The sequence below is a fragment of the Gracilinanus agilis genome, chromosome 1, assembly GCF_016433145.1.
Source record: "Gracilinanus agilis isolate LMUSP501 chromosome 1, AgileGrace, whole genome shotgun sequence".
Taxonomy (NCBI): Eukaryota; Metazoa; Chordata; class Mammalia; order Didelphimorphia; family Didelphidae; genus Gracilinanus; species Gracilinanus agilis.
This window is the reverse complement of record NC_058130.1, coordinates 744,190,704-744,257,764: the sequence shown is the minus strand read 5'-3', so window position 1 is coordinate 744,257,764 and position 67,061 is coordinate 744,190,704. Positions and strand designations below refer to the sequence as shown.

General features: G+C 37.8%; 1 protein-coding gene across 2 annotated transcripts; it reads right to left on the bottom strand.

Moving 5' to 3' along the window:
• Positions 1-9,729: 9,729 nt before the first annotated feature.
• STX2 (syntaxin 2) lies at positions 9,730-57,857 on the bottom strand. 2 transcript variants are annotated; one of them, XM_044658727.1, is made up of 11 exons: positions 38,956-38,972; positions 38,835-38,847; positions 37,722-37,796; positions 33,684-33,783; positions 23,354-23,428; positions 22,225-22,298; positions 21,813-21,921; positions 21,470-21,543; positions 21,223-21,360; positions 18,555-18,665; positions 9,730-10,740 (listed from the first exon to the last, which is right to left on the bottom strand). In XM_044658727.1, the coding sequence occupies exons 1-11, from the start codon at positions 38,970-38,972 to the stop codon at positions 10,666-10,668; spliced, it is 861 nt and encodes a 286-aa protein (XP_044514662.1). In that variant the 3' UTR covers positions 9,730-10,665. The 2 variants fall into 2 exon arrangements, with proteins under 2 accessions (XP_044514662.1, XP_044514661.1); XM_044658726.1 differs by lacking the exons at positions 38,835-38,847; positions 38,956-38,972 and adding exons at positions 14,091-14,218; positions 57,754-57,857 and having other exon boundaries at positions 10,654-10,740.
• Positions 57,858-67,061: the final 9,204 nt, after the last annotated feature.

Sequence of the window (67,061 nt, the reverse complement as noted above, 5' to 3'; positions counted from 1 at the left end):
CAAGAAAACTCTTTATTTACATATCCACAGGATATGAAGAGTCAGACATGACTGAACCATAAAACAGCTGAGCAACTATTGAGACAAACTCAATAAGGTTCCCCACGTTTCTCTAGCTCTCTAATTTAATATTAATAAATCCTTATAAATATCATACTTTGGAGGCATTGAATATTAATTTTTAAATCTACAATATGAAAAATGCTTTTTCTCCCTGTCTAGCTTGATATCTTTAAATGAAGCTTTTCTTCAGGCCTTCTCCGTTTTCTACACCTCATTCCCCTTCCAACAGATTCAGTTTAAAATCCCTTAAAAAAGGATTCCCTTTAAACTAGATTCAAGATCCATTACTCCACATCCTGTTACATTTCTCCTCCTGAAATGGTTTTAACTTCTAATTTCAGATCAGTGGGGGTGTCCATCTCATTATTCTTCTCACCCGTCAATGTTCACTGTTTCTTCCTATATATTTCAGCCTCTCTTCCACCAACAAATCCAGGAAGGGCTTCTACATCAACATCTAACCCAAGAAGGCTTCATAAACTAAATCATAGACCTTTTCAGATAAGCGTGTCCCTAGAAAACTAGGATGCCGAGCAGGAATTGGTCAATCAGTAAGCATTTACTAAGGACCTACTGTGGGCCAGTCACTAGACATGGCAAGTACAAAGGATGAACTAAACGCTACTTATAAGGAGGTCTAAGGAGAATGAATGAAGTGAATGAAAGAATGAATGTAAAAGCATTTATTAAGGCTTCTAAACAAAGGAGAAATAACAAAATAGGTGTAATGGGAGAACTGAACTCCTCATTGTTACATATATAATATTTATTTAAAATATATTTAATATTACAGAAATTTATATAATACATAATGTATATTGTTATTTATAATATATAATATTTAGAAGTAAGAATATTTAGAAATAAAATATAAATATAAGTTGTAATTAAATAAATATAAATTAATTAAATTAATTTTAATTTTAATTAAAGAGAGTAATTGGGGAAGGGAGGAAAGCATAGGCAATTGAGGGCTAGGCTAAAGGCTTCATTCTCTTATTTTCTCCTGTATCATGAGTTATATTCCCTGCTTCTCAGACACTCTGCTCTGTAGAACATACGTTTTATATTATATATATATAATCTCTTGTGTGTTTTTATATTCTCTTCCTTCTCCCCCACTCCACAGAAGACCATAAGATCTTTGAGGGCAAGAAATGATTTGGTTTTTATTGTGTATCTTACAGCAGACGTGTCATACACATGGATGGAATGTGGCCCAAAATATTCTCCAGTGTTGCTGAATCAGATTAAAATGTATCTGATTTTAATGCATTGAACATACTAATTTAGGTGGCTCAGTGGCTAGAGAGCCAGGTCTAGAGACAGGAGGTCTGAGGTTCAAATATGGATTCAGAAACTTCCTAGCTATTCAAGTCACTTAACCCCCATAGCCTAGCCCTTACTATTCTTCTGCTAAGATGGAAAGTAAGGGTTTAAATAAAACAACATATATACATACATACATACATACATACATATATATGTCATTCTGTTTCTGTCAGTTTTTGCCTCTCCTCTGTGTATATATGATATGATGTGATATGACATGATATATGATATGATATGATGTGATATGATGTGATATGATATAATGTAAATGCAACATGTGACATAATATGATATAATGTAACACAACATGACATAATATAATGCAACATAATATAGCATAACATAACATATAACATAATATAATATAGTATAACATGAGATATGATATGTAATGTAATGCGAATATAGGATAATGTAATATAATATAATGTAACAAAATATAACATAATACATTATTACAATATAATAATATAATATAGTATAATATGTGATAGAATAGAATAGAAATGTAACATAATATAATATAACATATAACAACACAATATAACATAACAGTATAATATAGTATATATAATATGTGATACAATGTAATATAATAGAATGCAAATGTAATATAATATAATGTAACATAATATAGCATAACAATATATAATACAATATAACATAATATAGTATAATATATATGATATAATGTAAATGTATAACATAATGTGATATAAAATAATGTAATATAACATTAACGTAATATAATGCAACATAATGTAACAAAATATAGCATAACACAATATAATATAACATAACATAATATCACATCACATCATATCATATCATATAAATTTGTATGGATTTTTCTAAGTCAATATGAGGCCTGCAGGGAAGGGCAGTTAGTAACCCCTATTTTAACTTGAGTTTGACCCTCTTGTCCTTCACTACCAAATAATTGTCCAAACGTTTGCTTAGAGTAGACCAAATTTTGCTCTTTCACTCATTCAGGTTTAGAAGTAAGAGCTTGTTGAATAGAGATAATTTCACTGATTGTCTGTATCCTCTGGCACACCTAGTACAGTTCCTGGCCCACAGGATCTGTTTAATAAATGCCTGTTAACATGACATGATTAGCCGACATCATACTACACATTTCATATGTTTAAAGATGTTCGTTGAGTTGAATGAACTTCAATCAATCAATGAGTCACTTAGACAAGTTACTTGCCTAAAGTCAAACAAGTAACAAGTACTGGAATTTGAACCCGGATTTTCAGACTCAAAATCTAGTGCACATCCTTTTCCAAGAACATATCTATACGCATCAGAGAAACCTATGGTAGTGTTTAGACACTTGTTGAAACTGCTTGTTTGTACCAATTTCAGATTATAGACTTGGATTCTAGATTGGGGGGCAGTGCTATGTCACAGAAAAGGCACAGAACCTAGAATCAGGAAAGATCTGAGTTCAAAGCCCTCCAATGACTTTTCAAATCCCATCACTGCCTCAAAATTAAGTTAATAATTGTTATTCCCTTGACAAAAGACTGAGTCACTTTATGAAAGGATCATCATAAGTATTCTTTCAAATGATTTTTCTTGGACAACAACTAATCAAATTAAAACACCACTTTCTCAGAACTGACTCATTCTTATGGAATAGGATACATCTGTACTATGATCAGATTAAATTAGATCAGGTCAGATCTTCAACCAATTTTGCTTTCTTTCAAGGAAAAGACTCATGCAATGAGACTGAGGGGAAGAAGAGGGGAAAGAGAGATTAAAGTATGTTAAGTATTTTTCTTTGGGGTTTTATATATCCTTACTTTCTGACATATTTTAAACTAAATATCAGTTCTAAGGCAAAAGAGAGGTAAGGGCTAGGCAAATGAAATTTAAGTGACTTGCCCAGAATCACAAAGCTAGGAAGTATCTGAAATCATATTTGAACCCAGGATCTCTTAACCTCCAAGTCTGGCTTTCAATCCACTGAACCACCAAACAGCCCCTATGTTGAGCACCATTCTAAATTTCATCTTCCTTTAAGCCAAAGTAACAGAACTCTGGTATGTCACACTAATTAAATTATCTGCCAGTCTTTCTTCCTGACCACTCCAAATATGTCAAATCCATTTCCACAACCCCTCCTAGCAGCCATGGGAGAATTAGTCACCAAATTCAGCTCAGCACCCCACTGCAAATCAACCCTTTGCTGACTGATGAACATGGCCCAAAATATTAAAAAACGAGCATTTAATAAGAAGATAACAGCTCTATCAAGGCCTACTAGTACTCACCATGTCCATTTTTGTCCCTTGTAAAACCTGATCCTCTTCCCCAACAACAAAACTAAGAATCCAAGTAGTAGCACTTGTGCTTCCCAACGCGGTACTTGAGGGCTGCCTTTTGTTTTCAGGAACTGTTATTTTTTTTCCTTAAGTATACTTGGTCTTGGGGAGTCCAGTTTCTTCTTAGTTAAGACTCTTCTGCAGGCTCCGACTTTGCATGCTTTCCTGTGTTCTCTAAAATAGAGCCAGTGACTTCGTAGCAAAGGAACCAATCATCGTACATAGGGAAAGGAGGAAAAAAAAAAAAAAAACCTGAGCTACTTCCCAGGTGCAAGGATTGGCCCACTGACCCAAGTCAGAAGAACCCCCTGCATGTTTATATTTAGCCTGGCACATGAGTCACATAGAAGAATATCAGAGCACATTTAATACCAGCTCATCGCTGCTTCTGAAGCTTTTCCAGAAGTCCAAACATTATTAAATATCCTGTGGCTATTCTTTTTATCACTCACCAGAATGATTTTCTAAAATAAGTCTGCTGAGTATATTTTTGCCCCAACGCCTTACAAAATTCCTCCCCCCCGAAACTCTCACTCCTTCTCCCCACCCCATATCATAAGATTTTTAAGCTTTAAGGAACCTTAAGAGATCAGCTCAGCCAACCCCCTCACTGTCTAGATGAGGAAAGAAAAGGCCCACACTGTGTAGTGTGTAGCCTTTTTAAATCTGCAGTTTTTAAAAATTCTATAAAAGATTTGGGTTTGTAATTAATGAACATGGGTTAGAAAAATAGGGATCTAAGTGATCATGGGCAAGTTGCCTAAATCTCATAGTATTGTAGGCATCTCTCTAAAGAGGTAAGTTGGAGAAGAGTTATTGACCTGGATTGATGGAGGGGGTTTCCGTATGGTGAGTCCCCTAGATGCTGCCAAGGCAACACTACTAAATTAAAATCTAATTGGGAAATATTCAACAAAATGAATAAAAAACAATAAATTATAATGTTAAAATTATATTTTCCAAGTCAATATACAGCCCACACAATTCAGTGCTCCCCCACCATTTTGAGTTTGATGCCACTATCCTAAACCAACAAAATTAAAGAGCTAAACTCTACCTCCCCTCACTCAAAAAAAAATTATATATATATAAATAAAACATAAAAGCCATACATATACATAAACATAAAAACCAAATATATATATATATATGCACATATATATATAACAGACCTATAAACATAAAAGCCAGGACTGGGGATGGGCTCAAAACTAAAATAAGGTAGATACAGATAGATAGATAGATAGATAGATAGATAGATAGATAGATAGATAGATAGATAGATAGATAGATAGATGGATGATAGAAATAAAAGCCAGGACCAGGGATGGGAGATCCTAGCTTCGAAATTAAAATGAGATATAGAAACATTTATATGTCTTATTGTAATTTTTTAAAAACATGCGAACAAGAAACCTGATGATTGGGAAGTCCATATTACATTTCACACTGGAAATATTATTTTTGAGATGTTCAAAATTTTTATCCGTGTAAATCACAGCACTTGGCCCCGAATGGCTTTGCATCAGGATTGTTTTATTTTTCTCTCTCTTTAATATTAGTCTTGACAAAACACTCTCCACATTGCTGGAATTTCAAAAAAAATGCTTAAAAATGATAAGGAAGAAATGTTTGAGATGGATGGGACACTAAAATGACAGTTGGTAACTGAGGATAAACGATATATTTAATTCAATGTTTAATAGCTGAATGGGTGAACTGGAGAGAGGAGAGAGTTGGGAGCTGGCAGACCCACCATCTGGCTATTCATGTAGTTCAGGCAGGAGGCGATGAGGGCCTTCACCACAAGGATGTACTTTCCCTGCTAAGGAGGATGGTCTTTGGAGCGGAAAGGACTAAACAAAAATGGTTAACAGTGGGGGCAGCTAGGTGGTCAATGGATTGAGAGTTAGGTCTAAAGAGGGGAGGTCCTGGGTTCCAATTTGGCCTCAGACACTTCCTAGCTGGGTGACCCTGGGCAAGTCACTCAAACCCCATTGTCTAGCCCTTACTGTGCTTTTCTGCCTTGGAACCAATACACAGTATTGATTCTAAGATAGAAGGTGAGGGTTTTCTTTTTTTAATGGCTAACAGTGGGTAGATATCCAAGCTCTGCCAAGACACAGGAGTTAGTGACCAAAGCATCAAATTGCCCTTGATAAACTGGAGTCACCAGGCTTAGATAAACCACATCTTTGGGTACGATGACCTCCTAGTTGCCAAATCCAATGGCCTTTTCTCCATCCTCCTCCCTCTTGACCTCCCTGTGCCTTTGATGTTGGCAATTACCCCCTCCTCTTGAATATCCCCCCCTCTAAGTTTTTAGGGCACCAGGCTTGCCTGGTCTTCCTCCTAACTATCTAGTTGCTTCCTCCTCTGTCTCCTTTGGTGAATCTCATCCATATCATCCCTATTCTTTTTGGGTGTCCCACAGGGACCATCCCAGCCATCTTCTCTTCTCCCTCTCTTCCATTTCACTTGGTGATCTCATCAGTTCCCAGAGATTCAATGATCATCTTTATTCTATTAATTCTCCAATGCTCTCATCTAGCCCTCAATCCTCTTCTGACCTCAAAGTCTTACATCATCAACTGCCTATTAGACATCTCAAGTTGGATTTGCCATTGACATCTCAAAGTCAACGTGTCAAAAACCAAACTTCTGGATTTCTGTGGAGGGCATCTCCCTCCTCCCAGTCCAAGGCATGATTCTTTAGTCCTCTTTCTCTCTGACCCTCTCCAACTCCACACCCTAACAGAGACCAAGCATATTGATTCCATCTTTCTAACACCACTTGTATAATGCCCCCTTCTGGTGAAGGTCTTCATCGTCTCCTGCCTGAACTACACAGATGGTCAGCCAACTCTGACCCTCTCTTCTCTCCAATTCACCCTCTTAGCTATTAGAGATTGGTGATCTTCCTAAAGTACCTGTCAGCCTCTCTACTCAATAAACTCCAGTGGAACCCTATTACCTCCAGGATCAGATAGAAAGCCCTATATTTAGCTTTTAAAACCCTTCAAAAGTTGGTCTTCTTTTACCTTCCCAGTCTTCTTAAATCTTTCTCCACTTCATTCTATAATTCAATGGCCCTGGCCCCCGGCTGTCCCTCTCACAGGACACTTCATCTCCTAGTTCCAGGCATTTTTTTCTGGCTATCCCCTTTGTCTGGAATGCTCTCCCTCCTCATCTATGGATCCTAGATTCCTTCAGGTCTCAGCTAAAATCCCACCTTCTGTAAAAAGCCTTTCCAAATCCCCCTTACTACAAATGCTTTTTAAGAACAACTTGAATTTATTCCAAAAGTCTCATTTGTACAGATTTGTTTTGTTTTGTTTTTCTGCATGATGTCTTCCACATTAGACTGTGAATTCTTTAAGAGCAAGGACTGTATGCTTGCTTTTCTTTGTAGTCTCAGCACTCAGGACAGTGCCTGGCACATAGAAAGTACTTAATAAATGCTTGTTGAAGGGCTTGGTCTGATTGAAAACTGGCACCTTCAATGGCCAAACCACAGGAACTTTTGAAAGATTATGGAAAATAAAGTTCTTTGATATGAGAAAAAGGCAACTGTTGTCCTGATTTTTCCAAATGGGAAAGAGATCAGGATAGATAAGTGAATCAGTAGAATGAAAGCCAAACCTAGACATGGGAGATCCTGAGTTCAAATCTGGCCTCAGATAGTTCCTATCTGTGTGACCCTGCACAAGTCACTTAGTCCCCATTACCTATCCCTTACCACTCTTTTGCACTGGAACCAATACTCTGTATTGATTCTAAATGGAAGGTGAGGCTTTTTCTTAAAATGGGGAAGAGAATTGAATCTGAAAACTACACAGCAATGATTTTAACTTTAATTCTAGGGAAGATTTTAGAATGGATTGTTAGCAAATACATCGAAAGAGAAGTGATAAATCATAGAAAGCCCCAATGTAAGTTTATCTAGAATAAGTCATAACAAGCCAACTTTCATTTCCCTTCGACAGGATTTTGAATTGGTAAATCAGGAAAATATAGCTATAGCTTACCTAAATTTTAATACAGTAATTGAAAGTAACTTTTATGCTATTTTCTGGAAAAGGTGGGAGGAACTGACCTATATGACTATATGTTATGTTCATTTGGGGGGGGGCACATTTTGGAAAGATGCTGAAAAGTTGAGTACATGCAAAAAGGACAAGGAAGGGCCTCAAGACCATAAAATCATGAGCAGTAATTGGAGGGTGGTCAGCCTAGAGAAGATTTAGGAGGGGATTGCCCTCAAGAATGTAGAGAGATATCATGTGATCTTAAGAAGGATGAGATTTATTCTGCTCCATCCTAGAGAGTGCAAGTAGGAGCAATGGGTAGATTATGCATGATCACTACTTGGATATATGGTCAACAGGAGGCTTTTTCAGGCATGAACTGGGCTAGAGGCTAGAGACTCTAACATGGTGATTCTAGAGCAAAACCAAGAACCACAGAAGTTATTTCAGTGCAATTAAGGTTGATGTGACCAGTGAGATTTCCAAGAAGAACTCAAAGCACAGCTAGAAGGATCCAAAGATGTGCCTGGGTCCAAACACCTCAGTGTACAACTAAGAAAACTGAGGAGGAAGAAGCAATTCGCCCTTGTCAGTACAAGTCATCAGGAACAGAACCTAGATGCAAACCCAGCTCCTGTTTCCAAACCCACAGCTCTGTCTCAAGTGTTATTAACTCCCAGATAGGGAATAATGGCCACAGACAAATGTATTTCTCTTTAACAGAACCATTTATTAATGCAGATGCAATAAAATATTTCTCCCATATATCTTTCCAGAAATAAGAATACAAGCATAAATTTCTTGTGTGGCCCTGTGAATTTTTTTTCGACAGAAACATGCAACATTTAGGGAACAATGAAGACTACAAAAAGTCACAAAGAAATCTACAAATAAATGCTAAAATTCTAATATCAAATAAGTAAAAGTGATTTGTGTACATTAGTGTGCCATCTATGGAATGATTTATATATCTAAAAATAAAACAAGATTATTTCTATCAATTCAAACATACAAACACAAAAAAAAATCCAATACTTCAAATGTGGTCAGAGTTTATATGCCAAAAGAAGAATTATTCTGAATGCAAAGTTCAAATGTGACCAGGCCCAAAGAATCAGGACTCAAAGGCACAGACAGCTGGTTGGTCAATATCACAAAGCTCTAGCATTGTACATAATTCGGACAAAGGAATGTACAAAAGCCCATATAAAACAACTTCACTCACAAGGATTCTGGCTAGAGAACCTTAGTATCAAAATATCTGAAAGGCAAAATATGTGTTAGATTACTAAACATATTCCACTTGATGCATCTGTTTAAAGATACTCATTAATTCCAAAATGTACAATCAAATATAAAAAGCAAACAAAATGCAGTACTCTAGAATAAAGAAGATACATTCGAGTATATATTCAGGGATGTGAATGAAATTCATAATTGTATTAAAGAAAGAAGTCTGTCTTTAGCCATTTAATGGTAACCTATTGTATACCTGTACTTTCATCTTACAGTTTGTATACAAATGCAACTAATGGCATGTACACTGGAGCAAGCACATGGTAAAATACCCTTATCTGCCATCAGACACAAGGTGTACTCACCCATATGCAAGCCGACTCTACTATGGACATGCTTGAAACATTTACTTTGAACAGGAAACTAGTGTAAGATGTATAGTCAGTAGGAACACTTCACCCAGATGAAGTGGGCCCACTTCATGACACACCAGTGGTCCTTCATACTAAGAAATTCAAAAGAAACTAAGTAATAAGACTCTGGGCCTTGAAATCATCATTGAGACATGTAAACTTCAAGAAACTGAAAAGGATAAATGGTCCACAGATCATCAGACACAAGCATCCCCAGAATTAGCATTTTAAAATGAAAATAATCAGGAAAATGATCTCATATGGAAAGCATGACTTAATAAAATGATCATTTCCTAGATTTTCATTTGTTAGGTTGTTCCACTGTACTTCCATTTCAATCTGAGCACTACAAACCAGGGAAACATGTAAATAATGAGCAAAGAAAACAAAACATTATCATTACAGGGTAGTAGTAACTAATTTATTATATTGGGTAACAAAACAGAAGAGAGTTAAATACAAAAATATAGACTTTTCTAGAGGGCACTAAAATCAGCTTTAATTTGTAAATTACTAATAACAAGATTTGCTACTAGTTAATAACAGAAGGCACTTAAATTATTATTTGGATATTTCATGTCATTGTTTTGATGCTGATGGCAACTTTTCTTTATTAACAAATTTAATTAAGGAGACTATACAAAGATAGATTAAAAATTAAATGGAGTTTTCATACAAAGGCAATATTTAACATATAAAAATAGGATAAAGAAAAGTATTAATGTATTAAGTTAATATATTAAAATTGTTGACATTTTACAAAATAGCTGTTTAGATAATTAGAATTATTTTGCCAACAAGAAATAAACATGAATAAACATAGTAGAAAAACTCTTAATGAGCACACACAAGCTGGGGGAAGGGGAAAGGAAGTCACAGAGCTGAAACCCAACTGCTTCAAAACAGCATGGACTCCTAATTAAACTTCATATTAATTTAACACTGCAATGTCAACAATTGAAGTCTTCGATCATTCCTTATTTTAAGGTCACTAAGGCAAGTTTTCCATTGTCAAATTCTTGGTGTCTGTTATTTACAATCAAAGGATATTTGTGATTAACTCACGACATCCCCTCCCGTCTCCTCTGGTCGATTTTGTGCACATCCTTTTCTGGAGTTTTCCCCCTGAAGTCACTAATCATGAATCGGCACCATGAATACCACTCATCTCAACACGTGTGGTTCATTCGTGAAAAGATGGGTTTCACTGCAGATGTGCTCTGAAGCTCCAAAGATAATTAGCTCCTGCGATGCGTGCTATGACAATGTTGTTGCTAGGCTAATTCCAAGGATCACAAGCAAAACAATTACACAAATAATTATGATCATTTTCTGTAAGATAAAAAAAAACCTCGGTTAATTTATCAAATTGTATCAAAAATGTATTGCATCAACAAGAAATAAATTACAAGCGTCATTCCCTCTGATAACATCTGGCTAGAACAGTTTGGAATACAGGCTCAGTACCAAGAGCAACAGAAAAGTAATTAAGTCAAAATAAGAGCAATCTCGAGGAAAGTATATTGAAAGCAGATCTTTAAAATGCTTTACTTCAGGAATGTAAAAAATTGTCAGTCTGAGTACTTTACCTTAGGAGATCTGAATTCATGTATTATAATAAAAAGTAACTATTCATTTTCATACTGTGTGTGGGTATCTGAGAAAAATTTGCCTTTCCCAGGCTTTAATACTTAAAAACTGCCTGGCACTGATTTTGTCCTATTTTGTTTATGATTTCTATTTTATTTGGAGCAACATTCTCTGAAGGTTGGCTTAGTAAATGTTTTCAACTGAGCATGACAAAGGTATCTGGAAAATGCTACCACCTAGATATACGATGTCATTTTTTACTGTTTTCAGTAGGTTTGTATTTAATTTGGCTAAAAAAAAACATTGAATTTGGTGGTAAATGGGCCCGTCTGATCAGGTTTCCAGATTAAAATCTTTTTCCTTTAAGCAAAATGTGTCAAGCATGGCACCATTGATTTCCTTTCTACAGAAACATACAGCTCACAGGATGAGTCCCATCCAGCTCTAAATAAAGGCCTCAGAACTTCCCAAAGTATGGAGTGAAGGGGGATTCGTGGACCAAAACTATGGTATATTGTGGGGTACTTGGCCTTAATCTTTATACCTAGAGATGTACATCTCACTTTGTATCAAGTCTAATTAATTTTGTGGAAAAAAAAATATATTCCCTCTGTTATTCACATACAAATGTGAGAAGGCATGCAGTTGTTTTGCTAAAACTTTTTGCTAAAATTATACCGATTCATCCATGTTTTCTTGCACTGGTGAAACATCTGGTCAGGGCTAAGGGTTTAGTCTGTGAAAACTTTTTAACACAAAATGCTAACCAACTGTGAATTGTTTCATTCAAATGTAGCTCTTGACTGGTTATGAAATGCCATCTTAGTCTTGAAAATATAATACTATTCAAGTAACTATTTTATGGATATAGGCAAGTGCTTATCAACTTTGGGGTGGGGGCTCTTTACACTTTTAGAAATTACCAAGGGCCCCCTCCAAGACCTTTTGTTTATGTGAAGTATACCTATCAATATTTAAAATATCAGAAAGTAAAAATATCTTAGTATTGTTATGAAAATAATTATGGCCTCTTAGACCCACAGTCTGTGACTAGAGACCACACTTTGAGAACTGCTGGTACAGACAACAATATGAGAAACTCTTTTGTGATATCACATTTTTGGAAGACTTCTCAAAAAATAACAGAACATGAATATTCCTTTATTATTTGCCCAGAGTGTTCAAAGATCATAAGGCTCACTAAAGGGACAGAAGATTAGTGGCCATCTAGCTGAACCCACTTTCACTGAATTAAGGAAGCATCTGGGACCCCAAGAGATAAAGGGACACGTCTAAGGTGACACCAGAGGCAGTCAAATGGAAGAGCTGTAATTCAAACACAGACTCTGTGGACTCCATACCTGTGCTTGGTGCCAGGAGGCCTTGAAACTGTACTGCTGAAGTGTTAAGAAATTCTGGATAATAATTGTGCTAAAAGTATCCTTCCAAATTCTACCAAAGCTAGAAATGGGAACTGCTGACAGCATTGCATCAGCCTATTACTAAAACAATGAGGCAGAGAGTTTTGCCACTAGAATATATGACTAAGGGCCCATCTTAAGAAAGGAAAATTACCCATTTCAGAGGCCAACCCTATAAGTAAGAGGATTTATTTTCCCTCTCACAAGAAAGTCCATTCTATGCTCAGGTTAAGCTAGAAATACTGCCCTAAAATGAAAGAATGAGGTAAGATTTTCCTTAGACTCTATCATATTCTTTTTTTTAACTATGATGAAGTTAGCAAAATCTTATTAAAAACTGGTTTAAAATTGTTAAATTTTGACTTCTAAAAAAATTAAAATCGTGAAATAGTACTATTAGAATATCTTAGATATGTTACCTCTATTTGCCCCATTAAACAAAAATTCATACTTACATTTATATTTATATTTGTATTATACATATTATTTATATATTTGTATGTGTATGTATGTATCCCAATTTTGCTTGTAATAATGGCTCTGTTCCCACTAAAATACCCTTCCCAAGCAGGTGCCTTAATAAAATTAGTCCTTTTATGCCAGGTTTTACCTTCCAAAATCTAACACAAGTTCCAGTTCTCAATTTTTTTTAATGTTTTTATCTCAATAATGACTGTATTCAAGATGTGACCCACTGTTTGAGACAGTGAGGATTTGATTTGAAGGGCTAACTTAGGGAGTTAAGAAAGCACGTGTGCATGTCCATGCCCATACTTACAAAGCCAGAATTAAAACATAAATATCATTTTAAGGTGGGAGGGGGGCATTGCAGAAGGGGACATGCAAGCAAGGTGGGCAGATAGTAAAAGAGTGGTTCCGGGGGCTGAGCACACAACAGAAACTCGACAACTGCTTACTGAATATAAAGAAATTAAATTGAATTGACTAGATATAATTTCTCAAAGGTAAATTAATAGGTACAAAAGCTAAATAAAGTACTACAGTTTCTTATGACTAGGTAGATTTTTCCAGACAAACTGCCTAACTGAAATTGATTATAACCTTCTCAAAAGTTTCCTTGTTAATTAGTTTGGAATTGTTAAATTTGGACTAAAAGAGTTCAAATACTGAAATAGCATTATTAGAATATCTTAGATGGATAATCTCCATTTGTCCCCATTACACAAAATTTTACATTTTTTCTAAATATTTTTTAAATAATGATTTTTTTCCAAATAGCAATGAAACATTCAGATGTAAATGAAGGTGTTCTTGATTAAAAAGAACCCAAATATAGTTCTCAACAAAAAATGTCATTATTATCACATTGGACTGGATGACTTGGAAGCAAAACTCCAGGAAAAAAATTAAATTTAAAAGAAATGTTATGTAACAAAGTGACTTTCATTAGCAAATGAATTACTGAAACCCAAATACTGAAACCAAACCAAATACTCTGGGATGGGGCACAGATTGCAGAAAGATAGGCAAAAACTACTACCATCAGGTGGCAGCACTGGCACTGGCTATTAGAAAAAAATAAGCAAGGTAGCAGCCAACAGCCAGGCTTTCATTACTTTTAAAGAGAAACTAAAATTGGATCATCACTGCTGTAGCAAATTACAAAAGGTAAAAAGCAACAAAAAACAAAGTTTGTTGGTAGTTACTTACTGCCACAATGGCAGAGAGGCAAGCAAGCTGCAGTTATCCACACGTCATCATTTGCCAACTGATAAACCAATAATTAGGGCAAGTATGGCAGCCAGCACCAGCAATACAGCAACAATTATCCACTTTTTCTGTCAAAGAAAAGTAAGTTGAATATATTACAATTAATTCCCAGCCTCAGGGTTAAAACCCCTTCTGCATTATAAGAGAATCTGATGACCTAACATAAATCAGTTCAAATTCTAGATAGTGACTCCCTTTTGCCCTGGCTGACCCAGTTCTCAGTTTGGAAAAAAGCTATCATTAATTTGGTACAGTGACACTATCTGGCACAGAAACTATCCTGCAATTATGAATACATTAGTTCCATTATAGTGAGCAAATGTATTAGTTTTATTTTGTTTTACCAGGTCTCTATTGTCCTGAGATTCAGACTACACATCTTATAAATAATGTGAAAGTCCTCTAATACCTCATGGTATTGAGGCTTGATGGTGATCCTAGTTTTCTTAAAAGCTGTATCAGTGAAGTGGAAACCCAGCTGGGTAGGATGGGCCCAAGCAGGAAAGGCATGGAGTCCAGGTCCAGAGCTGGCACGAAATAGGGTAGGCCTGAGGTGGGAAGGCTTTGAGAGCAAGACTGGCCTTGGAAGGGTCCTCTTGCCCCCCAGGCTTAGCGAGGCTAAGTCTGCACAGGTTCCTCACCACATGGGCCTCAGTGATGCATTCTCCAGCCACAGTAATTCTTAGAGACCCTTCTAGTAAGGTAGAGGGCAGCAATTCTTAAAAGGCATGTATGACACAATTGTTGTGGGGTGTGTGCCAACCTTTTTGATGTTCTATTATTGCTGATAAAATGAAAAGTATAAATAATTGATGTGCTGATGACTTAACCTGCATGTGCAGTATGGTAAGTACAGCATCCACAAAATCTACAAAACTTGACTAATACAAAGATTCATTATCCTCAAAACACATCAGTCCTTGGACTTTAAAAGAGTGCATGCCCTTTGATCCAACAATACCACTATTAGGTTTGTATCCCAAAGAGATTTTTTAAAAAATGTAGATGGACATGTTGGTATGAAAATATTTAAAGCTGTACTTATTGTGTAGGCAAAAAACTGGAAAAAGAAGGGGTGTCCCTCAATTGGGGAATGGCTGAACAAATTGTGGTATCTGATGATGATGGAATACTATTGTGCTAAAAGGAATGATGAACTGGAGGATTTCAGAGAGAGCTAGAAGGACCTCCATGAACTGATGCAGAGTGAAATGAGCAGAGCCAGGAGAATGTGATACACAGAGACTGTAACATTGTGGGACAATCAAATGTGATAGACTTGGCTACTAGCAGCAATGCAATGACCCAGGACAGTTCTGAGGGACTTATGAGAAAGAACTGTGGGAACAAAAATGCAGAAAAAAACTTGTGATTTATCACTTGTTTATATGGGTATAGGATTTGGGTTTGGGTTTGAAAAGATGACTCTCTTACAAAAATGAATAATATGGAAATAGGTATCAAGTGATAACACATGTAAAACCCAGTGGAGAGGGGAGGGAGACAACATGAATCATGGAATCATGGGGAAATAAAATTAAAAAAAAAAAAACAACCTTAAATTTGCAAAGAATTCGACTAATAGGAATGCTCTGATTGAAGGGACCCTGCAGCTGCAAACCAGAGCCTCCTACCCCGCCCCCAAACCTCCCCACATCATGGTGAATCTCACGCTCAGGGTGCTGAGAATCCTCACTGGGAGCCAGATCATGAGGGAGTTTCCACCCTAAATCTCGATGGAGCAATTTAGAGCTTGATGAGAATAACAATGTACTTATCCTTTTCATCTCTTTCTAAGCCCTAAGATTACAGATCATCTAGTCACTGTACATGGGCTAAATGCTTCGGCTCTACCTGCCGTGTCACCAGGTTGAGCCAATGGCACCCCTCATGCTTGGGGCATGCCACTCCACATCATTTTAGCAGCAAAGAAAGCAGGACTCCTGGGACAGCGAGGCTAAAGAGCTCATGGGAAAGCTGTCGGTAGGTAGCTCTAAGGCTGAGCTCTTAGGTCTGTCTCTCTCAGCCATCATGGAATCGATGCATCAGAACAGGCATCACCAGCCTGGCCCTTTTTACATCCTAAGTGGTCATGGATTCCAATGAACTTAATGAGGCTCTGTTTACCTAACCAATTAAAAAACTGAAAATGCAGTCTATGTGCTCTTCTTTCTTGTTCTTATTTAGTCTTTTTATTCATGTCTGATTCTTCACGACTCCATCTGGGAGTTTCTCGGCAGATTCACTAGAGTGCTCTGTCATTTCCTTCTCCAAATCATTTCACAGATGAGGAAACTGAGGCAGACAGGATGAAATGACTTCCCCAAGGTCACAAAGCCAGTAAGTATCTGAAGCTGGATTTCATCTCAGGAAGATAAATCTTCCTGACTGCAGGTACAGCACTATGCCACCTAGCCAAACAACTGTGGACTGTTTTTACTATTAATTTGCTCTTCTCCTGTGAAACATCATTTGTTAAAATCCTCAACTCATGCTGAGGGTATACATTAGCAACGAAGCAGTCATACGGAAAAATTCAGATCCCTTCATTACAGAGGCTCGTTGACATTTAGGGAGAGAGAGATACAAAAATAACCTGGGAAAAATTATACTAATATACTTATGCTTAATTAAAGAACCTCTTAGATTCTCCTCCTCCCAACCTAGAGGGAAAAGGGAATATAAACCAGGGTAAAGCTGACAGGTTTGGATTTTATTTTTAAAATAAATGCAAAATTGGGGCAGCTAGGTGGATCAGTGGATAGAAAGTCAGACTTAAGAGATGGGGAGGTCCTAGGTTCAAATCTAGCCTTAGACACTTCCTAGCTGGGTGACCCTGGGCAAGTCACTTCACCCACAGTGCCTAGCCCTTAACACTCTTTTGCCTTGGAATCAATACTTAGTATTGATGGTAAGAGTTTTTTAGGCAAATGGTAAAGAGTTTTTTTTAAAAATCAATACAAAATCAATAATCAATTATGGACGTTTCTTGCTTTCAATCTCTGTTACTATAGACTTCTCTGCCTAAATATCCAGTGACTGTATCATTATTTCTGTGTTTTCACTATGACATTACCTTTGAACTAACAGGAAAGACATTTCATATTTAAAGTTATCTCCCCCACCCCAAGGCACGGTCTAAATGACAGAGAACTGACAATGTCCTGAGATGGTAGTCTGCGAACCAGGCTCCTTAAGTGGTGTCTTGCATTAGTCTAAAAGGTGACGTGGTCTATCTCCAACATCACTTTGGGAGAAGGGAGTTGAACAGAGGAGGACAGAGAATATGAATGGCTTTCCAGGTTCTTCGTCAGTTCTTTACTATTTGGTGCCAATGATTTTTTTAAAGTGTTTTGTTTTCCCAAACATATCTACCTTTATATATGTATATAAACCTGCACTCCACAGCCAAATGCAATTTTTGCATTATCCTAAAATACTTTAGATTATTAGTACTACTGTACTCTTTTGTTACACAAAGTTAATTTCCCATAATGGGTGTCCAATACTTTAGCTAGTGATACATTAGGGGAAGCTAGGTGGCACAGTGGATAAAGCAATGGATCTAGAGTCAGGAAGATTTTTCTGAGTTCAAATCTGGCCTCAGACACTAATTGTGTGACCTTGGGCAAACTCTGTTTGCTTCCATTTCCTCATCTGTAAAATGAACTGGAGAAGGATATGGCAAACCACTCCAGTATCTGACAAGAAAACCCCAAATGAGGTCATGAAGTGAAATGACTGAACCACTGAAATGTCTGAACTACACTAAAAAATGTTATATTTGTCATATTGATCTTTTAAGCAAAGAAATTCTAAAGGGCTCCAAAGCTATTGTTAATGGTAAAATAAGTAGATTTCAAACAATGCAGAAATTTCATAGGTAGAGTCTGTGCTAAATGCTCAAGTTTACTTAAGGCCAAATAATCCAAAAACCAAGGGAACAGCCACCAAGTAAAGTACAAAATATACTATAAAATAGTAAAATTAATAAAAAATTAGTGAGAAAATGTTTTATTCCAATCTGATACTGTATTTTACATCAGTTCTTACAAAGACTGACATAGTAAAAGGAAAAACTTCTTTCTACTTTAAAATAAAATAGCTGCTTCAGTCTATGTGAGAAGGGAAATGTTATTTATGTTTATTTGTAAAGGGTCCATACTTATTTTGGATACAAAAAATTGTGTAGATTCAGCAGAATTTATCCAATAAACTTCTTTACTTCTTAATAAAAATAATAATGTCAATGCACCCAATATTTGCATTATAGTTTAAGCTAGAGAGGAAAAGGCATCCAGCTTCATTTCTTCAATAAACTTTCTAACAACATGGCATTAGTGTGCTGTAAGCACAAACCAATATCCATAATGTATTATTAAATGTTAATTTTTAGCAGCTTACCCTTCTTGCTTTGCTCTGGTATTTAACAGCTTTTTTAGTTTCTTCTTTAGCATGTTCTACATAGTCAGAAGCATTCATTACATTCTTTTCTATGTTGTTAATCATTTCACCCTAAAAATAAAATTTTTAATTTTAGAAGAAATGAACTTCCAGATGTATACCCAAAAGCAGTCACACATAACATCAATAATGATTCTGAGATGAGGATGCATTTTATGGAAGGGAAGCCTGAAGGTTCTCATTCACTTTGGAAGGAAGAAGGCAAAATCAATTCTAATCTTTGCCAAAAAGATGGTTTAAAATCCCATTCCAATTTTTAAAATTAAAGACGAGTTAGATAAGGTTTCAATGTTGATAAATTAAAGACAGATGAGTTTTTCTAAACATGGAAAAAGATAAATTTTTTTAAGGATGAGCATAAAGATGTAAAGGAAGCTAGTCTTGGATTAAATATTTTACTACATGCACAGACATTTTTTAAAAGCATACATTTATATACACATACACAAAGAATGTCATTTTTTAAAATGGGTTGAAAATATTCATTATTTACTCTTTAAAATATAACTATACTAAACATAACTTACACAATGACACTAAATCAGCTGAATTAATGAGAGAACAATTGGTGAAATGTTAGAGGAAAAATGTATTACCTGGTTTCTGTCCATTCATAGACATAATCTGCAGCAGTGAATAGTAAAGTATTGGAGAATAATGCACAAGTAACTCATTCATTCACAGATAAGATTTAAATTTCCCATCACAGTTTGAACTAGATTAGGTCAACACAATACTATCCCCAAATGTGTCCGTGTAGGAAAAATTATTTTAATGATTTCTAAAAGTAACAGACAAAACAAATCACTAAGGTGCTAAGATTTGGAAAGAATTACTTTCTTTCTGCAGGATTCAAATGATCCAAGAATAACTCAACAAATACAAGTACATTCTAATAATTCTCAGTTGTGTTGTGAGGAGGATTACTTAGTTATTATTTAGGAGACTTAGCAGGCAGGGCTTGAGAATTCCAAATGGAATGGAGAAGCAGGAAGTGTGCTCTCTCTCTGAGACGGACTCCATGGAGGTTGGGACAAGTTGTAACTGACCCTGGGAGACCTCAGAGAAAGTGGAGTTTGTACCCTGATTCCCTGGGATCCTGAAGGAAGACTGACATCTACTTGTGGGAGATTTTTGGTAGAGACTATTAATCCCAACCTGAGTTGCAGGTTAACTTGGGCTGGGTTAGCTCCCCTTTGGGATAATTCAGGAATTGGGAGAGGAGTAGTATTTTCTGCAAACCCATCCATTTCCTGTATCATTAATGGCAATAGGCACTGAACAAAACAGGGAGGAGGGAAAGGAAGAAAAATCATCTCTCCCAAAAACAAACACACACACACGGTAGTTGTTAACTTCTTCAGGCAAATATGCTGCTGGCATATGCCAATTTCTCTCAATGAGTTTTATGGTCTGTTATTTAATATAAAGATGTCATATTGAAAAGGTCACTGAAGTGAACACAAAGTGAGCCCTTGTCATGAACTTCCTCCCCCACAACTTTCTATAAACATCAAGGAACCTAAAGGCATTGACTTTGGTAAAATTTGGAGGAGACCCTTCTCCAAACAAGGAGAATTGTTATGAAAGTCTCTTTGCTTACCTATCTTTAATCCTAAAGAACTATTCAGGCAGGAACACAAGAAAGAACAATTTACTCAAATTTTTGCCAAAAGGAAAAGTACAGATTAGAAAGGGGTTGTGGTGAGAATTCATTTATTGGAGAATAGCCTATTGTATTTTTGGAGGAACATCTTGAATGGACCCAATGGATCCACATCACGTTAAATAAAGAATCTCCAATGGTCCTCAAAAATCAAGAAAAGAGTGGGCAGCTGGGTAGCTCAGTGGATTGAGAGTCAGGCCTAGAAACGGGAGGTCCTAGGTTCAAATCCGACCTCAGACACTTTCCAGCTGTGTGACCCTGGGCAAGTCACTTGACCCCCACTGCCCACCCTTACCACTCTTCCACCTAGGAGCCAATACACAGAAGTTAAGGGTTTAAAAAAAATAAAAATAAAAAAATCAAGAACAGAATTTCTTCAGGGCCATACAGTCTGTCGTCTGGGGTCAGAAAAACATCCAGCCTTATATTCTGTATTTTAATAAATCATTTAGAGAACCTGAAATTCTAGTTACAAGATCTCTAAGCTAGAAGAGATCTCAGAAGCTACCTGGTCCAACCCATACCAGAATGACGGGGCCCTCCTCAACATTTCTGGACAAACGGAGATCCAACCTCTCCTTAACCAATAGGGTCAAGTGAAGGGAAGCTTCCTCTTATTCTAAAAGAATAAGAAATACAGACATAAGGGGCAGCTAGATAGCTCTGTGGATTGAGAATCAAGCCTGGAGTCAGGTCAAATCTGGCCTCCAACACTTCCTAGTTGTATGACCCAGAGCAAGTCACTTAACTCCCATTTCCTAGCCCTTATTGCTCTACTGCCTTGGAACCAACACTCTGTATTGATTCTAAGACCAAAGATAGGGGATTTTTAAAAATGCAAATATACCAGAAGCTATTATTCAACCAAACATAAAATCACAAGTATGAAAGATAGATTTCCTTTTAAAGAAATTGAAGAGGCATTCAAATCAGTTTAGTTACCTGAGTCTCAACAAACATAGCCATATCCATAAACATTTCATGCAGCTCTCGTATACTTGACTCCAATTTCATAATATCTTTGTGACGTGACTCAATTTCATTGAGAGCTTGCCTAGTAATTTGAGAATCTGATATAATCTTTGGAATGGAGAAACAAGAAAGAAATGCTAATGAACATATGGTTGGTTTGCAATATTTTTTTAAAAATAAAATGCATATCCAATCCTAGTGGCATTTGTATGCTTACATCTGAAGTGAAAATAGAAGGATTCCCACTTTCCAACATCTCTTCTAGCTCATCATCAGTGGTAGTTTTTCCAGCTAGAAAGAGATTAACATAATTTAAAATACTTCAATTAGGGGGTTGTACTTCATAAGTGACATATTTCTCACCATAACAACAATAATAATGACTCATGTTTGCAAAGTATTTTCTTCCCAATAATCTAGTGAGGTTTGTAGTGTAAATATCATTATTCCCATTTTACAGATAAGCAAACTGAAGCTCAAAGAGGTTAAGGTTAAGGACACATCTTCCTGGTCACATAGCTGATGTGATTTCAAACAAGATTACAATGTTATTTACTCACTTATTTCTAGCTGACGCTGTATCCGTCCTTTGCTTCGTTCCCGAAACAAAGTCTGTGTTTCATTATACTCTGTCATAACTTCCACAAATTTCCGAGATAGTACAGAATGCTATAACAGGGATAAAATTGATCAAAATATTAAATATTTTTCTTTCATTTCCAATAAGAAAATGAACTTCAGCTAGTCAGGCTACTATACTATTCCTTCAAATGGAGAAACTGATATTTTAAATGTATGCTCCAACCCTTAGCAGGCATACTGAACTCTGAATAGAGTGCTAGATACTTAATAAATGGCTAACAATTCTTCTAAGCATATTACAGCCCCTATTTTGAAAGCAGAAATTATGTGACATCAGAGAAGAATGGTCTCTGAGCTTTTATTTCAGTCAAATTCAGTTGATGCTCAAACCTGTGTTTTTCGTATCCGAAGATCCACTGAAGTTCGGTTGGCATTCTCATCTTGATCAAAACTTTGTTCAATAGCTGAGGACAAACAGAATCGCTTTAACTTTTTTTGTTTCAAATGAAGCAATGAATGCTGAACTCAGAGTGCTCTCTTTCTTGAAGGGGATACATTTCTTTCTGCTCTCCTCTCCCAAATAAAACTAAGTTGATAAGTTTCTAGAGAGAGATTTATAAATAATTGGCTAAGAGATTACTCTAGATTAAGGAAAATCTTGGTAAAAAGAGACTTTGATTTTAAAAAGAACTGTATTCTTCCATGATCATAAGAGAAAAAAAATCTCTATTTTAACTCATACACAAAAATCAAACACCTCAAAAACCATTGCTACCAAAGTTAAAAATTTAAGCAATAAACACATCATAAGTCAGATTGTGCTTTAATCATTTTCAAAATGTCCAGTCTAGGTGGGCAGCTAGGTGGCTCAGCAGACTGAGAGTTAGGCCTAGGGACAGGAAGTCTTGGATTCAAATCAGACCCCAGACACTTCCTAGCTGTGTGATCCTGGCAAGTCACTTAACCCCTGTGGCCTACCCCCTGCCACTCTTCTACCTTAGAGCCAATATATGGTATTTATTCTAGAAGGTAAAGTCTTAAAATTTTTTTTAAATAAAATAAAATGCCCATTCTAGGTTTACCTTTTTTTCCACTAATAAAAAGCTCTACTATCACTAATTATAATACATATTTCCACATGTGTGTATATATGTATTTATATGTACATATATACCTAATGATAAGTTATGCTGTGCCTAAAATAACAAATTTAGTGAAAATAGTTTCAAATTTTATTATTTTTTAATTTAGAAAATAAAATATGAGACTGAATGATTAGTACACAGTCAAGTGCTCAAGGTAACTGGAGAGTCATAACTCAGGGACTGATATTTGTGAATAAGAGGTAGAGACTGGCCTAGATGATAAGAATACTAACATTTAGCTCCTCTCCTCCAGTGCTTCACAGCTGGTACCTTAAAATACACAATAGAAAAGGACTGATAACTAAAGCAAAGATTTTCCCAAAAAGTCAACATAAAACATTTAACTAAAAAAGCAGTTAAATGTTCAAGCTTACTCTTTAATTTGGCTCTAATTTTATTAGCAATTTTCTTGATTTCCTTGTTCAGATCTTCTAGATCTTCTTTTGTCCCTTTAAAAAGAAAGTTTCATCAGAGATATAAAAATTAGAGACCAAAAGTGAACATAAAAGAAATACCAACACTCCTACTTATTATTTCATAGGCTACATTTCCAGTACTCTACTGGCATTCACCCACTTAGGATAAGGTCCTAATAATCCAAGTCAGATCTTTCCAAAAACTAAGTAAGAGCACCACACTTTCTTGGAGCTATTCAATTTCTACCAAATTCACCACCCACCACCCACTAAAGACATCACCATACCTTCCTGTCATGCAAAGTTATTCTGTGGGACTGGATTAACCAGTTCATATAAGGACACTTTCCAAATGACAACCATTACTAACATCTGCATAGTGCTAATACATTATGATGTTTACATTTATGTAGGTTTTTATTTACTCATTTAATCTTCATAACACCCCTCTTTGGTAGGTCATGAAAGCACCATTCCTCTTTAAAGATGAGGACAATGAGGGACAAAGAGGTTAACAGACTTGTCCAAAGCCATCCAAGACAGCAGAGTTCTAAAACTCAAGAGCCCAAGACCATAAGAGTCATATTCTTTCCATTACATCAAGCTATGAATCCTTGATGAAAATAAATCCCACTGTTTCTACCCATTCCTACATGTATTCATTCAACAAAAAAACAAAGCACTAGACTAGTAAGGTTGCTTCTGGCCTTTCCCTTCAGCCAACAAATCATTTCATTGGTTTTTGCCTTGCCCTTCCTTCAAACTATTTCCTGGAAGTACTTGATGGCTAACGTGTTAAAATTAGATGACTATTTACTATACAGGTTTCTGTCTTGAATGAATCCTAAGTTAATGAGGATCATATATCCTACCTAATATAGACTCCATTATCAATCATTTGTCGTAGACCCACTAGTGAGGTATATAGTATTCATAAGCCAAGAGAAATAGATAAAAAGAAAGAATATTGGTAATAAGAATATCTAGAAGATGAAAAACTATAAAAATAGAATTTCAAAAGAAAATAGTTCACCTTAGAGAAAAGAGAACAAAAAATTTACATTTTTTATTTTCCCTTTCCAAAATTTGAATTTTTAAAAGAACAAGTAAATAAGGCCATTAGCTACTCTGGGCAAGATTCTGAGAGAGATTATATTGTAGAAAAGAAAAAAATCATCTAAACAATGATATCAGAATTTATTTAAATTTTATATAAATAATGTATTATATTGTAGACTATATATTATATACTAAAACTTAACGATCTCTATATGGAATAGATTCCTCTGCTATTATTTGGTATAAAGGTTTGGAGTTCTTTATTGACAACAGTAGATAATAAAAAGAATGTCTAATATTTATTTTACAAAATAATACTGAACATCTAAAGACTGGCTAAAGAATGGATTAGAGAAGAGCTAAACAAATTGTGGAATATGAATATAATGAAATATTACTGCGTTGTAAAAGATGATAAATATGAATAATTAAGAGGAGCATGGAAAGACTTTTAATTGATGCTGTACAACATAAACAGATCCAGGAAAACAGTAAATATAATGATTACAAGAACATAAAGTATAAAAATGGAAAATAAATAAAACAGAATGCTATATAATGACCAGCTCTGTCCCTGAGAAGAGATAGAAAAAAGCCCTTCTGCTGGAGAGATGAGACAGAACACTGCCAGTATCTCATAATCAGTGTGTTGTTAGTAGTTAGTTTTAGTAAAAATGACTTTATTTTTTGTTTTAAGAGATGACTTGCTGATAAGAGGTGAAGGGAGGTGAAGGTAACATAAAGTCAAAAGGTATCATTAAACTCGGAATTTTTTAAGATAGAATACCTAAGCAGAAGTAAAACATTATCCAACAAAACTATATGCACATTAAAATGTGAAGACTTGTAGAATTCAGAGAAACACTGAAACTCAAAAGAAGTACAAAAGACATGAGACCATAAAGTTCAACCCACATCTGAAGCACAACTGAAAAAATCTCCTTAACATATAAAACAGTGGGCCTCCAGACTTTACTTCTGGTCTTCCTCTGAGGAGGAACTCAATACCTCCCAAGCAGTCTAGTCCACTCTGGGCTAACTTTTTCATTGTTGAATTTTCCCTTAAATCATGCCTAAATTTGCTTCTTTGCAACTTCTACCCCTTGCTCCTAACTTGTCCATACAGGGGCATGCAGTACAAGCCCAATACCTCTACATTAAATTACAAACCTTGGAAATACTTGTAGACACTCATGTGTCCACTCATGATCTTTTCTCTTCCAAGCTAAACACTTTTGACCAATCCTAATATGATGTGATCTCAAAACCCCTTTAGGAAGTCTGTGTGCCACAGATCAAAGCAGGCCATCTTTCATTTTATTTCCTTCATGAGGTTGGTTTTTTTTTTATTGTATGAGTGATTTGTGTCTTCTGTCATGGCATAAGGAATATGAAAATGTGTATTGCATGAAAGCACCGGTATAAAATATATCCAACTATTTATTTACTTCCTTTGGAAGGGGAAAAGGAGAGAGGGAGAGAGACTCTGAATCACAAAATGTCAGAAAACAATTGATAAAAATTGTTTGTGTGTAATTTTTTTAATGTTTAATTTTTTTTAAGCCCACACGCCACCTTCTACAAACTGTCCAGCTCTCCAGCTTACCAATGTTCTTGCTGAAATGTGGAAGCCAGAACTAAGCACAAGACTTCAGATATATTTTGACCAGAGCAGAGCACAGTGAGATGAATAACTCCTATGGTCCTATGCATCTCCAAGCAGAATAAATTCACATGATAGCTTGAGCTTTTTTTGGCTGCTCCACCATAGGGCTAACTCACAATGAGACCACAGTCCACTAACAGGCCCAGATCTTTTTGCACGAACAGATGTCAAGCCTCCTCCATCTTATACTTGTGAAGTTTATTTCTGGCACACCAAACTAAGAATACATTTATCCATATTAAATTTAAATTTCATCATACTCAATTTTCCTCAATGCTTTTTTCAGTTCCTTATGCTATGATCCAAGGTGTTAGCTCTCCTTTCCAGAATTGTGCAGTCCTCAATCTGAGAAGCATACTTCTAAGCCACCATTTAGCTCATTGATAGAAACATGTCAAACAAAGAATCCTGAGATGCTCTTAGTCAGTCGACTGACAAGCATTTGCTAATATCTTACTCTGTACCAGGCAGTGAGCTAGCAGTACAGATACCAAGTAAGGCAAGCGCAGTGTCTGCCCTCTAGGAGCTCACAGGCTAGAGGACAAGAAGTAGCTATGAACAAGATACAGATGAGACAAATTGGAGCTTATCTCAGAGGGAAGGTACTGGAATCTAGAAGGGAAAAAGAAAGGCCTTCCACAGAATGTGAATCTGGCTGCATATGAAAAAAAGGAAGGGAAAGCAGGAGATAGAGGTGAGGAATGTGAATATGATAGGCATAGGCAAGTCAATAAGAAGGTACAGAGCTGATCTGAGGTATCACCTCATACCTAGCAGATTGGTTAAAATGACAGCAGGGGAGAGTAATAAATGTTGGAGGGAATGTGGCGAAATTGGGACATTAATGCATTGCTGGTGGAGTTGTGAATTGATTCAGCCATTCTGGTTGGCAATTTGGAACTATGCCCAAAGAGCTCTAAAAGAATGCCTGCCCTTTGATCCAGTCATATCATTGCTGGGTTTGTACCCCAAAGAGATCATAGATAAAAAGATTTGTACAAAAATATTTATAGCCGTGCTCTTTGTGGTTGCAAGAAATTGGAAAATGAGAGAATGTCCTTCAATTGGGGAATGGCTGAACAAATTGTGGTATCTGTTGGTGATGGAATACTATTGTGCTGAAAGGAATAATGAACTGGAGGAATTCCATGTGAACTGGAAACACCTCCAGGAATTGATACAGAGTGAAAGAAGAACCAGGAGAACATTATACACAGAGATGGATAGTACAATCGAACATAATGGACTTCTCTACTAGCAGCAATGTAAGAATCTAGAGCAAGGCTGAGGGATTTACTTATGAGAAAGAAAACTAGCCACATTCAGAGGAAGAACTGTGGGAGGAAAAAGACAGAGGAAAAACAGCTGCTTGAACACATGGGCTGATGGGGATATTATTGGGGATGAAGACACTAAACAATAACTCTAGTCCAACTATCAATAATATGGAATTAGATCTTAATCAATGATACATGTAAAATCCAGTGGAACTGTGCATCAGCTAAAGGGATTTAGGGGGGGTTGGGGAGAGGGAAAGAACATGAAACATGTAACTACAGGAAAATATTCAAAATAAAATAAAAATATAAAAAAAAGAAGGCACAGAGTTGAGAGAGAGAGAGAGAATGTGTTATGTGATGAAGAGGCAAAAGGGCCAATGTGAATCATAACAGAATTGGCCACGTGGAAAAAGAAGTACAAAAATCCCCTCATGAAAGTAATTTATTAAAAACAGAACTGACCAAATGGAAAAAGAGGCACAAAATCTTACTGAAGAAAATAATTTCATAAAAAGTAGAATTGGGCAAATAGAAACTAATGACTCCATGGGACATTAAGAAATAATAACGCAAAGTAAAAAGAATTTTAAAAATTGAGGAACATATCATTAGAAAAATAACTGACCTAGAAAAGAAATTGAGAAAAAACAATTTAAGAATTATTGGACTAAATGAAAACCATGAACAAAGAAAGAACCTAAACATCCTACCTCAAAACACTGTCAAGGAAAATTGTCCAGACATCCTCAAAATCAAAAAGTAAAAAAGAAATTAAAATAATCCACTGACTGCCACCTGAAAGACATTCCAAAACGAAAACTCCCAGTAAAATTTTAGCTAAATTCCAAAGCTCTCAAGTCAAAGAGAAATTACTTTAAGCAGACAAAAAGAAACCATTCAAATACTACGAAGTCACAGTCAGGATCACCTTAGATTTAGCAGTTATAACATTAAAGGTGTGGAGGCCTTAGAATATTATTTTCTGGGAGGCAAAAGAGCTGTGATTACAACCAAAAATAACTTATCCAGCAAAACTGTGCATAATCTTTCAAAAGGGAAAATAGATTTTTTTGTGGAAGGCAACATATTTTTTTCCTTTATTTTATTCCAGTGTCATATTTACACATATTTTCCAAACTTATATAATTTATATTGTCTCCCTCCCCTATTCTCTCCCCTCTCCTGGAGTTGACAAGCAATTTCGCTGGGTTATACACGTATTATCACTCAAAAACTGTTTCCATATTATTCATTTTTGCAAAAGAGTAATATTATAAGCCCAAAACCTCAAATCCTATACCCAAAAAAACAAGTGATAAATCATATGTTTTCTTCTGCATTTCTACTCCAACAATTATTTCTCTAGACGTGGATAGCATTCCTTTTCATAAGTCCCTCAGAATTGTCCTGGATCATTTTATTGCTGCTGGTAGCAAGGTATATTACATTTGGTCATACCACAATGTTACAGTTATTATGTCTAATGTTCTGCTGGTTCTGCTTATTTCACTCCACATCATTTCATGTAGGTCTTTCCAGTCTTAAAGAAATCAAGCAGTTCATCATTTCTTATAGCACAATAGTATTCCATCACCATTATATACTACAATTTGTTCAGCCATTCCCTAATTGAAGAACATCTTCTCAGTTTCCAATTTTTCACCACCACAAAAAGAGCAGCTATAAATAGTTTTGTACAAACAGGTGCATCCCTTTTTTTTTTTTTTTTATCTCTCCAGGATACAAACCTAGTAAGTGATATTGCTGGATCAAAAGGTATGCATTCTTTTAAAGCCCTCTGGGCATAATTCCAAATTACCTTCCAGAATGTTTGGATCAATTCACAACTCCACCAGCAATGCATTAGTGTCCCAATTTTGCCACATCCCCTCCAACATTTATTATTTTCCTTTACTGTCATATTGGCCAATCTGTTAGGTATAAGGTTATTTGGATTTGGATTTCTCTAATCAGGAGAGATTTAGTATATTTTTTCATAAGATTATTGATAGTTTTGATTTCTTCCTCTGAAAACTGCCTATTCATATCCCTTGCCTGTTTGTCAGCTGGGGAATGACTTAGTTTCTTATAAATTTGACTTAGTTCTTTATATATTTGAGAAATTATACTTTTATCAGAGAAATTGTTATAAATTTTTTCCCCAATTTGTTGCTTCCTTGCTAATCTTGGTTGCATTGGGTTTTTTTGGACAAACATTTTTTAATTTAATATAGTCAAAATTATTCATTTTATATCTTATAATGTTCTCCATCTCTTATTTTGTCTTAAATGCTTCCATCCTCCATAAATCTGACAGGTAAACTATTCTATTTTCACCTAATTTGCTTATAATCTCACTCTTTAAGATATTTAAGTCATATACCCATTTTAAACTTATCTTGGTATGGAGTGTGAGATATTGATCTTAAACCTAATTTTTGCCAAACTCTTTTCCAATTTTCCCAGCAGCTTTTGTCAAATAGTAAGTTCCTATCTCCAAAGCTGGGATCTTTGGGTTTATCAAAAACTAAATTGCTGAGGTCACTTGCCCTTAATCTATTCCATTGATCTCACATTCTATCTATTAGCCAGTACCAGATTGTTTTGATGATCACTGCTTTATAGTACAGTTTAAGCTCTGGTACTGCTAGGCCACCATCCATCACATTTTTCTCATTAGTTCCCTTAATATTCTTGATCTTTTGTTCTTCCAGATGAATTTTGTAATTATTTTTTTCTGGGAAAATGGATACTAAATGAAATAGAGGACTTTCAAGCATTCATTTTTTTTATTATTATTATTTTTGTAATTTGTTTTTTTTTAAACCCTTTTACTTCGGTGTATTGTCTCATAGGTGGAAGATTGGTAAGGGTGGGCAATGGGGGTCAAGTGACTTGCCCAGGGTCACACAGCTGGGAAGTGGCTGAGGCCGGGTTTGAACCTAGGACCTCCTGTCTCTAGGCCTGACTCTCACTCCACTGAGCTACCCAGCTGCCCTCAAGCATTCTTGATAAAAAGATTAAAAATGAATAAAAAAATTGACTCTCCAATATAAGACTCAAGAGAAGCATAAAAAGGTAAATGAAGAGAAATTATAAGGTGCTCAATAAGGTTAAACTGTTTACCTTTCAATATGGGAAAATGATAAATATAATTTCTAATAACTTTGACAATTAGAAAGATTCTACATAAGAAGAAGGTACAAGAAGTTTCTCTGATAAAGGTCTCATTTTTCAAATATATAGAGAACTGAGTCAAATTTATAAGAATTCAAATCATTCCCCAGTTGACAAATGGCCAAAGGATATAAACAGGCAGTTTTCAGATGAAGAATTCAAAGCTATCTATAGTCATATGAAAAAATGTTCTAAATCATTCTTTTTTTTTTATTATATTTTTTTTAAACCCTTGTACTTCGGTGTATTGAACCTAGGACCTCCTGTCTCTAGGCCTGACTCTCACTCCACTGAGCTACCCAGCTGCCCCTAAATCACTCTTAACTAGAAAAATGAAAATTAAAAACTCTGAAGTTCAACTTCAGATTGGCTAATATGACAGTAAAGGGAATTGACAAATGTTGGAGGAAATGTGGCAAAATTGGAACATAAAATACACTGCTGGTAGAATTGTGAAGTGATCTAACCATTCTGAAAGATAGTTTGGAATTATGCTCAAAGGGCTATAAAACTAACTGTACTCTTTGATTCAGTAATACCACTACTAGGTCTGTATCCCAAAGAGAGCCAAAAAAAAAGAGAAAAGGACTTATATGTACATAAATACTTATAGCAGTTTTTTGTGGTGGCAAAAAAAATTGAAACTATGGGGATGTCCACAAAATGACTGAACAAAATGTGGTATATGACTGTGATGGAATACTATTGCACTATAAGAAATGATGACCAGGATGATTTCAGAAAGATCTATACAAAACTGAGCAGAACCAGGGGAATACTGTACACAGTAACAGCAATATTGTGCAATGATTAATGGTGAAAGACTTAGCTGTTCTCAGCAATACAATGATCCAAGATAGTTCTGAAGAATTTGTGACAAAAAATGCTATCCATCTCCAGAGAAAGAACTGAAGGAGTTTGAGTTCAGATCAAAGCATACTATTTTTCACTTTAAAAAAAAAAAAAAAGAGTTGTTTGCATGTTGTCTGCTCCATTAAACTTCGAGTTCCCCTGGGAGCAGAGGCTTTTTTTTGGCCTTTCTTTGTCACACAGCCCGGCATAGTGTAGGCAATAACACTTTGTTTATTTGATTAAAAGATATATTTGGGTAGATTTTTTCCTCATCCCTTGTTAGTTCTATTTACTTCTCAATGTTTCAGGGAATGTGTCTTGTATTTGGCAATATCCACTATATCTACTCTTTCTAATCCACAGTTCATTTAGAGAACAGATCATCAAGAATATTAGAATAAGTTCTAAAGCAAGAAAAAGCTTCTCATGAAGACCTCACACCTCATCTAGGAATAGTGAATATGAGTATAGAGCAAGGATTCTGAAACAGTCATTTGGGCATCTCAGAGTTCATGCTCCCTTATGCATTCATGGCTAAAGAACTGAGGTAATTTCTAGATAAATCAGGTATTGCTTTAATGTTGCATGTTACTCCAGGCCCTAGATTAAATTTTCTCTCCCCGTCACTAGTCTTTTTTTTTTAAAGAGTTTAAGATTTCTCTGCTTAAGGCTTCAAAAGAATTTTAAGAGGTCTTTTTCTATAGAAGGTTATTCTTCCATTTCATATAACATAACACAAACAACATCAGATAAATTCTGACATTTCTGATCCTTAAAGTCACAGAAGAGGCTACTGAAAGAGGGAGAAGTTGACTCAACTTCCTTTCACTGCAATATTTAACAAAACTCTAGGCCAAGAAATCTTCTTTCTACTTAAGTCTATGCTTTAACTTAAGACTTTTTTTTTGTACACATTATGTCTTCACTAGAGCTTTGGGTAGTAAGGCATCACCATCTAGGTAAAAGGCTTTTTACAAAAACTTATTCTCCTAGGCTAAATAGGCCCAGTTCCTAAAGCTTGTTCTAATCTCTCTAATCTCTCGTCTTCTAATTCTTAAAATTATTTTAATTAATTTTTAAACAATTTAAATTTAAATTAAAGTAAGGCCTCATATTTGTGGAGTTACAATCCCAGACCTATCACAGATGCCTGAAACCATAGATATAAGTGAACATCTGCTGGCTTATGTGTTTTCTCTCCATTCGTGCCCTTCAGACAGGCACCCTTGGTTTCCTGTCTCCCTTGCATGCACACACGCGCGCGCACACACACACATGCACGCAAAAACATTTTTAAAAAGTAAAAGTAGAAGAGACCATGCTGGCGATAGGTTGCTATTACAGATAGATTTTGGGTGCTTCAGGTTGACCATAGATAACTAAAACTGTGGAAGGCAAAACTGTAGATAAGGTGCCCCCCTGTACTCTAGTTGGCTATCATTAAGGAATTGCATTTTGTATTTTGTGTTAGTTTTGGATACACTGCTCCACAAAAGGTCTGATCAAAGCTGACTAGAATAGCAAACGACCTCAGAATCCCCAAAATTCTTCAGTCTAATCCAGCACACACAGACTATGGAGTAGGAAAATGATGAACTTGGGAGTCCAAAGACCTGGGTGCCATGTCAGCTCTACCTTTAAGAAACAGGACCAGGCAAGGCTTTCCATTGGCTTTCATCTTAAAGCTCAGCTTTCTCATCTATAAAACCTAAATGTTAAGATTTATAATCTAATCTACCTCAAAGAATGGCAGGGAAAATTAGACTGAATAATGAATATGTTTTATAACTACTAAGTACTATATCAATGAAGTTATTATTGTTATTATTATAATTAGTCCACTAGAGTTGTAGTGAGCCAGCAGAGCAGAGCATCTGGAAAGCCAGCTTCAGTGGCAGGAGCCTGGCTTACCACAAACCAGCTGCATGACTGTCCATGGGCATCCCTTAAGAGTGGTGTCACTAAACTACATGTGAGGATCTCTGTGGACCCACAATGACTTAGAAAACTACCTATCAACATTATCTGGGTTCTATTTTATTTGTTTATTTTGTTAAATATTTCCCAATTGTGTTTTAATCTAGTTCAGCAACTGACACTTCTGTCTTACAGAGTGCAGAACAGATTGCCATCTGCATCAGTAGAGAAAGTTTCCTCACTGGGACTTCCCTAAACCAATGAAATCAGAGGTCTATTCCAAAAAGTCACTAATTTTTTCCCAGAAGATTATCATTTGTAAAATACAGTCACTTACTTGCATCTGGATTTGGTGCTGAGAGGATGATGCTGTGATTTTTCTTTACTTCTTCAACATTTTGTGCTATTTTGGATATATTATTTCTAATCTCTTCCACCTGAAAAAAGAAATGATGTTAAGTTTAAATTTCCTGTGAATTTTTACTTGCAATATTTCAGAAAATAAATTTCAGTAAAGCTAAGAAATATAAGGCTAAATGGGAGCCCCTTTCTCATAATCTTTATTGATATTCTTTTATTTAAAAGGACAAGAAAAATGTCAGCACATTTAAGCTTTTCTCTTCTGACTAAGGCAACATTGGGGACAAACACGAATTATGGCATTTCACAACAGTGAAGGATCAAATAACGATAAAATAATAGGTAAAACTTACATAGCACCTACTATGTGCTAGACATTGTGCTAGGTGCTTTACAGAAAATTATCTCATTTGATCCTCACAACAACTCTGGGAGGGAGGTGCTATTATTATCCCCATTTTACAGATGGAGAAATCAAGGCAAACAGAGGTTAAGTGGCATGTCCAAAGTCACACAGCTATTAAATATCTCAGGCCAAATTAGAACTCCAAGCTCAGTGTTCCACTGTTGTCACCTTGCTGCCTGTGCACAGTAAGACGATAACTACTATCACTGGCCCTCACATTTCAAAGATAATAGCAATCATCTGGACCAAATAAATATTAAGTACTATGCCCAATAGTATTGGGGAATAGATTAAGAGCACATGTTTACTAAGCATTCCCTTAGAGGCCCAAATTATTCTCCATGTCTCCAAATATAATTTATTCATTACCAAATTTGGGCCAAATGTATTGAGTACAATCAATCATTTCTGTATTGCTGACAAAGCACCTTTCAGTTTTCATTGCTTCCCAACATTAGGGTCTTTGCAATGGACAATATTACCCTTTTCATAAGAATCACTTAAGCAAATCCTTCATAGTAATATTCACGTAGCTTGGTTTCTAGTCTGGAACTGTGGCAAAAATCAGCTTGTTTCAGTCAATGCATTTGCTCAGGAGCTTCCTCTATTTAAAGGAAGAATCAGTTTCACTTCCAAAACTCATGGGATAAAGAGTATTCAAATGTGAACTTCCGCTTATATTAGATGACAATAATTTCCTACACTACAGTCCTACTTCAATGCCTTATCTTGATACACTGGGAACCTGGGATCTGGGAAATTATATAGCAGAGAGAAAGCTGAAGCCAGGACCAATAATATGAAATGCTTTGGGTATAAGTCTAATAACAAATGATGGATTTTTTATCTCTAGATTAGTCCAGCTAAATTCAGACAGGCTCATTACCAGAAATCTGGTATCTAACTAGTGAGTACAGGCCATAAGAAGTCAAGATCATTTTTTTTTAACCCTTAACTTCTGTGTATTGGCTCCTTGGTGGAAGAGTGGTAAGGGTGGGCAATGGGGGTCAAGTGACTTGCCCAGGGTCACACAGCTGGGAAGTGTCTGTCAAGATCATTTTCTAAGGTCATAGGATCATATATTTAAAACTGGAAGGGATCCACCACTAGGATCATAAGAAAACTAAAGCCTGGAGAGACAAAGTGAGTTGCCTACAGTCATATTATGGTTTAAGATTCAAGAGTGAGAACTGATGAGGGCCACAAGGGTCATCTCTGTATACCCTGCCAAGTTGGTTTCTAGGCAAGAAACATCCATTCCATCCCAGGCCCTATACTGGAAATCTTTTGAAGTTGTTAGCCTTTCCAACAGCTTATATTCCACTGGGATAATCTCCATGAACCCAAGACTACAAGAAACCAAGAGCTACAAGATCAGCACAAAAGAACTTTGATATCCATTGGTGAAGAAAGCAGCCATATAATGAAATCACAGTTTTTTGGACCTTGAAAATATTTCTACTAGACAACAGTGGATAGAGTGCTAGGCCTAAAATCAAGAAGACCTGAGTTCAAACTTGGCTTTAGACACTTAGTATCTGTCTGCCTCAGTTCCTCATCTGTAAAATGAGCTAGAGAAAGCAATGGCAAGCCACTCCAGTCTCTCTGCCAAGAAAACCTCAAATGGGATCATGAAGAGTTGGAAATGACTGAATAATGACTGAACAACAATATTTCTAATGTTATACATAGTTTGCATCATTTCTATACTCCTTCATTTGCTAATAGTATATAGTATATACTAGTTTTAATAATTCATTTAAAATCAAATACCAAGAAATACCTTTTAAATTTTTGCCATTTTAAAACAAAGTTTTATATATAAAAGTAGTTTTTAGTTATTCTGTACACAAGCAACTATTGATATTGCCATCCTCAACAAGTCATACTCAGCCCAGATTTTAAATGAACCCAATTATCCTACCCTTTCAAAAGGAAATGCAATTGTAGACTCACATCAGGGGAAGCATTAACAACATTTTCTATTACCTCTTTCAGAGTTCTGAAATATCTGTCACCACCTTATGCAGCAATGAGGAGTCTACAGGCCTAAGAAGTCTATATCACCACCCTTAGTGCAACCAGATCCCATTTACTCACAGTCATTATTAATAAGAGACAGAGTCTCTTCCATTCTCATTACAAATTATATTCACTAAAACTGGATTTCCTTCAAATTATAACTTTCTTTTCTGCTGTGTTTGACACTGTTTTTAAAATCTAAATAACAATTTCACAAAATGGACATCTACCATAGAAAATATCTCCTCTACATTAATCTCGGTAACCTCAGATTCTTCCTAGCTGTGTGACCCTGAACAAGGCACTTAACCCCTACTGCCTAGCCCTTCCCACTCTTTTCCCTTGGAACCAATGCTACTTAGTATTGACTCTAAAATGGAAGGTGAGGGTTAAATCAAAACAAAATTTTTTTAAGAGCAATCAATTTAGTTTCCAATCAAATAAGAATAAGAATTCTCCTTATAAAACTAGTTACTGCTAAGCAATTTTATAATGTAGGGGTAAACTGCTCTTATTTTTCTAATCTTCCCACTGACACAGCAAAGATCTATTTTTCAAAAGATTCATTCAATGAATTAATGTATCTTCTCTCTGAAATAAGACAGCAAAGCTTAATGCTATAGGAGGTTCTTCTTTTCAAGAAATATGTCAAAACAAACAAGTGGGGCTGACCATTTAAATATTTACAGATATCAGGAGCATGTGCCCAACATAATAATGACATCTTACAAAGGAGGTACAAGAGGCTTACTATTATATATTACCAATAGGTACAAATAAAATGAAAGAAAGCAATGCATTGTTAATGCTGACTACAAGAGTGAAATCAGGAAATGAAATACTGTCTAGTCCATTTTAATTTCTAATTCATTCATCTTTATTTTGATACCTTTAAATTCTTAATTCCATGTTCTCTTCATTATGCAAAAATAGCAATGAAATGTTTGGAGCTGAAATTGTATTATGAATTTAATATGAAATTATTTAAATTATGTAGTATTATGAATTTAATAAGTAATTTTATTTACCTACATCAGGAAATGTACATATTATGGAAAATCAGTCCCTCTGGAAATAGTTACATTGTTAATAATGTATCAAATGCCTGTATATACAAAAATATAGTAATGGGAGTAACCATAATTCATTGAATTCCAATGTAGTGAGATTCTTTCAAATAAGAAGTTAGATTAGTCTTCATAGATGATAATTAAAACTAGCATTTAAGAGAATAAAATTTTCAGGAAAATGAAAAATCAAGGTGTCATATCTCTCCTTGATATTCAGTGAAGTCAAGTTATTTATTTGCTTAACAGCCTAATTTCAAAAGATGGAAATCATATAATATTTGATCAAATATTACTCAGGTTGAGTGACATAAAAACCATGTGACATAAAATCCTGTTTTCTCCCTATGTTAACTAGCATTCTAACACTACTTCTGATTACAGAAGTTTTTTCTTCAAACAGAAGCTTGCCAAAATACTATATATTCTCTGGTTATTATCATTTTTATCTGAGGACTGTGTACTTAAAAAACATCTATATAAACATGTGCACAAGCTGTCTGTTCCTTTAGCATCTTACTTGGTGGAAGAAATCATCCATGAAATGGTCCTTTTCAACAACAACAGTTGCTTCTCCATCTTCATTACTCTTACACTAAAAGGAAGAAAAAAGTGTTTAAAAGGTCAGGCACATAGTAGGAGATGCATCAGCTCAGGAAACAAAAGCACTGCTCATTTAATTTACTAGAATCCTGAAATGTAACCAACTAGCAACTACTTAGAGAGAAAGCAGTTAAAGTAGATGATAGGACATAGGTCCAGGAGTCAGGAAGTCCTGGGCTGGGATCAAAGCTGGCTGCAAACACTTCTAAGGTGTATAACTTCCAACAAAAATTACCTCTCTAGACTTCAGTTTGCTCATCTGTAACATAAGGGAGTTTGACTCTGAGGCCTCTTAGGTCTTCTCCTTTAGATTCCTAGATTCAGTCTCTCACAATTTAATTCTGTAGCCCTTTCACCTCCACATCACAACTGCCTGGGGCAAGGGCCATGGCTGGGGGCATGGAGGGAGGGAATTCAAGTGAACTCTACAGCTTGAAAGCATTAATTTTTCTATGTAATCCAGTATATGCTCATACTCCTTTTGTTTTCAGGTGTCCAAAAGAAGTAAAATTCTGTTTCCTCTTTTCTCTAGAAATAGCTAGAGATGTCAACAATGATACATAAAATCAGCTAGCTTTTCCATAAGAGATTGATTTTTTTTTAAAAAAAAAAACCACTTTTTCAAACAGCCAATTAAAATTAAGAAATTTTTTCTCCTCACACTAAAAATGTATATCATGCCTTTGGTGATAAACAACAAAACTAAGCTATTAGGAAGCAAACAAGTGAATAATAATGAATTTCTAGATATGACCCAGAAACAGACTTTAAGCACTGATATGTTTAAAGGAATATGGGACAACTTTTCATTACAACCAACATTTCTTTAAACTCTTATATTTTGCAAAATACTGTGCTAAAAGGACCAAAAAAACCCAAGATACTCAGAACTCATTTTCTTTCCTCTAAATACTCTCCCCCTTCTACCTCCCCTAATGCTATTAAGGGCATCACCAACTTCCCAGTTCCTCAGGCTAAAAGTCAGCCCAATTTCCTCACTATCTCACACCCCAAGGCCTGTGGATTTTGCTTCTGCAACATCTCTCCCACACATCTCCTTCCTTCTCTGACATTGCCACCTCCCTCATCACCACATCTGGGCTGATGCAATAGCCAGTTGGTGGGTCTGCCTGCCTCAAGCCTCTCCCCACACCAGTCTATCCTCCATTCAGTCACAAAATTGATTTCTCCAATAGCGTAGGTTTGACCATATCACCCTCCTGTAAATTCTGAGGGCTCCCCATTTCCTCCAGAAGCAAATACAAAGGCTCTATTTGGCATTCAAAGCCCTTCATGACTCAGCTCTGTCCAACCTTTCCAGTCTTCTTACGTCTTTCTCCCTGATGTGTTCTCTTCCACCCAGTGACAATGATCTGTCCATTCCATGAACAAAACCTTATCTCAGCTCTGGGCATTTTCTCCAGCTGTCTCCAATGCCTGAAATGCACTCTCCCATTAGATTATAAGCTTTGAAGGCAGGAACTGTCTTTTGTCTCTTTTTGTATCCCCAGCACTTAGGAATTTAATAAATACTTAATGACTGATCACAGTCTTGTCCTACAAGAAATCAGAGGATCTCAAAGTTGGAAGAAAATTCAGAGTTCAACCCAAAGTGAAATTCCTGTTTCTGCTACAACAAAGTTGGAGCAATCATTCAATCTTTGCTTGAAGACTTCAACTGAGGGAGAATCTATTTAAGTATGACTTGGAATAACAATCTGAAGATCCAATTCAATCCAATAAGAATTTATTGCCTGGGGAGAAAGGGAGTGAGGAAAGACAGGCTTCCTGTGAGGAGACCCCACTGGAGCTTCACACTGAAGAAAGCTGGGGAGTCTACAAGGAACAAAGGAAAGAACAGGTTCCAAAAATTGGGGCCTGGTCTGTGCAGAGGTATGGAGATGGGAGCTGGAAGGTGATTTCTGGGTCACAAGAAGATGATTAGCACGTCTGGAACTTAAAGGACAGCAACAGGCAATAAGGCACAGAAAGGCAGGACCACAGTTTTAAAGTTGGAGTAGGAGTGTCCATGATTGCCACCTTCCATCCCTCAGCAGCCTCTCTTTTGAAGTTCCCTCTGTAAAATTCTCCCAAAACTCTACCAATTACAGTAGCTGTTGAATACCAGCACCAACCAGGATCACTTTCCTTCCTTTCTCAAGGAGCTCATTACCTGACTTGGCATTTTATCCTTCCTCCCCTACTCTGATCCTTATCCTACAGGGCCTGTGGCATTCAGGCCGATGTTCCTTTAAGCTCCCTAATTTCTCAACCTCCTTAATCCCCAAATCTCATGACCTGCTCTTTGCCTTCAGCTGCATGCTGAGATGGGCATACCTTAAACCCACTACTACCTATGAGTGTTTCTTCTCTTCCAACAAAATCTTTAATATCCCTCTATTCCAGTTTTCCTTATTTGTCCCTCCCCCTAAACCTACTCTTGGGTCTCATCACAACCTCCAATACCTCTATGAATCAGCGCTTTCTAAGGACACTACCCTAGCTCTGATCTCACTTTCCTCCCTACCTAATCTCAAGTCTACACTGTCCTCTACTATCAAATTCTTTGCCCTCTTTTCTCACTGCCACTCCTTTGTTGCCAGCTTCAACCTAAATGACTCCCACCATCTACCTCCATTGCTCCTCCTCCTTCCAAACCCCTCCTCTCTTCCAAACTTCTCTGTTTCTGTCAAAAGCACCTTCTAGTCCCCCTGGTTTATATTCCCAGCTTTGTCCTCAATTTCTCATTCTCCCTCAATCTTATTTGATAAACCACCCATTGCCCAATCTTGTCCTTTTTCAATTTCCACAACTTCTTTTGCAGCCTAACACTCTGGTCTCTACTCACACAGTCACCATCTTATTTAAGGACTTCATCATGGCTCATCTAGACTGCTGTAACTGCAGCAGCCTCCTAGGAGCCTCCTAGCCTCAAGTATCTAAGTATCTAGCTGGTCAGTCTAATACCTTCTACACAAAGCTGCCAAAATTATTCTCCTTAAGCACAGGTCTGACCATGTAACTCTTTGTCTCAGTCTACTCCAGTGGCTCTTGATTGCCTCAGGATCAAATATAAATTCCTCTCTATACCCTTTGAAGCTCTTCACATCCCAGCCCCACCCTATATTTCTGGCTTCATTCTAAGCACAGCCTTTCCCATACTTCATGCTGGCCCAGCTCCACTGGTCTTGTCTGTCCATCACACACAGCACCCCATCTCCCACCTCTGAGGCTTTGCCCTGACTGGGTACCTCAGGGAATCCTTTCTTCCAGGCACATTTCCAGCACCACTTGTCTGGGGAAACCTTTCCAGGTCCAAGCAAGCTGCTACTGCCCTGCCTCCCTATCTGCTTTGTTTTGAGAGGTCATCCAATCCAACTGCTTGCCTCACTTACCAAAAAGGAAACCAAGAAAGATGAAATCTTTTCCCCAGTCTCACAGGCAGTAAGGGACAGTGACTGACCCTAGATCCTCTCATTCCAAAGCACCTGTTCTTTCAACTGGTCAACTCTACTAGCTGACAAGAAAAGTTTTAAAGGCCAACTGAGAAGTTTTTATTTATTTTTAGAGGCAAGAAGGAGACAGTAGAGTCTATTAAGCCAGGGAGTCTCATGGTTAGAGCTGTACTTTAGCAATATTAATTAGGCAGCTATGTGGAAAATAAGAGGCAGCCAAAAACTAATGAGGTACATGGAAGAGAAATGTATATAGCAAGCACAGAATTACAGCATAACAAGATAGAAGAAAAAAAATTGGGTGCTAAACAAAAATTACTCTCTATTGGACTATTTCAAGTCATATGATTTAAAAAAAACAACAAAAAAAAAAACTTTAGCTTCCTATGTATTGGTTCTAAGACAGAAGAGTGATAAGGGTTAGGCAATGGGGGTTAAGTGACTTGTCCAGGGTCATATAGCTAGGAAGTATCTGAGGCCAGATTTCCAGATTTGAACCTAGACCTCCCATCACTAGGCTTGGCTTTCAATCCACTGAGTTATTACCCAGCTGCCCCCGATCTAAAGTCACATGATTTAAAAAATTCATGCCAGTGTCGCTGAAGCATTAAAATTGGAGAACAGAAAATAAAGCAATTGAAAAAGAGATGGTACAGGGAAAGCTTAAGTGGCAATGTGTTCTAAACTTTCCACCATCACCTTTTGTAGAATCCAAAGGACAAAAGGCCTAAAATGACCTTGGCTGGAATGGGCAGAGCCCCATTCACTGATTAATTTAAGGAAATTGGGCAAAATCTGGAAACAAACTTTGATTTCCCCATTAACTATATCAAAGGTATGTAATAAAAAACTGCTTCATTCATCCTTTTCCCAAACTTGAGCTATAGTCAATTTGACCATGTTACCTTCTTGTTTTCAAACACTCTTCTTTTTAAGCCTAGAGAAACCATACTTGAGTGAATTAGCTCAGATTCTTAAAAGAAAAGGTAAAGGAATTTGGTTTCTTTAGCTGAACCAAGAAAAAAAAGTTAGCGGTACCTTGAATGTTTTGTCTTTTAGTAGATGAAAGATGTTTATACTAATACTGAGCAACAATTCAAGAACAGCTTTTTCATTAAGATGATGAAATCTTGGCAAGGAGAACCACAGGAGACCATCTGGATCTCTCCTTCACTCTTATTTGTACAAATCATTCCCTCCTATTACTCCCTGATAGGGATGGTCTGCTTATTAGCACTAAGCACCCTGGGAATACACAGCAGAAGCTTTAAGAATCATTTGGTAAACTAAAATAAAATGGGATGGTTTCTTTCCATCCATGCCAATGTTCATCAAGAGACTAAAATAATTCCATGTACTGGATTGTTTCAATGCCTAAAAGCAGGGCCTAGAATGAGGGACCTTTGCAAGGTCTTCTGGAGCTTTCTGAGTCTACACATACCAGAATGACTCTCTACTAGGTTGAATGCATGTGGCTCCTCTTCATGCATTCTATGTTCCAGTCAAACCAAGCTTCTTGCATTCCTTGTTCCATTTCAACCATACTCCTTCTCAGTAGCTGTGCTCAAGCCTTCCCACATGCCTGGAACAAACTCCACTCCTCTGGATTCCAAGATTCTCTCAAGGTTCTTCCCAAGTGTCACATCCTCATGAGGCAGATCCTAATTCCTCTCAGTTGCCAATGTCTAACTTCCACCTTCACCAATATTACTTAGTATACAGGTTTTATATCACAGCTACATACAGGTGGGAATAGCTAGGGACATGCGGCTCCCTCTGCCTCTAACAGATAAAAGTCCCTGGAGAAGCCAGGCAGGTAGTTGCATTTTTGTCTCTCTGTCCCCTGAGCTGAGTAAAATATCTAGCATATTTTTTTGGTCCATATCTATGACTTTAATGGTAAAGGTCACTCCCTTTGATAAAATTCCCTCCATCAGTGCAGATGAGCACCTGTTCTACAATTTGTAGTTTGGGAAAGTTGCCTGGCATCCTGAGGGAGTAAATCCCTGTCCAAGTTCATACAGATGAATTCAGTCTTCTTGACTCTGAAGACAATTCTCTATCCTATACAGATGCCTTCCTGACTCCTTAATAAAAACTAGTGTAAAGTATACTAGACAGAGTTCTGAAGAGGGGATTCTGGTCCAAATTTTAACCTTACTTTTGTGAACTGGCCAAGTCTATTACTGTCTCTTAATGTTATCAAATTGTTATGGGGGAAGCCCTCAATAGGCCTGGGCTTCACAATTAAGAAAGACATTGACAAAATGAAATGAGAGTGTTCAGAAAGATGAGCAAAGGAAATGAATGGGCAGCTCTTATATAAAGAAATTACAACTATCTATAGTCATATTTTAAAATGCTCCAAATCATAATTGAAATGCAAATTAAAACAATTCTGATATGCTACCTCACACTTATCAAATTGGCTAATAAGACAAAAAAAAGGAAAATAATAAATGCTGGAGGAAATGTAGGAAAATTGGTTAACTAATAACACTATTGGTGAAATATCAAATTGATATAACCATTCTGAACAACAATATAGAGATATGCCCAAAGGGCTATAAAACTGTATATATCCTTTGACCTAGTTATACTATATACTAGTTCTATATCCCAAAGAGATCACAGAGAAGGGAAAAGGACCTACATATACAAAAACATTTATAGCTGCTCTTTTTGTGGTGGCAAAGAACTGGAAATTAGAAGCTGAGGGGACGTCCATCAATTGGGGAATGGCAGAATAAATTGTGCCATATGACTGTAATGGAATACTACTGTGCCAGAAAAAAAACAATAAACGGGATGATTTCAGAAAATTTTAGAAACACATTTGAATTGATGGAAAATGAAGTGAGTAGAACCAAGAGAACATTGTATACAGTAAGAGAAATACTGTATGTTGATCTCCTGTGAAGGACTACACTATTATCAGCAAAGCAAGTTCCTAAGAGATCCACAAGGGACTCATGATGAAAAATGCTATCCACAGCCATAGAAGGAACTGTCAGAGAATGAATGCTGGTTGAACGATTCCATTTCTTGCCTTACTTCCTTCATGAAATTTTTCTTACATATACAATATATGTCTTATTTCATGACATGAGGAATAAGGAAATGTGTATTGCATGACAATGTTGATAACATGGATTGTTTACCACCTGGAGGGGGGGAAGGGAAGGAAGAAGCAGAGAATTTGGATCACAAAAGATCAGAACACAATTGTTAAAAAAATTGTTTGGGGCAGCTAGATGGCTCAGTGGATTGAGAGCCAGGCCTAGAGGTCTTCGGTTTTAATCTGGCCTCACACACTTCCTAGCTGTGTGACCCTGGGCAAGTCACTTGACCCCCATTACCTAGCCCTTACCACTCTTCTGCCTTAGAACCAATAAGGTTCTAAGGCAGAAGGTGGAGGTTTAAAAAAAAATTGTTTCTACATGTAATTAAAAAATTAAAAGAATAAAGTGAAAGGTGGGAGTATTCAGAAGGCAACAATAAAGAAAAGGAAGGACCTTAACACATATCAGACAAGGCTCAAGTAAAGGGACTGAGGATGTTTAACCTAGAGGAAAAGAAGATTTAAGGGGCACTAGAAGTGTGAGACAATGGAATGATCACTGACCCTGGACTCAGAGGCCCTAAATTCAATCTACTTCTGATAGGTACTACCTATGTGATCCTGGAAAAGTCACTTAACCTGAATTCTTTCATCTGAAAAACAACGTTTACTTCAATAAATGATCATGAGAAAGGGCCTTTACTTTTCCCTCCATCCCCCAAATTCTCTTCCTCATCACCATCTCCTGACTTCCCTTAACTTCCAGCTAAAATCCCACCTTCTGTGAGAAGCCTCTCCCAGGCCGAGTCTTTGTTCCTTCCCTCTATGTCCAGCTTGTATGTCCATAGTTTTTTGCATGTTGCCTCCCTATGGAGACTGTGAGCTCCTTGAATGCTGAGCCTTTCTTCTGCTCTTCTTTGTATCCCTAGGGCTTGGCCCAGTGCCGGATATACAGGAAGCAATTAATAAATGCTTATTCACTATTATAGTCCATTCTTCCCACTCTAGACAAAACTGTTCATAAATTAAGCAAAACAAAGAGCTATTGATTCTATTCCTAAGTAGCCATGCTCATTCCAGGGTTCCACCTTCCCTTCCCCTCTTGTTAATCCTCTTGATTTTCAGGGCTCAGGGCAAATTCAAATTATTCCATTAAGCCTTACCTGGCTATTCCAGGCAGTACTAATATCCCTCTTCTGGGAATTCCTGGAGCACTTACTGGGCATCCCACTCCTTTTTGCCCTAACTAGCCTGGGCAACAGATACGAATGACTCCCCCAATTCCCTACTGGGCAGAGATTGGGACTTCTGTAATTGAGCATGTGCTCATAGCTTGCTATGAAACTCTGCACATACCTTTTTGGTGGAATGTGTCTTTTTTCTTTTTTTAAAAGCCTTATTGCTAAGTGTTGGTTCTAAGGTAGAAGAGTGGTAAGGGCTAGGCAATAGGGGTTGAGTGATTAGCCCAGTTGCCCAACTAAGAAGTGTCTGAGAATATGTCTTCTTCTGGCCTTTGAAATTTCTATCATTATTTCATGTGCTCCTTCAATGATTCATCCCAGTATGGAGGAGACCCCAAGTTCTCCAAGGCTAGGCCAGCTGAGCAGAGTTTTTACCAAGCTTAGAGCCATCTTACAAAGGCTCATCAATGAAAGACTACTCACAAGATGTTTTATTTTGTTACAGCAAGTCCTAAAAACATTTGTTAATGCTGGCAGGTACTGTGAGCTGCAGAAGTAGAAGACCTGCCTAGTTCAATGAAATTTCAGGGTTTTTAAGTATTCTACAAGTATTTTATGATAAATCACTAGTTAAGTAAATAAACTGGGGATAGATCAAGAATTACTATTTCTCCAGTTGGAGACAATGAAAAGCCACAAGACTAGGGAATATGCTAATCAAGTGACAAGTATTTATTTTCTACCTAGTATGTACCAGACCCTGTACTGGGTTCTGGAGATAACCAAAAAAAGAAGAAACTGTTCTTCTCCTCAGGATGGCCTCGTGGATAGAGCACTGAACATTTAGTAAAGAAGACATTAATATGAATCCTTGACTTTTAACTTACTGGCTGTGACCTGGGTCAAGCAGCTTAATGCCTCAGCTTTCCCATCTAAAAAATGGAATAGTGGGAATTAAATGAGATAAAGACATAAAGTGCTTCATAAACCTTAAAGTGATTATTATCGCATTTAATAAGGAACTAAACATTTATGGACATAAGTATATATAAAATATATATGAATGAAATAAAAAATATATATTAAGTGTTCAGAACGTTCCAGACACTGTGCCAAGTACTAGGGATAAAAATACAAAAAATCAGAGAGCCCCTGCCTTTTAGGAACTCCGATTCTAATGTTCTAACAGGGAACAATCCCACACAGAGGGAAGTGGCAACTGGAGAGGCTAAGATTTTAGCCTGGGAGTGGAGTCCTGGGCGACTGACTGAGATGGAGCTGCCAGTAATGGTGGTGGCTGAATCCCAGAACTAGAGATGAAAAGCAGGGGCTGGGGTAGAAGTATTTGTTCTGGGGAGACCCAGCATGAAAGTGGCCAAAGAGCATCCAGACAGGGCTGGGTCAGGCCTAATGTAGCACATTCTTATCAGTCAGAAGCAAGCCCCCAGCCCAGGCCAGAGCTGGGGGGAGGTTTGGGCCCAGCAGCAACAACAGCACCACAGTAAAGACAGCCAATAAACCCATAAAGACAATATCATCTGGGGGAGGAAGGAGGGACGAGGAAAGGCTTGATGGAGAAGGCAAGACCAGCCGAGATGGGAAGGAAATGAGGGCTTCTGAGAGGTCGAAGTGAGCCATTAAACTCCATCCAGGTCTGAGCCACAGCCTGTACCCTAGAGACGGGGATGGGAGGCTTGTTTCCAAAGAACAGCGCGTTCCTGCAGTGTGGTGGGAAAGGGAGGAATGGCTAATAAGTCTGGAGCCAGATTGTGAAAAAGAACCACCCGCAGGCTGAGGCCTGGAAGCATGGGAGCAGGCCTGGGCCTCAGAAGGGCCTGCAGAGAGGAGAGGGGAGAGGCTCTGAGAGGTGAGAAGGGCCAGGAGAGAGGCAGAATCAGCAAAGCAGGACACGGCTCCAGAGCTCTGGATGGAGGGGTCTGGAAAGGAAGTGGGGGTGGACGGAAAGTGCACTTGGCTTTGCCTACAGGACATTCAGACCAAAACCTCAGACAGGAAAGTCGCGCCCCCCCCCCCCAAGAGCCCTTTGAGAGCAGACAGTCCAGGTGTGCTCGTGCCTCCCCTCCATCCTCTTCCCAGCCCCCTAGTCCCGTGCACAATGAGCGATGAGGCAGTGGAGCCCAGAGAGCCCATGCTCGATACAGAGATCATGATAACAGGAATCAAACTAATAACCGCCACTTACAGGGTGGGTTCTGGCTAACCAAGTACTTCCCTGGGTATCCCACTAGACTTCACAAGCCCCCAGAGCCAGGGGCAATAGAGGGCAGGCTGAGAAGAGCTAACCAGCATCTGACTCCGAGTCCTTGGGGTACCACTGGCAAGGAGCCCCAGCCTCCCTCTCACAGAGCTGGCTGGGCAGGCTCCTGCCTCTCCCCACTGCTCTGGAGGACCTCAGCCTCCCTGAGGGCAGACATCACCTGGCTGTGAGGGCAGCCTAAGAATGGTTTTCATTTTTATAAACAAAGCTTTGTTGTCTTCAAAAATGTACCAACTGCTCTGCTTGTGGCCATATCAGAGCCCGGGCTGGAGGGTGTGTTCTATCTCCAGCACTTGGCACACTCTTGGTGTACAGCAAATTCTATCTCAGTGACAACTGGAGAGAGCCTGGACTTGAAGTCAAAAAGATCTACATTCAAATCTGGCCTCCTACAGTGACTCTTGTTTTCCTTGGTTTCCTCATCTGTAAAATAGGGATAATAATGGCACCTCCCTCCCAGGGTTGATGTGAGGATTGCAAACTACTTGGCTCAATGCCTGGCATATAATAAGCACCACATAAGTTTTGGGGGCAGCTAGATGGCTCAGTGGATAGAGCACTGGGCCTGGAGTTGGAAAGTTCAAATCTGGCTTCAGACATTTCCTAGCTGTGACCTTGGACAAGTCATTTGACCCCCATTTGCAGAGAAGGTAAGTGAGTGGCTCAGTGGATGGAGTGCCAAGCCTGGGGTGAGGAAGACCTGAATTCAAATCCAGCCTCAGGCACTAGCTATATGGCCCTGGGTAAGTAAGTCATTTATCTCTCTTTGCTTAATCCACTTGAGAAGGAAATGACAAACCATTCTAGTCTCTGTCAAGAAAACCCCAAGGAAGAACTAGACTTTACTGAATGACAATAACAAAAGTGTTGGTTATTTTTATTATTATTAAATCTGGTTTCACCATTTACTAACTGTGTGACCCTGGGCAAGTCATTTAACTTGTGCTTCAGTTTCCTCATCTGTAAATTGGAGATAAAAGCACCTTCTCCGGATTGTTGTGAAGTTTGAATGAAGTCCTATTTGTAAAGCTCTTAGAACAGTGTCCGTCACAGAGTAGGTGCTTAATAAATAATAAATAAATAAATAAATAATTGCATTTCATTGATTCTTTCATATACACTCCTCTCTAATCTGTAAACCTCCATTGTAAAATGAGGTAGCAGCATCTCACTCCAGGGCTGCTGGAAGACTCCAAAGAGATCAGGCACATAAAGTACTTTTGCAAAGTACCTCACAGCACTTCATGAATGTGAACTAGCTTCATTAATCTCGTCATTTTCCCATGCAGAAGATAAAAGAGGGAAGATAATGCACAAAAACAAATCTCCCTTAAAGGAAAGCTTCACTTCTATTTCATCCTTGAATCTGCACTTTTTACTTCCACTGCATTTAGTCAGAAGACAGGCAGCCATTATCCCCCCATTCCGAAGAGGATCCCCACTAGCAGCACAAATCCATTCACCAGATAATTCCTTTTCCACTTTCTTGGCTTCATACCCAAACTATGACCTCTCTGCCCTCAACAGATCCCTTTCTCTTATGCTGAAACTGCAGGCATTTATAAAATGGCAGTCTGGGTACAACATGGTAAAACACAAGCGATTTGGGCAAATCCATTCACAACATACCTGGAATCGATCCATTTTAATCACTAAAGTTCAAATACTGAAGCATATTCAATGTGTCATCAGCTGAGAAATCTGTGATTTCAATGATATGGGGAACTTCCAGTGTGGTACCTCCTTTCACCAATTCAAATTAGCAGCTCCTCTGTGTGACTTACTGTCAGAAAAGTGTCAGGGGCCAGACGTGTCCTAGGTAACATAGCCAGGAAAGGGGAGAGGACACGTTTGAATGGATGCTGCCAGCTGGTGTTTGCAGAGCTTTATTTCCTGGAGAGCCTTGGTTTGGAGGGATGACACAGCTACCTCATTTTACAGAAGAAGACCCCGAGGCCTAGAGGGGAGGCAGCAATTATTAGCATTCCCTGCTGCTGCTGGGGCTGTGCTAAACACTGGGAGGGAATACACAGGAAAAAAAGACCAAAAGGCAGTACCTGCCCTCCAAGAGCTCCCAGTTCAAGGAGGGAAACTACGAGTAAGCAAACACGGACAAACAAGCTATGTTGTTGCCTGGCCTTTTCAGTTATGTCCAGTTGACCCCATTTGGGGTTTTCTAGAGTAGCTGGCCATTTCCTTCTCCAGCTCATTTTATGGGTGAGGAAACAGAGGCAAAAGGGTGAAGTGACTTGCCCAGGGTCACCCGGCTAGTAAGTGTCTGAGGTCAGATTTGAATCCATGAAGATGAGAAGAAGTCTTCCTGACTCTTGGCTTGGCATGCCAACCCCTGTGCCCCAAACAAACTATATACAAGATAAAATGGAGATAACTGACAAAGGGAAAACACTAGAATTAAGGATGATTTAGTCACAGAGCTAAAAGGCAACTGAACCAGGCAGGATTTGAAGTTCTACATCTAGAGGGGTTTTTCTGCTGCCAAGATACATGTACATTAATTTGTCAAAACTGGAGAAAAAGAAATCCCTGCTTCTTCATTAAATACAGTCAAGAGTATTTTATTAACTACTATTAAATCTCAAGTCTAAATACATTTCTTTCTAATATTTTCTCTGTTTTTGAACACTGTAATGGAAAATTCTGAGTATGATGTATGAAACTATCTCCTAAGAATTAAAAACAAGTATTACATAGAGGGTAATGGAGAATTACAAAGTGGGTGTGAGCACAGCCAGAGAGAAACTCCAAAGAAGGGTGGCAAAGATAGACTGCATAAGAATAAGATAAGGATTGCATAAGAATAAGAAAAATGGGTCAATCTTGAGATAAGAACAAGTGAGTAGAACAGTGGATAGAGTGCCAGGTCTAAAGTCAGGGGACCTGGGTTCAAATCTGACCTCAGATGGTGCCTAGCTATGGAACCCTGGACAAGTCACTTAACCCTGATAAGCTTTTTGCTCTTATTTCTAGGACAGAAAGTAAGGGTTTAAAAAAAAGCAGGGGGGAAGGGGTGTAAGGGAAGAGAGATATATGCCCACTAAGGCTCCCTTTCACTTGGTGCTACCATATTAGGGGAAAGGAGGCCTCCACAACATTCATTCAGTAGACCTCAAGTAGGGACCTTTAAGGGAATGAATGGGCGGTGATCTCTGATGCTGGGTGATCTTGATTGATTCTCTCCATATAAATATTGAACATGTAAGCATGATGGATTTAAACGGGAATAAAAAGGAACATCATAATACTTTAAGAAGTTAAATGAGATTCCATTGATATTAGAATATTACCTGGCACAGGCACTCCCAAATTGGAGTTAAATGCTGATAGATTTTTTTTAATGCATAAAGTTTCTTAATTTTTTGGTTCTCTAAGTACCTGTATCTCACAGAACAGGCATTAGGTTTTAAAACAACAGGATTACCAAGTGGAAATTTATTTCCCAGAGGTTAAGTTTTTAAAGAAAGAAAGAAACAAAGGAAGACAAACAGGCCAGGACATGTTTATGCTTGCTAAAGGGTGCCTATGTTACCATCAACAAGAAGAAAAAATTCCTGTGCGGACCCCTTTGGGATGCCCTCATTCAATGGTAAACAAAATTCTGCGAAGGTAGAATGGTAACTTTGAAATATGTCTTTTTTTTTTTTTAACACTTACCTTCCATCTTAAAATCAATACTATGTATTGGTTCCAAGGCAGAAGAGAGGTAAGGCCTAGGCAATGGGGGTAAAGAGACTTGCTCAGGGTCACACAGCTAGGAAGTGTCTGAGGGCAAATTTGAACCTAGGACCTCCCGTCTCTAGGCCTGGCTCTCGATCCACTGAGCTACCCAGTTGCCCCATGAAACATGCCTTTAAAGCTTATTCTTTTCAAGTAAAATAGTTAAAATAGCACATTAAGAAAAAATATTGTATTTGAAAAAATTTCCAAAAAACTTTTCAAAATGTTTCTAAATCTTAATATAACTTCATTTGAAAGCTGGACTTTTACTGGGAGTTTTTTTGTTGTTTTTTTCCCTTGCTTTGAATTGTATCTATATTAGTCTGACACATTCAGCTAGTTACAGACCTGTACTTTCATGTCACAAATGAAAATACCTATTTCACCATTTCCTGGAGCTTTCAGGAGTAGTGAGCACCATGCATTTACAGAACAAGGTCACATGATTAGATCTTTTGAAACAAGAAGAGCAAATATTTTGGAAATAATTATCATTTAGATGAAAAGCTCAAGACTTACATCCTCATTAAAATTTATTTCACTATCTTTCCAGTATCACTCTTTTAATACTTATTTCTTTTTTTTAACCCTTCCCTTTGTAAGGATGATGTAGGCTGAGTTGGAATTACAGTCTGAACCCCCTTTTCCTTCTCACTTGCAGTAATGCTTACACCTTCCATCTTATAATCAATACTATGTATTGGTCCTAAGGCAGAAGAGCAGTAAGAGCTAGGCAATTGGGGTTAAGTGACTTGCCCAGGGTCACACAGCTAGGAAGTAGCTGAAGCCAGATTTTAATCCAATACCTGCTGGCTCTCTTATCTACTGTGCCATCTAGGTGTCCTCATATTTTTTATTTCTTAATCTTATTCTATATGCCTGTTTGATCCAAAGATTTAGGGGAAAAAATTAAGAGACTTTTAAAGAAGTTTCTACACTTAAGATGTAGACGTTTATGTGTATATATGCATCATATATGTACATGTAAATATATGTAAAACATATCAGCTTTTTAAAAAAGCATTTCGTTATTGTCTCCTCTTTTTCATCCATCATAAGAGTTGTGAGTGCAACAATCTGAAAGATCCCTCCAACAATGTTTCTCCTAGAACCATCCATCAAAGACATCAGTCACGTCCCCAGATATCCATCAGATTCCTCATGGGCAACTAACTCCCCATTAGTCAATTGGAAAGGACTTCATCCATGTAGATATGTCCCCTACAGCCCAGCAAATCATAATCCTCCTCTAGTGAGATAAGTTTTTCAAGAAATGCTCTGGTCCCAAAATCATCCCCCTGAAGCCAATCTGTGAATAAGCATCGCCAAATGTATCCAGGCTGTTCTTCAGGCGACAGACATACAAACCATTGCCAGGTTTGTTCTCAAAAGGTTTGGAAGAACTTTCAATAGCTGGAACTCCCCATTTATACTGTAGAAACCTAGAATTACCTTTGTGAAGCAATGAAGGTAAACTTTGGTGAAGAATGAGTATGACATTCTCCACATTCAACTGTCCATAGTATCACCAAAATATGTTTTCTATTGTACAATAGCCAATTATAATACAAAGGCATAAGTAATAATATCCTAAAATATTTGGTCTGAATGACAAACAATACAAATTCAAGATACTTAGTGGTAAAGATTAACTTTCCAAACTGGACCACAGTTTATGAGAAATAAAGAAGTCTATCAAATCAATCAGCCCAGCAAAAATGAAAGGATGTAAAGAACTGCATGGAGTAAAGGTGGAAAGCTCCTTGATTGATGCAGTCAAATGAAATATTTCATTGAACTTCTAGAGTTAAATATATAAGCCCTGAGGAAATGAAAGCCCTTCAAATGTAGCAATCACAATACAGTACCAAAGTCAGGGTTGTATTTTGCTTTTCAATCACATTAACAAAGGAACATCTAACACCTTAAAACTCTCAAATGGCTATCTGAAGACAAATCAAATCTCCACTTAAGGCATCACAACTAAACGAAGACATGCAAACTAATTCTCATGCTCCTTTCAGAACAGTTTAACAGGCAATTTTTTCTCAGCAGAATTACTAAAATATTTCATTGATGACAACTAAATGAGAGGAAACGTAGTAGTAGATCAAGCTAGCCTGAATCTAGAAGAAAGGAGTGCAAGCTTCCCCTCAGACACCTATTATCTGTATGAACTCGGTAAAATCACTTAACTTGTCATTGTCACTATCCTTCAAGCTCCCCAACATTCTAAACTGCAGAGGATCTAGCACTGGCAGGTGTTCCCTCTACAGGAGTCCCTGTACTAATAAAATCACAAATATGTTCCCAAAACAATCAAAAAATCCACTAATGCCAAAACCTCAAGTTTGTAAGTTTCTTTTTATGTAATTGCGAGCATTTTGTTATTACTGATGGCAGTCACAAAGACATATTTAGTGGCCTAAATTTGTTCTTAAACTTTGCCTAAGGGAGAGCACCAGTTGGCATTCTTCAGAAAGACAGAAAAGTCGTCTTCCCTTGCCATCCAGAAAGAAGTACAGCATTTAGCACAGTCTGGATTTGTATCTGGAAGCATACAGATATTCGTATGTACATGTATAGTTCTACAGAGATCCTCATGCCTTCAACCATCTATATACATATTATACACTCAAAACAACTCTCAGAGAAAGTACTTAAAAGCAAAAGAGACACAAGGGTTGGATTGCTCTAAAAGTTAACTCCTTGGAAGCTTATTGAATTAAAAGCCAGACCCAGAAAAGGGAGGTCCTGGGTTCAAATAGGACCTTGGACACTTCCTAGCTACCTGGTCCTTAGCACTTTTCTGCCTTGAAACCAAAACACAGTACTGATTCTTAAATGGAAGGTTAGGGTTTGTTTTTTAAATAAATAAAATTTTAAAGCTCTCATTCTATCAAGATTTATTTTCCTTTATGCCCTACAACAGATTAAGTTGTGTCTTTTGCCACAATAGCTATAGCTCACTTTTGCAGCATCAATGAAAAGTACTTTCTATGTCATAAGTTAATGAAACCCAACTGATAACTAGTCACCATGGCTAACAGAGGATACCTCATAAACAATATGTCATAAATGTTAATTAGCTGACTATGGGGAATGTCAAGATGGTTTATAATTGAGAAATGGAAAAAGAAAAGATGATGTCCTCATCAAAGCACTCAATCGAGCTAGCATGGGAAATATTTCTAGTGTTTTCCTAAACTTTTTTTACAGTATGTACATAATTCTTATATATGGCTGACCTATAGTCTTCTAGAAACAAATTACAAAAGAAATTCTCCTCTTTAATCTAATGTAAGTTTATATATCTACTAATATTCTCTGTACTGTCAAAGGAAAACAAAAAGAGGAATAGCAAAAAGAACAATTTTAGAGAATCCTAAGAACACTTGTATGAACTGATACAGAGTAAAGTGAGCAGAATCAGGAGGATAACAATTTTGAAAGACTTAAGAACTATGATCAATGAAATAATCAACTATAACTACAAGACAATGAGGATAAAGAGAAAGAAATGAAAAACTCAATATACAGAATTGAGCCATAGAGCTTTAGACATAGCAAATACAGAACTCTGTTTTGTTTGCCTATGCCTATTTGTGAAAATGGTTTCGGTTGGTTTTGCTTTTTCAGAAGGATTGAGGTGATAAGAGAGCAAAAAAATGCTTGTTAATAAAAAAAATAAATTTAACATAAAAATAAAAGTATTTAAAAGAAAAAATGGCTAACCCTTGGAAAGTCCTTTAAAAACAGAAATACTGTGCTAATGTTAAGTATTATTTAATTTTTACAAAAAGAGTGTGATCACCAAGTATTTTTCTCAATGACCTCAAAAAACTAACATTTTAGTACAGGTTTTTTTTAATTATTCATATTTTAAACAACCTATTTTCACTCACACACATGCACAGGCACACATGTTGTATCAATGTGATTTACTGAATTCCTGTTAAGTACAGAATACAATACTGGTTGCTGTGGAAGGATAATGACCAGCTGTCAAGAAGCAGGCATATCTATAGTGTACATCATTAAATTCTAGTACTTTTGCCAAACAAATTATCAACAAGGGCAAAGTGATTTTGAACAGCTAAATACATTTATGCTTAGGAGTGCATAAAGTACAGGGGCAGTTAAGTGACTCGGGGTCAAGAGATCCTGGCTTCAAATGTGGCCTCAGACACTTCCCCTTGATGTGAGATCCTGGGCAAGGTTAACCCTGTTTGCCTAGCCCTTGCCCTTCTGTCTTAAGAGTTGTTACTACAAAAGAAAGTAAGGGTTTAAAAAAAAAGTATATATAGAGAGTGAAGAAGGGCTGGCTCAAGTCCTAGCTCTTCAATGAAGCCTTCTACTGTGCCAGCTCCCTTCTCTGAATTTATATTATGGATTTTAACTGCTCCCTGTACCTATCTGTCTTGTTTCTCCCACTACACTGCTGGCCTAAGAGCAAAGACCCTGATATATTTTTATTGTGGTCTAGAAAAGGAATTTATGAGGGTTCAGGGGCCCTGTAATCCAGACACTGAGGTACAATTAATTCATATCCCAAACCTGTCTACAGATTCACAAAATACCAAGCTACATACTGTGGGTCTAAATATATTATAAATTAATAGAGTTAAAGCTTGGAAGATGCCTTAGGAATAATTTAGTCCAACCCTCTTACCTGATGAAGGAGGAAGCTGAGGTACATAAAGAAGTGACAGACTCAAAGTCACAGGCAGTAATTCATGTTCTTTGATTGAATATCAAGGGTCTCAATTTGGGTTTTTTAAGTGAAATATATAACCATGGGAAAATTTTTTTAATTTTTTAAAGTGGAATATATCATAAGAGAGTCACCTATAGAATGTAAAGGGTCTCCCCCCCACCCAGTACAGTCATATTATAACTAGAATCTAATTATCTTAGCTGGAAAAATATCAGTGCCATCTAGTCCCTTCCAAATGTGACCTAGAATTCCCTAAGCAGCATCAGCCAAAAGTGATGCCTACAGCCTTCATTTGAAGACCTCCAGTGGAGCAGAACTCACCAGGCAATCCAATTTACTTTTGGGTGGTTTTAATTACACACTTATACACGAATTTAGGCAGAACTATTAGGATCTCAGAGTTTATTAAGTCTAACTGTTTCAGAGGAGGAAATTGAGGTCCAGGGAGCCTAGATCACACTAGTTGTAAGCATCAGACTTTCAATCTTTGTCGTCTGACTATTCAGTTAACAAGCATGTATTAAACACCAATTATGTGTCAGAGGCTGTTCTAGGACCTGGGGACACGGACATGCACACCAACAAAGGGAGTCCTTGCTCTCAAGGAGCTCCCAGTCTAATTTGAAGACAATACATCATTATGGCCATACCAGACCAGCAAAGCAGTCGGAGAGTCAAGTCCGAGGGAGGGAAGAGGGCAAAGGGGGAGGGGGGCTTGCTCATTCTCCAATGGAGGTGGGAGGTGGAAGTATCTAAGAAAACTAGGTCCACATGGACCCCAACGAGTGGGTGGAGGGTCCTGTCCGAAAGAAGGAGATGGGCAGAGGAACTCACTACCCAGTGGGGGGTGGCGGGGGGGGGGGGGGGGGGTTTACTATCTAAGGAACTAGGTCCATTCAGGACCTGCAGAATAGTTGGAGGGTCATCTAAAAGGGCAGCACCCAAGTAACACGGTCCTCCCAAGCCCCACAGAGTGGGTGGAGGGTCATCTCAGAGGGAAGGGGCGGGCAGAGGGGCTTACTCTCCAATGGGGGAAAGGCGGGGGGGGGGGGCAGCATCCGAGTGGCTCGGTCCGCCCGGGCCCTATAGAACGCATGGAGGGCTCTGGCAGAGGGGCGGGCACTCGCTGGAAAGTCATAGGGGCTGGGGAGGCCTCTCGCAGCGGGGTCCCCAACATCTCCGCTGCACTCCTGGAGGGGCTCCTCTAACGGACCGGGCCGGACGCGAGCCCGCCCAGGGCAGCCTCCTGCGCCCGCTTGCCGCTGCCCTCCTCAGGACACTCCCCTTGCTTATCGGGACTAGCAGAACGGGGCGCCGGGCTCCAGATGTGCTGGGCCGGCCGGCAGGGGCGTCTGAGCCCCACGCGCCCTCCACCGGAGGATCCCACCGAGCCGCTCCTCAGGAGGGGCGGGGAGTGCAGCCGCTGCGCGAGGGGTCCTTCCCCTCCTCCCTTCCGACGCCCCTCCCCCTCCTCGGCCAAGGCGACGTCGAGCCCTCCCCCGCCGGACCCCCGCCCGCTCACCGCTTTCAGGTCCGGCAGCCGGTCCCTCATCCCGTCCCGACCGGCTCCGCGCCCCCTGACGCCCCGGGCCGCTCTCCCGGGGCCGCCGCGCTCCGCACCGCTCCGCTCGGCTCCTCCGCTCCCTCCCTGCCGCCAGCCGCCCGCAGCCCCCGCCCCGGCCCGATGCCACGGCAACCACCGCCAGCCCCCGCTCTGCGCATGCCCGACCGCCCCGCTGGCTGTCCCCACCCCAAACAAACCGCGCCGGAGCCTGCCTAAGGGCTACAAGCCGAGGGACGGGGGCGGGGGCGGGGCCGGGCAGATGTGCCCCCGCAGACTGGACGGAGGAGAGCTAGGCGCCCCTTGAAGGGAAAGGCCGCTTCTTTATTGTCTTTGGAAAGAAATCCGGGGGCCCGGCGGGACGTTCGGGGACCAGGTGCTGGATAATTAATGCATAGGGACAGCAACTAGGACTGGCCCATGGATGCCTATAGTATGGGGAACTCCTTTACTATGGCATTAAGAGGGGCGGGTCTCTATCGCTTTCACCTTCCTTTCCTTTTTTCTGGAAAAGATTGTAATAGAACTTGATAGAAAGTACTCAGCCTGGCTCAAACACCATAAATTTACATAATAGTGGCTTAGTAAGAAAATAAAGCATGATTAACAATGGCTCAAGCGAATGCCAAAACGATGGGTTCAATTTGATCTTAAAGTATCAAAATCCCTTTCTAATAAACAATCATTACCAAAACGAAAAATAAAAACCTTAATTATATAGAAAGCAATAAACCTTTACAACATGAATCTTTGACAATGTGCCAATATTAAATTACACATATAACAGATGACAGGTAAAGCAAAATGCGAACAGAATGTTGATCTTGCGCCTTTGATTTAAACACTCTGCGTCCGCTGGATGAAATCACCGCGTGGGAAATTCACAACACCTTGTTGTGCTGCATCTCTTCTTTGAAAGGGATCCTTTCGCCTTCCCTACTCTTATTGGGAGAGAGGAAAGGAAGATCACAAACATTTAAAATGTCTCCTGTGTGCCAGGCACTGCACCCTGTGCTTTTCAAAATATTCCTTTGGTCCTCACAACAACCCAGTGAGGGAGGTGCTATTAGGATGTCCATTTTTCAGGCTAAAGAAGAGGAGGCAAACAAGGTAAGGGACTTACCCAGGGTCACACAGCTAGGAAAAGTCTGAGGTCAAATTTGCTCTCAGGTCATCCTAACTCCAGCCACTTCCAAGATCTAGCTGCCATGGGGTTGCCACCCTAGACAGGTTAAATCAGAAGTCCAGCTTTACACAGCCAGTATGTATCAAAGGTGGAACTTGAACCCAAGTCTTTCTGGGTCTGTGACTGGCTGTCTGTGCACTTCACTATCCCATACATAAATATTTACATATGTAAATGGGGGGGGTGTAGACTGACAGAGCTATGCTATAGTAGATAAAGAGCTGGTCATGAGTTTGGAGACAACTAGGTGGCTCAGTGGATTAAGCAAAAGGTCTGGAGAAAGGAAGACCTGGGTTCAAATCTAGTCTCAGACATTAATTATGAGACCCTGGGCAAGTCATTTAACCTCTGCTTGCCTTAATCCACTGTAAAAGGAAATGGCAAACCATTCCAATATCTTTGCCAAGAAAATCCAACTGAACAACAATAACCAGATGAGTTCAACTTCAGCCTCAGACGGATAGTGTCTAGAGGACCCAAGGGCAGTCATTTAACCAGTGTCTAAGCATCTCACTAAGACTAAAAGTTGTCAAGATGGTTGAAAAGATTTCCTCATCTAAAAGTTCCCTGTAACAATGAAGTCACACCTGATATAAGAAGAGGAAGATGGTAAATGAGGATGATTATAGATATCTATACATAATATAGCATATATTATATATAGTATACTATACTATATTACCTATGTTGTGTTACTATATTATATATGTTGCTATGTACATCATATATGTTGCAAGTAGTGTATATATTATATATGATATATGTAATATACACTCAAAATCATAGTTTAAAAGCCCTCACTTATGTAATTATTTTTAGCAGTCAAGAGAATATATTAACTCAAAACAAAAGACATTTAAGCAAATAGTATATCAAATAAATTTAATGATTTAAGAATCCTCCTTTATGGATTTTTGTATGAACTGGAAGAACTTCCAGGAACTGATACAGAGTGAAATGAGCAGAACCAAGAGAACATTGTACACAGAAAGTGAAACATTGTGGAATAATCCAATATCATGGACTTTGCTACTACAAGACAATCCTGTAGAACTTATGAGAAAGAATGCTATTCACAGCGAGAGAAAAAACTGTGGGAGTAGAAACACAGAAGAAAAACATATGACATCATTCGTTTACATGGATATATGATTTGGGATTTTGGTCTTAAAAGATCACTTTATTGCAAAAATGAAGAATATGGAACTAGGTATAAGTATAACATCGAAGGGCTTATTGGCTCAGGGTGGGGAAGGAGGAGAGGAGGGAAAGAAAATGAATCATGGAAACATGGAAAAATATCTAAAAATTAAAATTTTAAATATTTTAAAAATAAATAAATAAATTGACTACCAAAAAAAGGGAAAAAAATGCTCGCTCCAAAAAAAAAAAAGAAAAAAGAAAGAATCCTCCTACACAAAACACTTTTGTTCCACATCTACAATAGGGGAACAAATATGTTCTTATGTATATATGTATGTATATACAAATATAGGTGTATACATGTAGTAAATTTCACAAGGAAAGAGAACTATGTCATTTTTGTCTGAAGACCTACCTGGGCTTGACTCTTCCTTCCTATGTGGTTGTAGGCAAGTCATGGGGCCTCAGTTTCCCCATCCATCAAGTAAAAGAGTGATATTACATGATTGCTAATGTTCCTTCCAGCCCTAAATCCTATAAAAGTACTTTGTAAACCTTGAAAGGACAGGGAGAGGGAAGGAAATATTACTCATCCTACCAGACTATAAATTTCATGAGAACAGGCACTGCATTTTATTTAAACACATTCTGTCTCCTAGGCAGCATAGTGGAGTGGATCAAGAGCTGCCCTGTGATTGAGGTCCTACCTCGGACATATCCTGGCCATAAGTCACTCAGCCATTCAGTATTATAGAAAGCTAATTTAGTTCAATTCATTAAATATTTGTTGAGCACCTACTATGTCACAAGCACTGGACCATAAGTCATAGAAATGAGGTTGACCAAATTGCTAGAAGGAGTTTCCTCACTCCCAGATTTGCCTACATCAATAAAGGGAGAAAGGATGGAAGGGAGGGAGGAAGGAAGGAATTTTGCTGTGAAACTCCATAGTTCTTTGTCTATATCCCTTTTGTTACATTTCTCACATGCTACCATATGGTGTTCCTATTTGTGTATTTATAGAAGCTAAAACCACAATTTTCTTATCCATATATTTCCCATACTTGCCAAGCTAGAGACAGTATAACATAGTGGACAGAAGCCAAGCTTTAGAGTTAGGAAGGCCTGGGTTCAAGTCATTTTTCTAATACATTTTGGCTGTTTCGCCCTGGGTAAGTCATTACTTAATCTCTCAGTGGCCTTGGTCATCTCTTTCAAACTCTAAATTGCAGAGTTTGGACTGATTTTCTTAGTGAAGAAATTCCTCAGTCAACACTTCTATATCTTTGAAATCACAGATCTAATTTTTAACAATAACATGAAAATGTAAGGAAAAGTAGTTTCCTTACAACCACTCCATTGTTGGTAATGCAACTCTGAAGATGGTGTTCCCATTTTACAGTTAAGGAAACTGAGGTTCTGCAGTAAGTCAACTCACAAAGCTCCTATGTATAGACTAGGCATGCTATCTACTATACAATTTTGCTTTTCATTTGCTGGCTCACCAATTTCTGTGTTGTCTATAGAGGAATTTGAATTCAGAAGTTATTAAGTCATAAATAACATGGAAATCTAGCCAAAGATGAGCAGTTAGATTTCTCAGTAGATGAGCATCAGATCTGGAGTCAGTAAGAATTGAATTCAAATCCCAGATGTTTACAACAGAACAACAACAACAACAAAAAATCAAAGGCCTTGTGTGACTGGTGTCCAATTACCTTCTTATGCTATACTTTCTAATACTATTGAATACTTTAAATGATTATTTAATATTTACAACTCATAAAACTCAAAAGTTAGCTTTACAAATACAGCAGTTACCTTGTGAAATTTTTCTTCTAAAAACAATTGCTTGAACACATGGTTCGATGGGGATGTGATTGGGGATGTAGACTCTAAATGATCACCCTAGTACAATTATCAATAATATGGAAATAGGTCTTGATCATGTAAAATCTAGTGGAATTGCATGTTGGCTATGGGGGGAGGGAAAGAACATGAATCGTGTAACCATGGAAAAGTATTCTAAATTAGTTAATTAAATAAAAAGTTTCAATTAAAAAATAAAAAATGAAAAATTTCTTTTATTATCAATCTAATAGTGAGCCAAAACATTTCAATGTACAAAAAAAAAAAAAAAAAAAAAAGAAGCTTGATATGAGCCCATGAACTTCTGGTACTCCAGGTTTTTAGATGTTTATTCATTTTAACTCAGTTGTTAACAAAATTGCCTAGCTTGTGTCCCTTTTTGAAATTCTTTTTTTTTGGAGGGTGTTATCTTCTATGTTTTTTGGTTTTTTTTCTAAAACCCTTACCTTCCGTCTTGGAGTCAATACTGTGTGTTGGCTCCAAGGCAGAAGAGTGGTAAGGGTAGGCAATGGGGGTCAAGTGACTTGCCCAGGGTCACACGGCTGGGAAGTGTCTGAGGTCAGATTTGAACCTAGGACCTCCCGTCTGTAGGCCAGACTCTCAACCCACTGAGCTACCCAGCTGCCCAGAGGGAAGATTTTATATTTGATCTTAGAGGCAATAAGGAGCAATAGGAATTTACTGAAAAAGAGATTAAATTTGTCTGATTTCTGGAACTTGCTAATATAAAGCTTGGATAGTTCTCTTGTTGTCTTCTGTATAGTCTGTCCCCACTACTAGATTATTGACTTGAGGAGAGATAATGTATCATGAAAGAGGTTCAGAAAACATAAACCACTTTCATAGATGAGGAGAGCAATGGATTGGAGTGGAGACAGACTATTAGCAAGTATACTAGCCAACAGACTACTGGTTGCTGATGTGATCACCAAGGGAGATATATTAGAAGAGGAGAAGAAGCAAGCCCAGGATAAACTCTTAAAGGAAATCCCCACAGAGTGGCTAAACTGGATAAAATTTCTAACAAAGGAAACTGAGAAAGGAAGGAATACAACCTGAAAAGAGCAATGTCATGAAGCCCTAGAGAGAAGAGAGGATCTAGGAGAAGAGGGTGGTCAACAGTGTCAAAGGCTGCCAAGAGAACAAGAAGGATGAGAACTGAGAAAAGACCATCAGATTTGACAATTGAGAAATCATTGGTAACTGGAGAGAGTAGTTTCAGTTATAGGATGAGGTCAAAAGGCAAAGAGCAGAGTTAAAAAGAGTGAGAAAAAAGAAAGTGGAAGCACTCGGCTTTCTTAAGGAGCTTAGCCATGAAGTGAAAGAAGATACAAGATGATAGACAGCAGAGACTTACAGATCAAGCAAGTATTTTAAGAATGAAAGTTTAATATCATCAAAACTGTGCCATATTGGGGGCAGCTGGGTAGCTCAGTGGATTGAGAGTCAGGCCTAGAGACAGGAAGTCCTAGGTTCAAATCCAGCCTCAGACACTTTCCAGCCGTGTGACCCTGGGCAAGTCACTTGACCTCCTTTGCCCACCCTTACCACTCTTCCACCTAGGAGCCAATACACAGAAGTTAAGGATTTAAAAATAAAAACCTGTGCCATATTATTTTAGCAGCTATTTGCATGACATCATGTTTATCAGGCATCTGCTATGGATAAGGCACTGTACTAGGTACTGGAGATACAAAGACAAAACTTTAAAAGTCTCTGCCCTCAAGGAGTTTATATTTTATTTTGAAGGAGGGAATGGATGCAATATTTATCAAGATAAGTATGTAGAAGATAGTTTGAAGGACAGAGCACTAACAACTAAAAGGAATGGGAAATGCTGAAGGTTATTACTGAAGTGGACATGAACTGAACCTCAAAAGACTGGAACTGATTAAGTTTATTCTCAAGACTAGATTGGGGCAACTAGATAGTTTAGTGGATAGAGTGTCTGGTCTGGAGACAGAAGGTCCTGGATTCAAATGTGACCCCAGCTACCTCCTAGATGGGTGACTCAATTGCTTAGCTCTTTCAGCTCTTCTGCCTTGGGATCAATACTTAGTTGATTTAAATTTAATTAATTTTTAATTGTTTTTAAATTTAAATTAAAAATTTTAATTATTTATAATTAATTATTATATATTATATATGATGGTATGGGTTTAAAAAAACAGAAAAAAAAGGATCCCCTTGGATGTTAACAGTGACACCTTGTTGCCCCACTCTACTTTCAGCTCTGAATACCATGGAAATATGGAATGATTTCTTGTTTCTATATCCTTGTCTCCAGCTAAATTCCAACATTTCGTAAGATCCTGGAGGGAGTGTATACTGCATTTTCTGTAACAGTGTCAGTGCTCAGTAAAGTGCTATCCCCATATGTGATAATTAATAACTATTTGTTCAATGACTGTCGAATAAGAAATTCTGAGAAGTCAGAGGGTGAGGCTGCATAGAATTCAAGCTGAATTTCTACCATGATTTCTGGAACTTGCTAATATATGGCTTGGATAGTTCTCTTGTTGTCTTCTGCTTAGCCTGTCCCCACTACTAGATTATTGACTTGAGGAGAGATAATGTATCATGAAAGAGGTTCAGAAAGCATAAAGTCTTATACTAATGTATGATGTGTTATTTCACTGGCTTCTTTTGTATTCCTCATAATGTGTGCCTAGCACAGTATTGACTCTTAAGTGCTTGTTGAATGAATGGATGAATGAACAGTTTGTGTTTCTGAGTAATGGTTCATAAGAACTAGGATAGATTTCCTCCCTCCCCTAAAACATTTCAACCCTTGTAAAGAATGAGATTGTCTTTTTAAAAGATTCTTTTAAAAGCCAAAGGGGTAATGAAAAATCTTGATGTACTAAATAAAGCACTAATAAACTCTTTACTGCTCCCTAGAGGAAATCTGAAAAAGGTTGAAGAAATTCAAATATCTTTTCTGTTTTTGTTTAAGAAAATAGTCAATCTATCTGCTTGGCTAATATGACCCCCCCCCCAAAAAAAAAAAAGGAAATAACAAATGCTGAAGATGATGTGGGAAAATGGGGAAATGGGGACAATATTATGCTATTGGTGGAACTGTGAACTGATCAACCATTCTGGAAAATAATTCAGAACCATGTGTAAAGGGCCCTAAAATTGTGCATATTCTTTGACCTAGCAATACCACTACAAGGTCTATATCCCAAAGAGATCAAAGGAATGGGGAAAGTACTCCTTATACAAAAATATTTATGGCAGCTTTTTTGTGGTGGCAAAGAACTGGAAATTGAGTGGATGTCCTTCAATTGGGGAAATTATGGTATGTGATTGTAATAGAAAACTATTATACCATAAGAAATGACAAACAGGATGATTTCAGAAAAACCTGCAAAGATTTGTTTGAACTGATGCAGAGGGAAATGAGCAGAACCAAGAGAACACTGTACATAGTAACATCGATATTGTACAATGATCAGTTGTGAATGACAACCACTATCAGCAATGCAAAGATCCAAAACAAATCCAAGGGAGTCATGATGAAAAATGTCATTTACCACCATAAAAGGAACTGATAGAGTCTAAATGCAGATTGAAATATACCATTTTTCACTTTATTACCCTCATGAGTATTTTCTTTGTATGTGTGGTTTGTCTTCTCTCACAATATGATGAATGAGAGAGAGAAAAAGAAGAAACTAATCAATTCAATTCAAGTCAATAAACTTTATTGAATGCATGCAAAACACTAGGAGATACTTGGCAGAAATTAAATGGTTCCTGCCTTCAAGCAGCTTGCAGTTTGCTGGTTTAAAATGTAATTTACTGGGACCAGCTGGGTAGCTCAGTGGATTGAGAGCCAGACCTAGAGAAGGGAAGTCCTAGGTTCAAATCTGACCTCAGATACTTCCTAGCTGTGTGATCCTGGGCAAGCCCCTTAACCCTGATTGCCTAACCCTTACCACCCTTCTGCATTGGAACCAATACATAGTATTGATTCTAAGACAGAAGGTAAGGTTTAAAAAAAAAGGGGGGGTGGAATCCAGGTTAGCAATTTTTTTTTTAATTTTCCACCTTATTGTACTCCTCTGGACTTCTCCATCCTGTACCTTTACACTCTTTTTACAGTGTAGGTTCCCTCCCTCCAATTCTTTTGAAATTAATTTTGTTTATTGTCTTCCTCCACTTTTATTTAAGCTCCTTAGGGGAGGGACTGCCTTCTTTTTTATATTTTCATTCCCAGTGCTTAGCATAGTACTGGACATTGTTGTTGTTGTTCAGTGTTTCAGGCCTGTCTGATTCTTAGGGACCCTATTTGGGGCTTCCTTGGCAGATACTAGAGTGGTTTGAAATTTCCTTTTCCAGTTCATTACACAGATGAGGAAACTGAGGCAAACAGGGTTAAGTCACACAGCTAGTATGTGTCTGAGACTATATTTGAACTCACGAAGATGAGTCTTCCTGACTTCAGGTCCTGCACTCCATCCACTACTCCACCCAGTGCCTACCTGACACATAGTAAATGCTTAATAAATGCCTGTCAGTTTTGTTGTTGACTCAGAAGAAACTGATTTAGCAATTGTTTTAGCAAGAAACTACATAAATGAAGGATGTACATTGACCATATCACCTAAATATTGTGTTATTACAACATTGTGCCTGTCCTGATCAGTTAGTATAACCAGATTTCTCATTCTCTGATTTTTACTTTTGTCTTCCTACAAGTTTACCAAACCAATCCATCCAATATGCTGGGGGCTTTTCTTGTGATCTGACATTGTGTGTATGCCAGTGTAGCACCCAGATTGTTCATCAGTTAGATTTTTTGTTGTTGTTGTTTTAAAATATATTGGAAGCTAAGTGGCTCAGTGGATTGAGAGCCAGGTCTAGAGATGGAAGGTCCAGGGTTCAAATGTGGCCTCAGACACTTCCTGGCTGTATGATCCTAGGCAAGTCACTTAACCCCCATTGCCTAGCCCTTACTGCTCTTCTGCCTTGGAACCAATACACAGTATTGATTATAAGATGAAAGGTAAGAGTTTAAGGAAAAAAAAAATAAGAAAAATATGAGGCTGACCCATCTTTTTTG

Bases quoted from the DNA above. Each gene is read 5' to 3' on its own strand.
- STX2 (XM_044658726.1), bottom strand. From the start codon at position 57,783: ATGAGGGACCGGCTGCCGGACCTGAAAGCG. The intron at 37,797-57,753 runs GTGAGCGGGCGG...TCTTCCTTTTAG, and splicing joins GGCTGCCGGACCTGAAAGCG to TGTAAGAGTAATGAAGATGG. The intron at 23,429-33,683 runs GTAAGTGACTGT...TTCTTTTTAAAG, and splicing joins AGCACCAAATCCAGATGCAA to GGACAAAAGAAGATCTAGAA.